We start from the raw sequence: 62,566 nt of genomic DNA, 5'->3' as shown, positions 1-62,566 counted from the left end.
GATTCCTCTTTTGTGGAGAAAGATTCCACCAGTCACATGTGGACTAAGAGGACTAGACTAGTTCCCTAAATATTCCCAGTACATTAGAGTGTTAAAGTCTGGCACTTCCTTCCCCAAGTCTATGATGCTTCTGCCTGGCTTAGAGAGGGAGGTATGATGCTGACACCTGCAATGTCACATGCTAACAACATTGCCTGCCCCCCCCCCATTGCCCTTGCAGGTTGATGCCTCTGGCCCTAACTGTTCCCCTACAAAATAAAAATTTCGCCACTGGATTCCACTCACATGGCATCCCAGCCAGCCCCCTCCACACTCATTCTGCAAATCAAAGTCAGGGAATCAAAGGTATTCTGCAAGGCACAGCACCCTTCTCTGCCCACCGTACTTGGAATTAAGTTGCACAAAGGAGAGCAGCCCTGATCTACTATGAGACTTGCTTTTTCCTTTCTCATAGATGAGGAGCCTAAGGTGCTCCAGTTGTCAGCAGCAGCCAGCACGGCCACATCTGGAGTGCCACTTCATCGGGCCAGGATGAGCTCTCATTGTTTGGTCCCAGCTCCTGCCCACCTAGCAGTTTGAAAGCACGCCAAAAGTGCAAGTAGTTAAATAGGTACCACTCCGGCAGGAAGGTAAACAGTGTTTCCGTGTGTTGCTCTGGTTTTGCCAAAAGTGGCTTAATCACGCTGGCCACATGAGCTGGGAAAACTGTCTGCCCTGGCCAATAAAGCGAGATGAGTGTCGCAACCCCAGAGTTGTCCGTGACTGGACCTAACGGTCAGGGGTACCTTTAGCTTTTACCTTCTCTAGTCCAAGTCCAAGGCATAAGCAGCTACAGTACACACCCTCTTTGAAGGAATTTAAGCAGTATCACTGTATGTTACGTGCTTGTACCATACATATCTAAAGAACACATACTGTCCCTCTCAAAATCTGATTTGTTGCATATCTAATTTGCATGCACCTCTTTTTCAAGGTATTTCTTAGTCAGCATCCTGTGTTGGTGATATGATAGCCAGAGCTTCCCATATCTGGAAGTACTCACAGACCTGTCTTAATGAGGTCCTTCAAAGGAAAGTAATTGCACTGGCAGAAGCTCATCAACACCTCATAGTCTGTTTGAGCTACAGACCTTGAAACTCAGGTCTGTTGTCAAAGTGTTACACAGGGGGCTTCTAGGTCCTAATAATGTGGCTGGGATTAGGATTAGTGCTGGCACGCCTTCATCCTCCACTATCACATTGTCATATGACTCATGCAAGGCCTTGTGCAGTGCGATTGCACCAGGTTAGCTGCAATGCACTGACTCATTGCAGAAGTGTCTATGTCTATATCGTATTGCATGTAACGAGTCTCTGCCAACGAACAGCTAAAACGACATGATAGCATAGAACATTCCACTGCTAAGGAAAGTAAACAGCTTTGCCGTCTAGCAAATATGAGGGAAATGAACACTGTCAGTTCATCTGGGGGATGGCTGAGGACTGCATATGGAAGTTAAGGGAGAAGTTGCGCAAAAGGAATAAGGAAGAGGACCCTGAAGGATAAGTAGATAGAGAATGAGGCTCCTTGCATTCTGCTCCACCATTCCCAGAGGGGACAAGACACCACTGCTTGGGCGCATCTCCTCTGTAAATTAAGCTGCATCCTAATTGCTTCTGGGTGGCAGGAGGCATGAGTGAAGCAGACAGCGTTAACCTTTGCTTTTGGTGCTTATATTGACTCCTGTTAGGTGAATTTAATTACCGTACGTCCACATTTTAGGTAGTTTAGGTCAGCCCACATTCTCAAAAGGAAGGACATACTGCAGCTTTGATTATTCCTCCCTTTGCCCTTCATGCACCCATTTCCTACCCTTGACATGTCCCTAAAGTTATTTATCCAAAAGTAAGGCTGAAATCTTATACATAATTTTCTGGGGGTAAATTATGATGAATTCAGTGGAGCTTACTTCTGAGTGTACATGTACAGGGTTGCACTATAAATCTCCCTGAGTTCCATGGGGTGTGATTTGAATTGCAGTACCAGTAAGATTTTTATTAGTTTCAATTAACCAAGATAAAGTTCTGTATCTTCTTTATATTTCTAACAATGCATGCAATGAAAAATGTAAAGAATAATAAAAGGAAAGAAGCAAAAAAATTCCTAGTACTTTTTGTTTTTGTGTTCCTCCAAGTACTGAAAAACAAAAACACACACACACAAAAATCAGTCACAAATCCCAAGAGACTGAACTGATCTCCTTATAGATAAAATGAGGCAGCCCAATTCTCGGCTTGCTATCTGAAAGCTGTGGGAGAGGAATGGGCATAATCTAAGTCATCACCTGCCCTTTGTGGAAAATTGTTAGAAGAACTCCTTTCTTCTCTCCTGAAAGGCATGCGAGGAATGCTGAGCTTGTTTGTTATATAAAGCCAGTGACATAATATAGAGAGGGAGCTTTAAAATTTGACCAGTCAACAAGAAGCAATAAATTAATAAAACTCATAGTTATTTGTCAAAAGTGGGGATGGGGCCTCTGCCTCAAAATTTTCTGGAATGCAATTGAATGCAGCCCATGAAACATATGCAGATGTTGCTCAAGACATCAGCTGTTGATTTGAGGCTGAGTCCACACATGGTGGCATTTCGAGGAGTTGCACTCAGTGTATAGACCTTTTATTGCCTGCAGTGTTGCAATGAATATTCCAAAAATTAGTAAATATTCATATTCTGCATGTTTTGGCTGACAATCCTATTCTGCATGTTTTCGCTGACAATCCCAAATGAATTTTGCAATGTCTTTGGAGATAAACACCAGTTAATTCTAACAATCATCTTGACATTACAATCCTAATTGTCATGTCTTCTCAGAAGCAATTACTATCAGGTTTAGTCTCAGGTAAGAAGCTATAGGAATGGAGGCGAAGATGAGAGTCGACATTAATTGCTCTCTTCTCTCTCTCTCTTTTTCTCTCTTTCTCTCTACCTTTTGGACCATCACAAAATTTGACTAGTCTGTGAGGGGCAGAACTAAAGGTCATCACATTTCAGACATTCATTAAAAATATTCATGCCCCACCCAAGCCCTGATGTGGTCACTGGCCAATCTGATTTTGTACCTGCAGTGCTCTAAAAAAAAAAACCTATACAGTGGTACCTCGGGTTACATATGCTTCAGGTTACATATGCTTCAGGTTACAGACTCTGTTAACCCAGAAATAGTGCTTCAGGTTAAGGACTTCGCTTCAGGATAAGAACAGAAATCGTGTTCTGGCGGCATGGCGGCAGCCATTAGCTAAAGTGGTGCTTCAGGTTAAGAACAGTTTCAGGTTAAGAACGGACCTCCGGAATGAATTACCATATTTTTCGCTCTATAAGATGCACCAGACCACAAGACGCACCTAGTTTTTGGAGGAGGAAAACAAGAAAAAAAAATATTCTGAATCTCAGAAGCCAGAACAGCAAGAGGGATCACTACGCAGTGAAAGCAGCAATCCCTCTTGCTGTTCTGGCTTCTGGGATAGCTGCGCAGCCTGCATTCGCTCCATAAGATGCACACACATTTCCCCTTACTTTTTAGGAGGGAAAAAGTGAGTCTTATAGAGCAAAAAATACGGTAAGTACTTAACCCAAGGTACCACTGTATTTAAAAAGACCCAAACAGCACAATCAGGATTTCTACAACAGACACATGTAGTCATGGGTACCTTTAACTCAGCCTATTAATTACTCAAATTAATTGCAAATTATAAAAATCAGTAATACAAATATATCCGCTCTGCAGTCAACATTTGCAAAATAGATTCAGACTTATATTTTTTTACCAGTCTCCATGGTATAGTCATGCTCTGATTTTTATTATTATTATTTACAGCAGCAGCAGCAAGAGCAAAGGCTTCCTAACCCACATGTACATAGCAGTTTTGCAACTATTTTAGAGCACCCGTTTTGCATGCAGAAAGACCTGTGCTCAACCCTTAGCATTTCTGGAGAGACCCCTGTCAGAAAACTGGGATTGCTGCTGCCATTATTGCAGAAAAGGCTGAACTGGGTAGACCAATGGTTTTTCCTCAGCATAGCATAAGAGAACTTCCTGTGTTCTAACTAATGGAAGGGTGTCCATGTATCTGCCTAAAGCACACTCTTCTCCCTTTCAGCAATGCCTTGCCATTCAAGAACATTTTCCTCTCAATCCTTGGGAGCACAGGATTGACAAGACCAAAAGTTCCTTGCAATTCACGTTTAGTCAATATTCCTACTGTACTTTTTGTGTGGGACCTGTGAGACTCCAAGTGGCAACAGTTCCTGCCAGAACCCTTCTCACCTTCCCTACTGTATCTGAACAGTTCTCAGACTTCCAGTATGAGAGCTAGCTTGCATCGAATGTAACTTTTTCAAGAGGCGAGTTATCTCCCGCTACTCCTTTGTGCGAAGCCTGACAGTTGCAAAGCAGGAGAGAGGACATTTTGTATCTATTGCTTCCTGTGACACCAGCTAGTAACAACTGTATATCAAATGTAGCATTCTGCCTCCTCCATCAGGATGCTTACTCAGAAGCCGGTCCCACTGTGTTCAGCAGGGCTTCTTCCCAAGATTAGCTGTACAATCCTGGAGCTGCTGTCCTAGACATCATTTCTCAGGATGCAGTCCCCAGTGGCCTCTAGGAGATTTGCTTCTGAATAAATTTGCTTAAGGTTAGGCTGCTATTTTGTTACATTCGGCCATCACTGCGGAGAGAAAATGAGTATAAAATAGGCAAATAGTATGTGATTTTAGGATAGTGGAACCAGTGGCCTCAATTTATATCAATAAAAAGGAATGCAATCCTCCCCCCCCCCCCCAGTTTCATACATCCCTTTGGATGAAAACGACATCTTTAGTTAGATCAGTGTTTCCCAAACTTGGGTCTCCAGCTGTTTTTGGACTACAGTTCCCATCATCCTGGTCTTGCTAGCTAGGGGTGGTGGAAGTTGTAGTCCAAAAACCAGATACAGACCAACATTTGGGAAACCCTGAGTTAGATGTACAGAGAAGTCAGTGCACTGTTTATAGACTAGCTATCCAGGGGTGGTATAATAGCCTTCTTTGCATGGATGAGGCTAAGTTCACTTTTATTCCAAGTGAAGTGCGCTTTCATGCACCAGCCAAAGTTAGCCTTGCAATATTTCACCATGTACCTCGTTTAAATTTTGAATGAGCAAGTGTTAATTTTGGTACCACCGCAGCAAAGGCTTGAATGTGCCCGAGTTGGTACAACGTGTGTGTGACTATTTATAGCCCATTGTTCTCAGAGTGTTCCAGTATTATGGGAATGTAACCCTGCACTTAAATCTGCCGTGCTGTTTTCTGCTTATCAGCGTTTGCCCATTATGTTGTTACAAGGTAAGTTGCCAGGGGTAGTGGGAGTCTGCAGTATTGTTTTCCTTTGCTAATAGCATGTTAAGAGAGCATTACGCGGATCAGAACAGTAGCTATGCACTCTTTTTAAGATGCATCAGTTGAAACAGGGATGGCCACTTTAGTTGGCTCAAACCTTTAAGTTATAAGACACCCAAGGATATTATTCTGGGTTTATCACACAGGACATAAACCTAGAATGAATAACATGGGAGCAGCAAACACTGGCAGCATCAAACACTACTGAACTACTTGGAAGAATACTTTAGTTTACAGTGCAATCCTATGCACATATACTAATGAATTCATATGAATTTATTTCTCCATAAGTGCATATAGGCTTGCAGCATTGCAGTGCAATTCTAATCTTGTCTATTCAGTGAGAAGTAAGCTGCACTAAGTTTAATGGGACTTACTAGCCAGTAGGTGGGACTAAAATGGCAGCAAAGTTAAAAAAATATATAATCTTTAACAGTCCTTTAGACACACTTACAATTTTGTAATAGGGACGCAGGTGGTGCTGTGGGTAAAACCTCAGAGCCTAGGACTTGCCGATCGCATGGTCGGCGGTTCGAATCCCCGCAGCGGGGTGTGCTCCCGCTGCTCGGTCCCAGCGCCTGCCAACCTAGCAGTTCGAAAGCACCCCCGGGTGCAAGTAGATAAATAGGGACCGCTTACTAGCGGGAAGGTAAACGGCGTTTCCGTGTGTGGCTCTGGCTCGCCAGAGTAGCTTCGTCACGCTGGCCACATGACCCGGAAGTGTCTGTGGACAGCGCTGGCTCCCGGCCTCTAAAGTGAGATGAGTGCACAACCCTAGAGTCGGACACGACTGGCCTGTACAGGCAGGGGTACCTTTACCTTTACCTTTACCTTTACAATTTTGTAATATTTCTTTTGACACATGTTAAAACATTTTAAATATTTTAACCATGTTGTGAAATATAAGTTAAAACATGTGAGCCAATTTTTAAGCACTTTCAAGTCAAATTCATTTCAAAGCCAGTCACTTGGATCACGCCCTCAAACAGTCCCACAGAAATAAATGAGGCTTGAAAGTGCTCAAAAATACCTGGGATGTCCACAGGTTGTCACTGAAAGCTCTGGACTGATAGCAGGTTCCTTTGGTCCCATGTGAAAAGAAATGACACCATTTACTATTGTTATTTAATTTGTGACTTGCTTCCCATGAAAACCCTCAAAGCAATTTCACAAGGCAATAAAAGCACACCTAAAACAATTGCATATTTCACAAAACAGATAAAACCATTTCATATGTGCAGACATGCCCAGGGATTTCTCTTGTATGGCCAGGAGTGGGGAGAGAGCTCAAAAAAGAGGATAAGGAAGCCACAAGGGCAGGGCACAATTCTGCAATCGTTTGTGCCATGCAAACATAGACTTGGGGATGCGGGTGGAGCTGTGGGTTAAACCACAGAGCCTAGGACTTGCCAATCAGAAGGTCGGCGGTTCGAATCTCCACAATGGGGTGAGCTCCCGTTGCTTGGTCCCTGCTCCTGCCAACCTAGCCGTTCGAAAGCACATCAAAGTGCAAGTAGATAAATACGTACCGCTCTGGCGGGAAGGTAAATGGCATTTCCGTGCACTGCTCTGGTTCACCAGAAGCGGCTTAGTCATGCTGACCACATGACCCGGAAGCTGTACGCCGGCTCCCTCAGCCAATAAAGCGAGATGAGCGCCGCAACCCCAGAGTCAGCCACGACTGGACCTAATGGTCAGGGGTCCCTTTACCTTTAATTATCCAGCAATTCTGACTGGTGCTGATGGGAGTTTGAGTTCAACTACATCTTGAGGACCCCAGGTTTCTTATCCCTGACCTAGGAAAGTCTCACAAACCAGAGAGTAACTGACTTGGGTTTCCTCTGCCCAAGCAGGGAAAGGTTCAGTGCCCTCCCCAGCTCTTTGCCTCTCGTAGGCTTGAATCAATTTATACAAAAGCAAATGATTATATGAAAATCAATGGGATTTTGTTTATTTCATTGCAGGCTCCCGTCCCTGATGGATGCAGAATTTGCCATAAGCACCGTCTGTCAGTGGCGTAGCGTGGGTTGTCAGCACCCGGGGCAAGGCAAGTAATTTGCGCCCCCTAACCCGTGGATTTGCGCCCCTAACCCCCAGATGTTGCGCCCGGTGTGGCCGGGCCCCCCTGCACCCCCCACGCTACGCCACTGCCGTCTGTAATAATGCTGCCACTTCTCACTGATCATTTAACCATTCTTAGCAGATAGGGGAGTAAATCTGTTGTTATTTATTCATTAAACATTCATTCCCCATCTTGCAATTCAGTGAGTCTGCAAGGCAGCTGACAATATTGTTAAAAACCCACAGCATTGTGTTTATTTTTGACTAAAGTAATAACATGAAGAGCATAACCACGGTGAGGAAGACTTAGACAGGTCAACCTACATAAGGAAAGCAAAAAGCAAAGCAAAGAGAACTCCGAATGGGAACTAGCAGAGGAAGAGGCACGCTAATCAATTAACTAGTGATCTGGCGAGTGGGAAACAAATGTGGATAAAAAGAATCCTAGTGTGGAGATGCCAAATCCTTCCAAACAGATTGAGCCAAACTATTTACCAAACAAACTTCATGATAAGAAACTTGGAAGTAGCTGGAGGCCCAGCTTGGCAGCCTTCCAGAGTTAATTAGCACGCACAATAATCTTCTTTCTCTACTTTTCCACCAGGCCCCTGAAAAGTAGTTCGCTCGAAAACCACTTTGACCATTTCTGCCCCGCTTGTTGTGCAATATGTTGCTCTGAAAGCAGCACAAGCAGTTTTAATGCACACCCACCCACTACTTGGCTGGCAGAGTGCTGGATAGATCACTCTGTGGCATCAAGTCCTTAATACACATCATTTGTTCATGTCCAGCCAGGAGCTGTTTTAGGATTGTAGCAGGTTGACCAGATGCAAAACGAGAGGGCAGGGCCTCTGCAGGGTGGGGTGGCAGGAAAAATGGAAAATATCATTTCAGTAGCTGCGTCTCTTCTCTGCCCTGCCACCAACCTGGTGGCATGAGAAGCAGTGCCAGATTTATGTATAGGCTAAGTAGGCTGAAGCCTAGGGCCTCTAAATCTAGGGGGCCTGGCCAGCCCACCCGCTCCCCAGCAGGAAGTTTCCCCTCTCCCCAAATTGCAAACCCAAGACTTCATGTGAGGGCAGGTCAACTCAGGCCTCTAAATCTAGGGGGCCTCACCAGCCTGCCCTCTCCCCAGTGCTGCAGTCTCCCCTCTCCCCAAATTGCAAACCCAATAATTCATGTGAGGGCAGGACAACTTGGGCCTCTAAATCTAGGGGGCCTTGCCAGCCTGCCCGCTTCCCAGTGCCGCAGTCTCCCCTCTCCCAAAATTGTAAACCGAAGACTTCATGCAAGGGCAGGGCAACTTAGGCCCAGCAACTATGAGACTCAGGGCTAGCCAGTGGGGCCCAATTTGAAGCAGTGGGGTGCAACTTGATTTTTTTTTTTGTAGGGCCCCAGTTCACAGTCAAAGTCTGCAAAATCTTTTAGATATAAATAAAATCCATCTATATTGCCCTGGTGCGGGGGCCACCTTAGGAGCGGCACACAGGGCTCAATTTGGCCAAATTGCTCCAATCGCCTTAAGGTCAGCCCTGATGAGACTGTCAGGAGCTTGTCCCACACTCGAGTAGGACCCTGGCAGAGACGCATGCCTGACTGGCATATTCCCTCCCTCCTGGTCGATCGTTCGGGAGCTTCAAAAGCTTTCTTCAGCCTGAAGATCACAGCGACCGATGCCAGCAGACATCGGCACACTTAGGGATCCGCAGAGTCTTCGCAGCTTGTGTAACAGACCTCAGCAACACAGCTAATCTACTTTATTTACATATAAACACATACGGAGCACTGCAACATGGCTCCCTCTCTCTCTAGCATCAGACAGCAAAGAGAAAAAGAACAAAGGACAGTAGTCCCACCTCATGGAACACAGTAACACAAACATCCTGTCTCTGTCACTTCCCACTTTGTGGAGTCAAAACATACACCGTCATGTGATAGACAAAAATCCCATGACTGCAATCATGGAGCAGGAATTCTAACAGAGACTGTGCAGGGGTTGGATTGACAAGCCCTGCACCTTCTAGGTCCCTGGTGTCACTATTCAGAGTACAGACTCAAGGACTTGTTATGGAAATAAAGGGGGAGCACTTATTGGAAATCAGTTTTGTCACCTCTCTGCTCCCCCATACCCCGAGACAATGAGCCCAGTCACTTTTATTCACAGTTGCATAAGCACTACACTACAGCATGGCCATAAACCTGTACGTTCAACTGCTGAAATATACACCCAATATGTAGCAGTGGAGATTTATATTACTGCTTTATGAATGAACATTGTGTTTTATGAATGGACTCTGTATTTCGTGAATTAGCTAAGAACCACCAATAGGAAGCTCTAGAATCTGACAGCTAACCAGTTGGGTACTACCAAACAGCGACCCCTATTGCTGAAAGCAGGTAACCAGCAGGGAATGCTCCAGCTCAGCCTTTGCACTGTTGACTGAACACCCCCAGCTGTGCAGATAATGGAGAAAGCTCATAAATTGTATCCCTTCTGGCATCCTGGCCAACTCTATTATGCTGGTGTAAGCCCTGGTGCACCAGAAGCACAGAATAGCAGCAAATAAAATCCACTCATATGTCAGCAACTGAGAAGACTTGTCAACCAGTTCTTCCAAAGTCTTCCTAAATTATAAAGCTCCAAAATACAGGCCAAAAGAGAGCATGTCTGGGAAGAGCGAGGCATACAATGGACACCACCAGTGAAAAGGCCCTGCTCTGTGTAACTCCTGCCCTGTCATTTGATAGAGTGCCCACGTGCCCTCCTTCTTGACATGGAATGCTCTCTATTGGAGTCTCCAGGTCCAGTACAAAGAGCATAAGAAGGAAGAGCAGGGAGCACAGAGCAGGGACCTTAAGTTCCCAACAGCTATTAATCAAGCAAGCAAGCACACAGGTCACCTTGGTCACAGTCAGGACGCCTATGGCCTGGCCAGGCCTGCACCCACTCTTGTTTTTGTACAATCTTGTTTGTCCTCAGTAACCAAAATTATATTATCAACATAGACAAGCAGAAAAGTTGTTTTCCTTCATTTGCAAGGAATCGTACAAAACAAAGTGGCACTAATAAAGAAAAGTTCCAGGGTGACAACAGAAAGCAAACTAAAATGCTTTTGCAGTTCATCAAAACTATCCAGCAATATCAGGTTATAGGAAAACTGGTGCTATTAACAGTAATCCTTCTAGTTGGTTAATTGGTTTGGCAACTTACATGTGATGCTAATTATTTTCCCCAAGAGTTAATGATAACTAATCAGAGGCAGCTACAGCAGAGCTATGAGATTCAGGAGAGGGTCAGATGCCTTGTCAATCACAGCAGGTATATAAGAGGATGACCCGGCCTGCCCACCATTGCGTTGTTGTTTTTTGTTATATAAAAAAAAAGTTTGCAGAGTTCCCTGAGGAATGAAATACATCTCCTTTGGAGTGGGGTGGGGGTGTAATTGCTCTGTATGAATCGCAGCACAAAGCTAGCCTTGACTCTTTTTCTCTTCTCTTCTCTTTTTTTTTTTGAGCTAAAGACAACTGAAGGCAGCCCTCTTTAGGGAAGTTTTTAATGTCTGATGCTGTACTGTTTTTAATATTCAGTTGGAAGCCGCCCAGAGTGGCTGGGGAAACCCAGCCAGATGGGCGGGGTATAAATAATAAATTATTATTATATATTATATTATCTCCTGCTAATGTCAACAGATAGTGCTGCTGTCAAAGGCACAGGAAATAAAGGCAGCAAAAACACAGGCAGCCTGAATGCAGTGATTTGTAGGAATACAGGAAGCTGCTGTGTACCGAGTCAGAACACTGGTCCCATTTGGTTCAATGTTGTTTACACTGACTGGCAGTGTCTGGGATTTGCAACAGCCCTAACTGGAGATGGCAGAGATTGAACCAGGGACCTTCTGCACTCTTCCCTGTGCTTCACCCTGCAAAAGAAGAAGCGGAAGCATAAATTGATATATTAAACGAGGAGGTGTGAATAGCTACCCTGGGCTATCCTACCCCTGCCAATAAATATTCATTCTGAAATGATCTCTGGTATTTCAACTGTGTGCGAGTTCAATCAACAGTCCTCCACAAGCCTCTCTCAAAAGGTCACGTACACACACAAGCCAGGCAGCACTTAATTGAACAGGTTGTGTGCGAAATGTAACAATTGTGTACACTGCGTTTAAAGAAATCCATGCAGGGATCCTGGTGACATAATAGGCCCCATAGCAAAACTGGCGTGACCAGTGCTGTTAACCGTTGCATTTAAGGCTATAAATAGGAAGGGGGTATTGAACTGCTGCAAGGCATCTCTTTCCTTGCCCTTGCCATAGAGGGAACGATTGTTCATGCGCAGCCCTGGTCTTTGTGTTGGGGAGGGGGGAGATTTTTGAATCACATCAGGTGGCCAGCTTTCTATTTCTTTTGATCTAAATTTGATTCCTGGAGAAAGGCAAGAAGCATGCCTCTAACACACCCCTTCCATGCTTCGTTAAATTGCATGCATTATTTTTTTTAAAGGGTCATTTTTTTCAGCTGAATGGCTGTGAAAGCAAAGCAGGAATGCTCATGATTTTAACACACAAGAAGGGTGGCGAATTCTCTCCAGGGAGCCTGAGGTACCACCTCCACAACTCCTGCCTTGAGTCTAATGAAGAGGGAAGCAAATAAATGACTTAAAGACACTCTAAGCAGGGCTTTTTTCCCCCAGCCAGAACTCACCAGAACTTAGTTCCAGCACCTCTCAGGTGGGCGACATTGTCATTCTAAGAAAACAAGGGAGGCATTTGTGATGAGTTCCAGCACCTTTTCCCCACCTCAAGAAAAACAGCACTGACTCTAAGGGTGTGCAACCTTATACACACTTACCTGGGAGGAAGCGACATTTGGATAACCATCTCTCACTATAATAAGCTGAGATATGGATAAGCCTTCTGTCCTCACACGGCCCTTTGTGCAGGTGAGGGAACAAACCAGGAAGTATTCCATTAAGTCTAGCTTCCCGTCACATACAAACCAGGAAACTGTGGTTAGCTGTGTCTGAATTAGCCAAGATTCTAAACCCTCTATAAACTGGGGCTTAATATCCTGGCTGTTTCTGAAGCCATTAGCTACAGTTTCCTGGTTTGGCTGAAACAATGAAAACTTCATTGATGGTTCGCTGGCTCCTGCAAACGGAGAAGTGAAGAGGCCATCTGCCTGGGCAAAAAGGTTGTTCATTTCTCTGCTTAATATGCTGAGATATGACCATTCACCCCATTTCCGTGCAAGTATAAGCCTTGATCCTTTTGCGAAGGGTCAGTGTAACACCACTAAAGCTTTTTTCCTGTCCTGGTTTTCCTTCAAGCCTCTCAATTCTTGGGGCGGGGGGCGGGTGGGAATCCCACAACCTTATGAAAACTATGGCTGCTTTGTTGCCTTACAGAAACTATGATCAGCAGTGTTCAAATTAGTCATGAATATGTTCTATGTGGAACAAAGAAGCAACCTACGTAGGATTATTACCTGTCAGTTAAATAATATCTGAGTCCATATTTAGCCATGATATGAACAGTTGTCAAAGGGCGTGGGAACTGAGAGGGTGGGGGGCAAGGCTCAGTTTTCCTTGACTAGTGTTTGCGATCAATTGGGGTTTCAACCAGAAATAGCAGTTCGTAGCCCCTAATCAGGGCCACTTCTGATGCTTTTCATTTGAGATGGCAATGCTACACCCACTTACCTCACAGGAAGCCCCATAGAACACAACAGGACTTAGTTTTGAATAACGATGTATACAACAGTGGTGCAAAATGCTTGTTGAGGGAAGGTCCTTTAGCAATTAGGACCAGTTTTCTGTTAGGCAGCTAACAGAAATCATAAAAGAGCTATGATATCATGAAAAGGGGAACCGGATGGGAAACAGGCAAAAATAGCAGAGCCCCCCCCAACCTAAAAACAAAAGTTGGGGAGAAATCAGAAGATAGGAGCAAGTGGATTTCATTGTGCTCCCAACAACATTCACCTCCATCATTTCAGCCCCAGAATAAGGCATGGAAGCCAATTGCTCCCAAACCTTCATTTCACCTATAGTGATCAGTTACCTGATAATGTGTCGCATGGGAACTTTAGCATTCAGGGGTTTCTTCCTCCAATTAGCACATCCTTCAGCAACACATAACACAGGGCTACAGTAGGGCTGCCATATGTCCAGGTTTTCCCAGCCATTACCAGGACAAGTCAAAAAGCTCGTCAACTTTCCTGATTCCTTACTTTTTGAAATATGGCAACCCTAGGTGACACAACATTTCTGCTTATGAATGCTGCCTCCTTCCTCCTCCCCGCCCGGCTCAGCTATATGGCTGCAGTATTAAAAGGAATTCTACACATGCTTTTGTTGACCAGTCACTTTGCTGACTTGGCAGAACCTTCTTTTGACCTGGGACACAATCAGTGCTTAAGCGTAATCCCTGCACTGAATACATTCAAAGGGCCTCAGAATGGAGGGCACATTCATTCATAATGGAACTGCTGCTAACACAAAAGGGGAATGCCCAATAAGAGGAAAAAGTCTGCCTAACCAACGCAGGGCCTTGTAACCAGGCAGAGCAGATGTCTGGCACGTACCAGACCCCAGGGTGGATTCCTGGCATCTCTGAAGATGACTGAGAAGAGGGATGGACTTTCACATTTCAGCAGCACCCTGTACAAGGCCAAAATTTGATGCCCCCCTCACCTTCCATTCTGCTCACCATAGTTGTGACACCCTGCTTGGACCCAGTACGGTGGAACCGGTCGTGCTGCCCTAAATCTACCTCTGCTACAAAAGATTCACCTGAAACTCGAAAGAGTCGCAGACAGTTAGCAAGATGGAGCTGGTTGAAGTGGTCGGATATGAAGCAGCTCCCCAAATTTCCGTGCATGAGAAGGTGCTAAATTCACAAAGTAATTCAAGAATGTGGATCCTATACAGCAGGGGTAGCTAAGCCAGGTCAGGTAGATGTCTGGCACGTACCAGACCCCAGGATGGATTCCTGGCATCTCTGAAGATGACTGAGAAGAGGGATGGACTTTCACATTTCAGCAGCACCCTGTACAAGGCCAAAATTTGATGCCCCCCTCACCTTCCATTCTGCTCACCATAGTTGTGACACCCTGCTTGGACCCAGTACGGTGGAACCGGTCGTGCTGCCCTAAATCTACCTCTGCTACAAAAGATTCACCTGAAACTCGAAAGAGTCGCAGACAGTTAGCAAGATGGAGCTGGTTAAAGTGGTCGGATATGAAGCAGCTCCCCAAATTTCCGTGCATGAGAAGGTGCTAAATTCACAAAGTAATTCAAGAATGTGGATCCTATACAGCAGGGGTAGCTAAGCCAGGTCAGGCCCCACAAGAAAATGTTTCTGTTCCTCCCTCCAAAAAAATCCCTACTGATTTTGGCAGCGGCAGCAATAATAATAATTAAGAAATAAAGGAGTAGACAGTTCTGAGGTAGGCAGAGCCTAGTGTTCAGATGCAATTTCAGCTGCAATTTCCCCTTGTCCTAAGTGACAGTCATCAGACAGAATATTTGGTGGATGCAGAAGGGGAGATAACATCTGAAGGCATTTCATTTCATTTCATTTATTAATTATTATCCCTTCCTTAATATACCTGCATGGATCAGCTAAGGCGAAAGGCTGTAGGTGTGGGCGTCCCAAAAGTTTTGGAGGCACAAGCCAAATTGGCAGTGAGATCAGGTATAACAGCCCCAATACCATCATGAGCAGAAATCATCCTGGATAGAAAATTAAAAACATGTCTGCAGGGGTCCTGCTGTTAATGGTCCACAGTTTGATGTGGCCTCCCCTCACAGATCTGGTTGGCGTGGTCCTCAGTGGGTGCTAGGCATCTTTTGCAGACATTTTTATTTGCCCAGGCATGTCATTGCATTTTTTAATGATGTGCTTTTCAGATTCACTGAACTGTTTCGTGACTTTATTTACGGTTCTTACTTGTTTTAAAACGAGTTTCTTATGGTAACGTGCTTCAATATTGTTTCCTGCTCAGATATTTCATTTAAAAGTGGCCAAATAAATAAATAAATGAAACCAGGCTTTGCTCAATTTTTGCTATTATATTTAGCTACGAATCTTTCCAAATTAATTGCCATTGCGGGGAACGGTATAAACATTGTTACTTAACAATAAAGCAAAGTTGATGAGCCTTGGAAATGGCGACATCTTGTGGCAATGTGAGGCACGTGTTGGAGCAGATCCAGCAGTAGTCATGCTGAGGGATGGATCAGCACACCAGCTATAAAAACCAAGTTCCCTACAGCACAAAAGCTTGACCCCCAACTTCTCACTGTGGATTTTAAGGGCAAACCAAGGAGTGCCCTTCTCTGCTCCATAGGAATGGCAATTTACGATCTGCTTAGGTGGAAATAAGATGTCTTGACATGAGAGTTGATTTGCACTTCTACTTTTTGAGGTTGCTGTGTACACTTAAAGTGCATGACTGCCCACAAATAATCCTGTAGTTTGTTAAGGGTGCTGGGAACTGTAGCTCTGTGAAGCTAAAACTACAGTTTCTTTGGAAGAAGCCATGGGCTTTAAATGTATGGTGTGTTTGCAGCCAAATATATGGAAGTGAGAGCTGGACCATAAAGAAGGCTGATCGCCGAAGAATTGATGCTTTTGAATTATGGTGCTGGAGGAGACTCTTGAGAGTCCCATGGACTGCAAGAACATCAAACCTATCCATTCTGAAGGAAATCAGCCCTGAGTGCTCACTGGAAGAACAGATCCTGAAGCTGAGGCTCCAGTACTTTGGCCACCTCATGAGAAGAGAAGAGAAGACTCCCTGGAAAAGACCCTGATGTTGAGAAAGAGGACGACAGAGGACGAGATGGTTGGACAGTGTTCTCGAAGCTACCAGCATGAGTTTGACCAAACTGTGGGAGGCAGTGGAAGACAGGAGTGCCTGGCATGCTCTGGTCCATGGGGGCATGAAGAGTCGGACACGACTAAACAACAACATTTAGGAAGCAAAGAAGTCCTTTTAGCTAGAAATCACTAGGGTCAAAGTTTAGGCCATTCTATATATTCAAGCCACTGGGGAAAAAATCTATCACCTTACTCTGAAGCCCAACTATAATTTTCTTTAAAGCAGAACAGCACAAACATTCCAGAAATAGAGAGAGAGTTCAAAGCATGGGTTGTAATTACTGAGAAGGTTCTACTCTCATTCATAAAAAGAAGCTGCTGCTGGATGAGGACAATGGTCCATCTTGTCCAACATCCTGTTATCACAGTGACCAACCTGATGCCTGTGGGAAAAATTGGCATTTTTGAGCTGTGGCTCAATAGGAAACCTCATCCCGACCTTCCCAATGAAGGCCCCACAGCGCAAGAGGAGATGTTTAGGGAAAGTCTGGCAAAAATGAGTTATTTCCCACAGAGGGCAGCAGTGGCCAAGTAGTGGCCAAGTAATATCCGCTGTTCATTATAGCTGCAGCTTTACAGGTTTAGTAGCCAAATTCCTCCTGTTCTTTGACTCATGCGGAGTGTGCAATATGCATTGATAAACAGATCAATGTTTATGGCATCTACAGAGCTTTAGAGTATATAGTTCTGACATGCCCCGACCAGGCAGCCCCGACAACTTTGTCTTTTGACAAAACAGCATGGAAGAAAACCATCCTTTATATGTGAAAGTCAAAAGTTACAAGCTCATTCTCATGGTTGATCTAGACCTCTCCTCATAGAGTATCCCTTAAAGATTTAGCAGAGGAGACACCAGATGGAGTTGTTCTGAGCAAGGATATTTTTGCAAATGTGATTGACACAAATTATTGCTGTCATCTCTTATTTTGCTCAAAATAAGCTTCTCGCAAAAACACCACCCTATTCCATGAATTTAACAATAAGAGAGAGAAAATAAATCAAGCGAATAATACAAAATTATCAAGAATCAATAGAGCTCCCAGTTAAATTATATCCTTACCTGATCTCTACAAACCTCAGTGCGGTCTTTACAATGACCAAGTAACAGCACAAGTCTAACCATATCTACTCAGAAATAAATACCATTGAATTAAATGGGAATTATCCCCAGGCAGATGGGGTTCAGATTACAGCCCAAGGGTGCTTCCAGATGGTTGTTTATTAAGGGATGGTGCTACTTGTGCATGCAAGTTTTTCACAAGTATCCACACTATCAAATGCCAGCCCCTCACCCTTACCCCACCCTCATTGAATCTGGCATTTCCCTTTCCAGGAAAAATCCAATAAAGTTTTGAAAAGCTGTTGCCAGTGGCCCATCAGAACAACCTGTTGGCAATATTAAACCCCCATTTGAAAGCAGCCTTTGAGAAGGAGCAAGAGCTTGGAACTTTAGGGCTTCATAGTAACAAATATGTGCTTACCCCTTCATGGGCCTAGCCAGGATTTTTGTTGGGGTGGGGCAGGCTGTTTGTCAGAGGCAGAACCAATGTGATTGGTCAGTTAGTTAAGTATTTCTTTTGTTTTACTTAATGGGGGGGCAGCTACCCCCCTGCCCCTCTGGCTATGCCCATGTACCCATTGCTCATTCCCATAGGAGTGAAACAGGACAAACCTCCATTGTTTTAATCCGGTTTATTGCACCGTGTGCTTATTCACTTGCTAGATAATAATACAATCATGCAATGCAAAGCTACCAATACAGTAACTTAAAGCCTTATCATACTGTGATCTCCTCAACATTAGTCTGATAATAACCTTTCATTTTCTTCTCTTGCTATGTCTTGGGAACAGTTCCATTCATTTTTATACAGCACCTAAGGTTTGGCGTTTTATAAATTATATGCATATATTCTCTGAAGGGTGGAGAACATCAGAAAATGACACTGCTGCCACCACCAGCAACGTGGTCTTCTTTGTGATTCCTTTGTTGAGGTTTTTTAATAGACTATATAAGTTCTACAGAGGTTGTCCTTTGTCCCTCTCCTGCGATGGGATACTCACCAAGCTTGTACCCCAAAATAAGGCTGCACCAAGAAGACACTTTTTAATATTAATATTTTTACTGAAATAATTTCAATTATAAAGAAATAAAGTGATACAAAGGAAAAAGAGAGGGAAGTGAGGAGGAAAAAAAGAGCAAAGATGTGTATAAGAAAGGGGGGAATATACAAAAATGCAATGTAATATATGTCATACATACTTATATGAATTGATATAGCGTTATTATCCTAATACATATATTGATGTTAATACCTTACTACATTCTGTATAAACTCTGTCTAAATGTTGTCATATTTATCCAAATGAAGTCTACATCTATAAACAGTCTGTTCATAAGTTGGAAGTGTTGTCATGTTGCCAGTCCATCGATTAAAGGGAGAGACTTTAGGATTTATTCCAAAGCAAGAGGGCATAATGTTACTTCCCAGTCTGTGAGAGTATTGAATAATTTTATTTGACATTTTTGCTGTTTTATCATTTGCGTGCTTCCCCCCTGGGCTCGTTTGGCAGGAAGGACTGGGCGAAAATGCAACAGATGAATAAAGAATGATGTTACATCTATGGATGTCTAATTTTGGAGTGAAGAAGGTACCATGACACTTCCTGTTTTACTAATAGTAAAAGTAAATGGACCCCTGACCATTAGGTCAAGTTGTGACCAACTCTGGGGTTGCGGCACTCATCTCACTTTATTGGCCGAGGGAGCCGGCGTACAGCTTCCGGGTCATGTGGCCAGCATGACTAAGCCGCTTCTGGCGAACCAGAGCAGCACACAGAAACGCCGTTTACCTTCCTGTCGGAGCGGTACCTATTTATCTACTTGCACTTTGACATGCTTTCGAACTGCTAGGTTGGCAGGAGCAGGGACTGATCACCAGGAGCTCACCCCGTCGCAGGGATTCGAACCGCCGACCTTCTGATTGGCAAGTCCTAGGCTCTGTGGTTTAACCCACAGCACCACCCACGTCCCTTACTAATAGGTAGGCAATGCTTACTCTTCTGTTTACTCCCAGTAAGCTTGGGAAGGAACAGGTTGCAAGTATTTGTTTGATTAAAAATGGCTAACCTGTGAGGTTGCTGCTTTCTTAAAAGAAAGAAAAAAAGGTTATGACTAATTTAACGCAATGCCCGGCTTCTGAAGCCACTGCGGGATAAATTGCAAGCTGCTGCAGCATAATCTGCCCGCAGAGGAGAGGCACTGCAACTTTGCAAGGACGGGACAGGTGGCTCAAGCAATGATCTTTGCTGTGAGGACAGAGATACTGTGAGCAGATGTGTCCCTATTTTCAACTCTGAAACGTCGGAGAATATGGTCAGGGCCAGTATCCGCACCTGGCATCTTTTGACAGCTGCCAAGGCCCCAAATACTGTTGATCTCAGCCTGGGCCTCCTTTAGGAAAAAAAAAAACCTCACACCCTCTGGCCCAGCACCCAGATGCAGCTACAGAGGAGAGCTAAAACCACCATTTACATTTCCCCCAATGCTCCCAATGGCCCCAGCCAGAAGACAGCCAGTTTGGGGAAAGTTTCCCTAGAATGAAACCAGATTGGGGCACTGAAATATACTCGGAGTCGAGTGTGTATTTCATGCTCTTTATTCATCTCATAGTAGTGAGGAGGAATGGAAGTTCCCCCGAAATGTCTGCTTTAAATACATTATTTATACACTGGGCCCCATGTGATTGGCTAATTCCGGGATTCTCCTGTACGCCAATCAGGTTGCGGATTCACTTCCACCTGGAGCTGGATTGGGTGTCTCCTGCGGACCAATCAGACTGCTGCATTCTGGATCCTATTGTTCTAGGACCAATCAGACTGCTGCAGTTTTGATCCTATTCAACTCAGTACATAACAGACACTGTGAAATTCAAAGGGTGGCTGGAGACAGCCACTCTGAACTGCTTGGGGCACTGCCCACCATAGCTAGGTATAAGTCCACCAGATGTCAGGGACTGGCTGGATGAGAAGTGGTGGAGGGTGCCTGACCAAGAGCCCCACAGGGAAAGCACAGAGTGAGAGGATTTGGATCTGGGCTCTTGGTGGTGGGAAATCAGCTACATCCTAGAGGAGGTGCTGGAGGCTTGGAGTTTGGAGGAGGACGAAGAGGAGGAGACAGGCAGGTGCCCCAGTACAGGGCAGTGGCAGGAATCAGACTTAGCAGCTGCACCACAGAGTCACCTTGACAGCTTCTCTGCTGACAGCCAGAAGATGCTACTCCCAGAACGAGGCATCTATTGCATGTCACAGAGCAGAGAGCCAGGCAGAAACAGAGGGGGTGGCTTGGGTCTCACCGTAGACAGAGGGAGGGGCCTGACACAGAGGGATAGGAAGTGAAGCCAGTCTGGGCAACTGCTCCATCTAGACAGGAGCAACCCTCAGAGGTCTATGTATATACTTTGTTCTGCTTCCTTAATAAAGAAGCTAACTGTAAGTTAACTGGTGTGTCATTGTCTTTCTCTGTTCTGTGAACGACCCGTTCTCCCTGTTGGCTCCTTGATACCAGGACCCATGGGACACACCAAGAGTGGAGGAGGCCTGCGAGAGGACAATTTGCCCTGAAGCCAGTCTTGGGTTTGGTTTAGCAGATGGGTATAGGTATGGTTTGAGCAGGGCTATTGTCACCATCATTCAGATGGGTTACATGGAATGATGTCCCCAACACATTCAGATTTTAAAGTTGTCTTTTCTACCTATCTCATACAGTCGTACCTTGGATCTCAAACACCTTGGCTCCCGAACAAATCAGCTCCCGAATGATCGAAACCCGGAAGTGAAAGATTCGGTTTTTGAATGATTTTCGGAAGCCCGACATCTGGTGTGGGTTTTGTGGCTTCCAATTGGCTGCAGGACACTCCTACAGCCAATCGGAAGCCACGCCTTGGTTTTTTCATGGTTCTGGGAGTTGAACAGACTCCTGGAATGGATTCTGTTCAAGAATCAAGGTACGACTGTATTTTGAACCCAAGAGAATGCCAGTTTGCAGGCTCTGGATGGCAGAAACCTGGTGTCTATCAAAAACAAAGCCCCTAAACTTGCCCCTAAACAAAGCCCCTAAACATGCTAAAATGAAGTTTCTTTATTGGTTGCTGAAATTCAGGAGCAGAGATCCACAAAGCCCCATATTTTTATTTGGAATACCAGTTTCCATGTACAGCATTACGAAACATTTGCAGCTTGCTCAGTATTTGAGCCTGATCATATTTTTGCATAGCTATTTTTAAATGGGTTAGTGATACACAAGAAGAATATTTTCTGCATAGATCCCCCCTCCCAAACTCCCTAACACACAATAAATAAAGAATGAAAATGAAGGCAGGCAGAAAACAACAACCCCAGAAAAACAACTTGTATAAAATGTCAGAAGCAAGCAGCAGCCTGGAGGAGGTGAGACCTGCATTTATTTCAAGGCCTGCTGAGTCAAGGCTCATAAAAGGAACCAGCATTTCCTGGATGCAATTGCTTTTGCAGTGGCTGCAGAAACAAAGCCGAAATTCTAATTAGTTCCAGTATATAAATACAATTTTCCCAGAGCTAGCAGAAGTGCCAGGTATAGATGGCATTTTAATTTTAGAGCAGGAAGGTATGCAACTTGCATTCTAAAAAGTAATAGCAGGCAATGGGTGCTGCTGCTAGTTTCTGAGTAGTGAGAAAGAGTGTCATTGGTAAGATGAGTTGGAAAATCAGCACACTCTTTCTAAACATGCTTGAGGTCAGAAGATATGAGGGAATTGGCAACTGGGAGCCCATGAGCTTCATCTGGTCTCCCAAAACTACCAAACCCAGAGATAAAAATTGCAGAAGGTCTATTTGGATCATTTCATTCATTGTATTCACTCTGTGGCCATGTGAATAATGGTTAGTTATCTTTTTGTATATTTAAATATAAGAAGAGGAGGATTATTAATAATATTATTGGCAACAGTCTGTTGAGGTGGGAAAGAAAGTCTTTGACACCTGCTGCTTTCTCCTTTCTCAAAGCACCCCTCCAGCAAAATGAAGGGAGGGGGGGTAGAGCATGAACAAAGCTATTTAGAATATAAACATTCCCCCCTGCCCTGTTAAATTGCAGGGGGTTAGACTGGATGACCCTTGGGGTCCCTACAAACTCTACAATTCTATGATTCTATGACTCTCCTGAAATCAGAGTTTCCTGGGCACATCTACTTAAACCCCCTGATAATCAGTTCCTACCAGTTAGGTTTGCGGTGGACCAGAAAAGTCTTTTCCCACTATTATACCCAGTGGGCTCCTTAATCGCACTGATTTGCTAGTTGAATCAGTAAGCCCCACACAGAATAAAGCAAGATTCCCTAGCCATCCTTTTATGGAAAGTGCCTCCTGTGCGCAGTCTCTCTCTCTCTCTCTCCCTCTCTCTAGAAAGCATGGAATAGCTGAGTTGGCAATGAGATCAGATGCTATGTATGGGAATACCATAGGACAGACAGCTCCATTTACATTGTACTATAAATGGGCAGTGTAAATGCCAGTAGCTAGACTGGGCGAAAAAAAGGCTGACCTCACTCTCCCAACACACAGGAGAGGCCAAAGCCTGAACACAATCAACAGCAATTCACACGCATTCCCCACACAGAAACCCACTACCCTGTAGGGAACTGCATGCAGCCTTTCCATGGATCTTCATCCCTGATAAGGCATTTGGCTGCCTACACAGTTGTTGGAGAACTAGGAGCACTTCAGCACTGTGAATAATAGTGGTGCTGGTGGGGGGTCCTCTGAAAGAGCTCTCAATCACGACATCATGACTTCCCCCATGGCGATAACAAGTCCCTGTTACAAGAAATCTCTGCCCATGTGCAAGCCTGGATAGCTCAGTTGGTTAGAGTGTGGTGCTGATAACGCCTAGGTTGCAGGTTCGACCCCCGTCAGGGACAGCTGCAAATTCCTGCTTTGCAGAAGGTTGATAATTCTCATGGTCCCTTCTGACTCTACAATGATATATATAAATGTGGGAGGTGGTGGTGATGATGATGGTGATGGTGATAATGATAATGATAATAATAATAATAATAATAATAATAATAATAATAATAATAATAATAATATATTTATAACCCACCCATCCAGCAGGGTTTCCCCAGCCACTCTGGGTGGCTCCCCACAGAATATTTAAAACACGATAAAGCATCAAACATTAACTTCCCTAAAGAGGGCTGCCTTCAGATGTCTTCTAAAAGTCAGATAACTGTTTATTTCCTTGACATCTGATGGGAGGGTGTTCCACAGGGCAGGCACCACCACCGAGAAGGCCCTCTGTCTGTTTCCCTGTAACCTTACGTCTTGCGGTGAGGGAAGCACCAGAAGGCCCTTGGCACTGGACCTCAGTGTCCGGGCTGGATGATGGGGGTGGAGATGTTCCTTCAGATATACTGGGCTTTAAAGGTCAGCACCAACACTTTGAGGTGAGGGGGTCATGCACACCAGCTACACAGCAACATCTCTGTAATATGTCAGGCTTGCCTTCTCTGTATCTGGCCCTCTTGTGTTGCTTGGATATGAGAAGAACCGAGTGCATGACCAGGAACCCTGATTGAGCAGGATCTCCAATCAAACGATGACTTATATTCATATTCATGCAAATGCAGGAAGACGCTCCCTCTAGACCTTCCCTGATCAACCTGGATAGGCCAGGGACCCAGTGGATGGGCATATTAGGCTACCGTGTCTCCTGCATGTGCTAATATATCATTTTGGGGCACAACTCCCTAACAAGGTTATAGTGCAATTTTCTCTGATGTATTATGCCAACTTTCAGCATCAACTTCATATTCTTTTCAGGTTTTCCCCTGCCTTATGAGCTGTATGACAGCCAGACATTTGACAGGTGAAGCCTTCCTATATTTCTTTGCTATGAAGAGCATTTGTGCACCAGGAATGTTTGATAAGAACATAAGAAAAAGCTCACCGGACCAGCCTATTGACTCAAGCACCTTGTCTCCTACTGTAGACAATACAATGGAGTGGTACCTCTGGATACGAACAGGATCCATTCCGGAGCCCTCTTCGCATACTGAAGCGAACACAACCCACGTCTGCGTGTGCGCGGGTCACGATTCGCCACTTCTGTGCATGCGCGTGACGTCATTTTGACCATCTGCGCATGTGCGAGCGACGAAACCCGGAAGTAACACGTTCCGTTACTTCCGGGTTGCCGTGGAGCACAACCAGAAAACACTCAACCTGAAGCAACTTCAACCCGAGGTATGACTGTATGATGCCTCAGGGTAAGCCCACAAACTGGGCATGAGGACCTTGGAACTCGCTGCCTTTGAACTTGGAGGCCACATTGACTAGTGGCAGGGCCGGCCCAAGACATTTTGGCACCTGAGGCGAACCACCAAATGGCATCCCCCCATCTGCCAGAGAACAGGGGGTGATCACCTCAGTAATCCACTGCTTATATTTCAAATCCTGCCCACAACTTCATGTATGGGTGATACTTTGATAGATAATCCATCAGTGGTCTCTGTTCCTCCTTAAACACTTTGTCATTATGTCCTCTTAGTTCAGCAGTGAATTTCATCATTTCAGCATAGTCCATCAGTTTCAAAAGCCATTCCTCCTTCGTTGGTAATCCTTCTCTCTCCCCCCACTCATATCCTTATGACTGCTGTACAATATGCCGCCGCCGCCCCCCCCCCCCGGGCTTCAAATTATCCTTTTTGAACTATGTTTATTCTGTTAGGGATGCAGCTCTAAAATGTGCAAGAGACCACTAGGAAAAATTAGGCATAGTAAACCTAGTTATAAGATCAAACCTATCAATTCTTCAGGAAATCAGCCCTGAGTGCTCACTGGAAGGACAAATCCTGAAGCTGAGGCTCCAATACTTTGGCCACCTCATGAGAAGACTCGACTCCCTGGAAAAGACCCTGATGTTAGGAAAGATTGAGGGCACAAGGAGAAGGGGACAACAGAGGAAGAGATGGTTGGACAGTGTTCTCGAAGCTACCAACTTGTGTTTGACCAAACTGCGGGAGGCAGTGGAAGACAGGAGTGCCTGGCGTGCTCTGGTCCATGGGGTCACAAAGAGTTGGACACGACTAAATGACTAAACAACAACAACAACAAACCTAGTTATAAGAAGGAAAGGAAGTTTATTTTCTCATCATGGAGACATGGCGGGCCAACCAGCATTTCTCTGCCAAGCAAGATCATTCTTACTCTGAGGACTGATGTTGTAGGTGAAGAGATTTTCTGTCCGTTCAGTTTACAAAACTGCTGCCTGATGTCAACTCTAAGTGTGCTTTATTTGTTTATGTTTCAGACGCATGTCCACGCGGGAAATCAAATTCAGTTTACAGCAGTTGCTGAGAAAATAAACAGTCCTCAGTAGCTCACAAAGAAACGGTTGCGGACTGAGAAAAAGTGCAGTTGACCTATATTGACCTATGAAACACAAGGCATTGCCAAGACCTACTTAAGGGCTGGCTCACACCCTTGGCCATTGAGAGACCTCGTGATTATATCTTAATGGCTTCTGTTAGCTGCTTAGGCCTTGGCATCATGCGCCAACGATTTCCAGCACCACCAACAGTTGTCAATAAATAAACCTCCCTTTGGCTTAACGTTTTCAGAATCAGAACTAAAGTGGTTCAAGGCCGAATTCTTCTACACTAGCTGGGGGCACAGAAACAAATGGAGGGCTACATACCCCTCAACTGCTCTGGTTAAATTGGGACATCCTTTTTTTTTTTGCTCCGGGCTCACGTGCAAGTCACATGACACCCCTGAGAACATGGCCCGGAAGACACACAGCCTGGGTTGGGGGCTGGACATGTTAGAGGGTATGGGGCTAAATGCTGCAGAAGGGGAACAGTTTCCAAAATGTTCAGGGCAAATGGTCTGCAATGGTAAGGCTGCCCAGATTATTTCTTGGCCTTGCTAATGTGGTCCAAAGGAAAACAGAGCAATACATTTGACACTAGATTGACTGCAGGGGATGCCATTCATCCATCTTAGACAGGGGTCAGCAAACTTTTTCAGCAGGGGGCTGGTCCACCATCCCTCAGACCTTGTGGGGGGGCAGACTATTTTTTTTTGGGGGGGGAGAATGAAGTCCTATGCCCCACAAATAATCCAGAGATGCATTTTAAATAAAAGCACACATTCTGCTCATGTAAAAACACGCTGATTCCCAGACGGTCCACGGGCCGGATTTAGAAGGCGAATGGGCTGGATCCAGCCCCTGGGCCTTAATTTGCCTACCCATGATCTTAGGGATTCCACTCTAACTTTGTGTAGGGTTTTCTCCATAGCCTCTTCTTCTCCAAAATATATCCCACAAGCCAGCAGAGGTTTATGATCAGAGCTTTCCTTCTCCTAGATGGGCTACCTTCCCAGGTTGACAGGTTCCATCTCCCCCTCACTTTCTCCTCCAGCATGTGCGTAAACCACCTTCTTGACCATTGGACCCACTTTTGGTCTCGTCTGCTCAATCTGTCGGAGCTTGTCTTCACATGCAGAGGAAGTCCTGGGCTAGTCTACACTGGTCAGTGAAAATGTTAAAAATGTGTTATAAAAGTGTGGCACCAGAGGGCACTGTAGAGCAGTGATCGGTCGCCAATGTAAAATTGCATTGAGAGTTATATTACATGTGTGGGTTTTTTAAAGTGTTTTTACAAATCACTGTAGATCCAGCCCCTAACTCACCAAGGGTTTGAGACCCATCAGCTGACCTCACCCTGTTTAGCCGGCCTGCTGAAGCCATTCCCAGGGGGTGGCCACTGTCACGCACTGACAGCTTCTAGTAGCCACAGGTGAGAGCTGAGTGCAGGGTGGGGACCAAAAGGGGACAAAGTACGCACTGACAGCTTCTAGTAGCCACAGGTGAGAGCTGAGTGCAGGGTGGGGACCAAAAGGGGACAAAGTACTTGAGAAGAAGCACTATGTGTCCCTCACCAGAGATACTACCCATCCCCTAATACCCTATACACCCCAATTTACAGCGAAATCCATAAAAAGTTTTACAGCCTTTCAGTCTACAGTGGTACCTTGGTTTATGAACTTAATCCATTCCGGAAGTCCTTTCTTAAACCAAAGCGTTCTTAAACCAAGGTGTGCTTTCCCATAGCAGAGGAGGACTCAATTTACTTTTTTTTTTAAATAATTTTTATTAACCGACCAATCAAATCAAATCAAATCACATCACATAAATTCCGAATTACAAAGCCGAATTTTAAATTTTTGTTGAGGGGACTCATATTTCAAGTTTCAAAGGGGGATTCCGATCATCTTCTTGCTACTGCGTTAATATCCAAATCAGTCCAAATAAAGTTCATAATTCTATCCAGTATTAGCTTGCTGTTTCCACATCTCATCTTGTTCGTATATTTTTTCTTTTTTTCTTTATGATCTCTTCTGATAATCTCCTTAAGCCGATAAACACCAATTATAATCCTGTGTGAATTTTCCGTTCGTCCAATCCTCATATCGAGATGGTTTCCATATATCATCTCTTTCATAAATAACATCATTTATCTCGCAATCTGTCGTTCTTAAGTCCCTCTGAGGAGTCTCACACACAATATAAAAGCAGTTCTATTCCTCCTCCCAGACTCAAGTCCTCCGACAGAGCTTGCCAACATGGCGACGGTATTTTTAACTGCGTCATTCCAAAGCTCTTATATTTTCTACGATCTTCTTAAAACATGCTTTGGTTAGAAAATTTATCTCCACACAGTCATAAATCCACAGCTTAAGTCATTAAAACGACATTTCTGACTTGTGAGGGGGGGGGGGATTCTTGTTTAATCACATAGAGGAAAGAAAGGGAAGTTTGTTCCCCCTCCCCCATCCAGTCCCTTTGCCATACCGAGTCTTGGAGTATCTTCTCATGATTTATTCTTGTTCCTCCGACTCGTCTTATTTATCAGAGATCTCTTCATTTAGCAGTCTTTACTCCCCCTCCTTCCTTTAAATATGTGCATTCACTTCCGAGGAGGACTCAATTTACAAATGGAACACACTCAACAGGAAGCAAAACATATTCTGCTTCCAAGGCAAAGTTCACAAACCAAAACACCTATTTCTGGGTTTGCAGCGTTCTTAATCCAAGTTGTTCATAAACTAAGCTGTTCTTAAACCAAGGTACCACTGTACTGTGGTACCTCGGGTTACAGACGCTTCAGGTTACAGACTCCACAGGTTACAGACTCCACTAACCCAGAAATAGTACCTTGAGTTAAGAACTTTGCTTCAGGATGAGAACAGAAATCGTGCTCCAGCGGCACAGCAGCAGCAAAAGGCCCCATTAGTTAAAGTGGTGCTTCAGGTTAAGAACAGTTTCAGGTTAAGAACGGACCTCCAGAATGAATTAAGTTCTTAACCCGAGGTACCACTGTATATGAAAACCTGCTGGAAGGGAGGAACAGGGAAAACTTTCAGTAGGAGTTAACCAAAGTTCAGAGGGGCGAAGGTTTTTTAAAAATGTAGTTATTCTAAGGAGAATGTTTTTAGTCATTTACGGTGGAGCGGTAACCCTGCCGTAGTACAGCAGGGATGGAAGGAATGTAATTTCTAGGAGCTTAAGCCTCATTTTATTATCCTGTAGACATCCAGTTAAGTTGACTTCAGATTCAAAGCCAAGCAAGCAGAGGAAACATAAACCCTTCTGGGTGACAGGAAAGGATGGGAGGGAGGGGTCATTTTTAAAGTGCCCCAGAGCGCAGGCTCCAGACTCTCTCATCCACAGTGGCAGCAGGGTCACACTAGAAACTTCTGTGGCTAGCTAGGACTTCTCAGGTGAAATCCATTTCCACTTCCCCCTGCCTTTTCTCATTCTTTTCAAGAAATATTCTCGTAGACATTGTGCTGGTCAGTCCTGGGAAGGCTCTGTTGCTGAGAAGGGTAAGGCTGCTCTCTAATCCTGTTCTTATTGAGCTGATTAGCTTTCTGGGTTTCTGAGCGTTCCTAGGCGGTGGGGTGGTGGTGTTCCTTCTATTTAAGAGCTGAAAATGCCCTGGGATGAATTCCCTCCAGGCTACAAACTTAATGTGGCCAGGTCTGGCTATGGGGAGGGGAGGAGGCCCTGAGGAAAATGAAATTGGCAAAGGCTTTCCTTTAACTGCGTGTTTTCCTGTACAGTTTTTGACAAGTAACTTGGTGAAAGTTTGCTCCAGGAAAAAGCCACAAGGACTTTTGCTGCTAAAATTTCACAGGGCTGGCGGCAGTTCCCTGTTGTAGAAAAACAACGGTTTTAAATATTGATAAAAATCTGTTTTTTAATTTTCTTTTTAAAAAACTTGAGCTACAAATCCTTACATAGATCTCATATTAAGCTTTAAATATGTAAAGGATACATGGCTGCCTTTAAATGTTCATTGCACTTGCCAAAGGAATATCGGCATAGCCAGCTAAGAGAGAATTGATACATATCCAAAGCATGCTGGCTATTTTCAACCTGTGCAGATGAAATAAACAGAATTATTTTTTTTTAGTAATGGAGAACAGAAAGGGCTGCAAATGTATACCTGGCAATATTTCATTTTTTCTCCCTTAAAAAGAATTAAAACCCCAATCATGAAATGCACTTTAAACTGGACCTGCCTTAAAATGGCAAGTGGCTTTGAGAGACCCCAGAGAGCGATGCTATTCTTGGAAACGTCCCTGATAGCTTTCAACAGATGCAGCTTGAGGAATGCAGCTGGGGGGGGGAGCAGCTGACCCGCCACTTTGGCAAAGTGACATTCTGGGACCTCTGCTCATTCTGGTACGCGGGCGATGGCTGATGCTTCTAACACACACACAATCATCTCGCTCGCTTGCACATAGCTGCCACCTAGCAGGAAGGACTGGGTGACGGCTGGACACCATACCCCCTGAAAGAGGAACTAACCATTCCTTTCTATACTTAAAATGCCGAATGGTTCATGCTTTTAAAAAAGTCTGTGCAAGAAAGAGCTAATGCAGATGGTACTCCACTATACAGCATTCCTTAACCCTTGCCTGCTTTAACATTTGGCAGCGCTCTTTGAAGGGAACTTGCAGGGGCTTGTTTCAGGCTGCCGATGCACTCGCTTGATCTAAGATGTTCATTACATCTTGATTTTCCTCTTCCTCCAAGCAGATCAAATGTGGTATACAGCAATGTCCTCTCCCTTCGCTAGTCTATCCTCAGGACTGACTCTTGGAGTTTGGTTATGCTGAGATAGAGTGACTGGTCCAAAGTTATGCTCTATGGCTTAGAGAGGATTTGAACTCAGGTCCTAGTCTACCTTATCTAGAGCATTCAAATCCATGTAGGTCAATGCTTCACTTTGTCACATACCCTCCAACACTTCTCCATAGCTGTCAACATTTCCCTTTTTTAAGGGAAATTTCCTTATTCCACTTAGGATTCCTTGCAAGAAAAGGGGAAAGTTGACAGCTATGCATTTCTCTGATGAAAATAGGGACGTCCCATTCCATAATGATAATTTTTACTATTTATACCCCACACATCTTTCTGAGTTTCCCCAGCCACTCTGGGCAGCGTCCAACATATATAAAAACAAAATAAAACATTTTTTAAAAAAAAAAACCCCAAAACTTCCCTATACAGGATTCCCTTCAGACGGCTTGGGCGTCAGATAACTCCATACCCTCCAAAATTTCTCCAGTGAAAATAGGGACATCCCAAGGAAAAGTGGGACATTCCGGGATCAAATCAGAAACTGGGATGACTTAGACACACCTGAGACTGCTTGCCTAGAGGCTTCCGGTTCAGCGCGTCTCCAGCTCAGGCGGGGATTTCTTCCTTGCGGAGGATCCTGAGCTTCCCGGAGAAAATAGGGGTTCCACAGGGCGCCGTGGTCCCCTGAAAAGTGTCTGGAGGGTGTCCAGACACACAGGTTCCCGCAGAGCCACAACGCGGACCTCCCGGCCGTCAGGTAACTCCGTTTGCGGAGCGAAGAGTACGGCGGGGGGAGAAGCGGGCGGAGGGAAACCATGGCTGTCTCCGGGTAAGGCGAAGCCCCGTGCCTGTAGGAGAAGTGCTTGAATTCTCAAAAAGAAGAAACCCGAGCCTGAAAGGAAAGAAAGAACTTGGATACTACCAAAGGAAAGGCTGGGTAAATAAGGAAGCCGAAATGAGCACAACTCTTACCTAGAATCATTACGAACGCAAGGAATAGACAAAGCGGAGAGAAATGTGAGTGACGCTAGCGGACAAAGTTCTTCTCTCCCTTCTAACTTTCTTTCTTTGCACGGAGGGATACTAAATAACCAATAGAAAAAGGAATTTAGAGGGAGAGCAAAGAGGCAATACTTTGCTACTTTTGGCTACTTCTCAGCCCTCCTGGGGACGGGACGGGGAAAGGAGCTGGAACTGAATCTCACTTGGGAAGTTTTGCACAACAGAGGTCTCCATTTCGTGAAAGTTTGGTCTCCATTTCGTGAGTTTGGTCTCCATTATAAGTTCTACGAATTACCAGCGAAAGGAGAAAGGGGATATCTTCTTTGTCAAGTTTGAATCTCCACCCTTGAGAACTTCAGTCAAGTTTAATAACTTTATAAAAGCCATTGTCTGTTGGGGATAGAACTAAAAAACTAAAAAAAGGAATTGTGGAGAAAATAAAAGAGAAGCTGTTCCTTTGCTGTTTCCTTTCTTTTTGCAGCTCCTCCATTAACTGGCTGTTAGACCCCTGGTGGACGGGTGAGAAATTATAATAGACGCCTTCTCCTCTCTTCTTTTTGTTTTGTTTTTTTTTTGGCAGCTGGGAATTTTCGGGATTTAGCCCAATTGAGGGCAAGAAGATTAAGAAGTGGACCCAAAATAATTAATGGAATAGATAATTTCATAAGGAATAGCCCATTTGGGGGCAGGAAGAACCGAGCCGCTTGCTTATTAGAGCTAAAATAATGAAGTCTCTGGAAGGACTATAAATTATATATATATATTTTCCTTTTTCTTTTCTTTTTTCTTTTCTTTTTTTTCTTTTCTCTCCCTTGACCTCCCTAGGTCCCTCGTTTGGATTGGTGGATTATTATATTTGGTGAAGTAGACTAATTGGTGATAACAAGAGGAGAAAAGGAGAATACCAAATCCTTATTTAATTCTATCTAAGACTACTCAACACATGCTACTATAAACTTATTAGTATATCTTTAAGGAATTGGAAGGTACTGATAGGCTTGTTACTGCCAGATATTGCTTTAAGTTTTGAAAAATATTGAAAAATTGTAAAATTGATTGCTGCGCCTCGACTGGGGAAGGTTAATTTTAAACATCGGAATAGGTTGTTGGCGTAACAAGATATATTTGTACAAAATGTCTCATGTACCAAAGAAAGGCGGGAACGGGGGGACACCAGTGGAAAGGAAGGGGTCCAAGCAAGAAACAGATTTTAGAGCTGAAATACTAAAGATGTTCGCAGAGATTAGACAAAGTGAAAAAAATCTGGAAACAAAAATTGAACAGGTAGATGCTAAGATTGGAAAAATGGATAAGAAAATAGATGAAACCGTTAGTGAACTGAAAGGACAAATTAAAGAGGTATCCAAAAGAACTCAAGTGTTAGAAGAAGGAATGAAAAGGACAAAATTGGAAATGAAGGAGTTAAAGCGTGAGGATGATAAAATTAGAGTAGGACTTCTAGAAACTAACAAAACACAAGAGGAAATGTGGGATGCGATCTCCATGAATGAACTTCGACAGCGGGAAGTTAATTTAAGATTCAGGGGGGTACCAGAGCATCAAGGTGAGAATATCAGGCAAAAACTGATAATAGAACTAGCACAATGGTTGGAGTTTCAAGTAGAGGAGATGGCGAGTACAATACAGAATGCCTTTAGATTAAAAGTGAAGACGACGAAGGCAAGGAAATTTCCAGGGGATTGTCTTATAGCTTTCAAAGATAGAGACATAAGGAGCATGGTGCTTCAAAAAAATAGAGAGAAAAGATTATGTATTGATGGTAGCTACATAGTCATCTTTAAAGATATACCAATTAGACTGTTGAAACGGAGAGACCCCTATAAGCCACTGGCACAAATCCTTAAAAAAAACAATATAGAATTCAAATGGGAGTTCCCGGAAGGAATTTCATTCACTTATAAAAATAAGAGACATAGATTAACTAGCCCAGAAGAAATAGGTAAATTTCAAAGGAAGTATAAAGAGTTGTTAACGGAAGAGGAAGAAGAGGTCAGGGGGGCAGTGGGAGGGGTGGAGGTAAAAGGACTGAAAGATATGGAGGAGAGGAGGAAGGTGGGGGGAGGATTAGAGGAGGAGGGGGAAGAGGAGGAGGGGGAGGGAGGAGAGGAAGAAGAGGAAGAATTAAAAGAAAATTAACCAAAGAAAAAGATACTCCTAGAAATAAATAAAAAAAAAGAGCAATATGGCATTAAAATTATGGAATTGGAATATAAATGGGCTGAATGATAAAAAAAAAAGGAATAAGGTGGAACAATTCCTAAGGAAAAAAAATTTAGATATTATATGCCTACAAGAAACACACGTGGCAAAAAGACATAGGAGAGTTTTAATAAATAGAAGACTTGGAAACGAATTCATATCTTCAGACAAAGGAAAGAAAAGAGGAGTAATCCTATATATAAAAAACAAAATAGAAGCCCACCAAATCTTTAAGGACGAAGAAGGAAGAATTATTGCTGTTCAAATTAATTGGCAAGGTGAAAAAATAATAATTGTTGGAATCTATGCACCTAACGGGAATAAAGCTGACTTTTTTAAGAACCTGGAGGAAAAATTGATGGAATATGTGGATCAAAAAATAATTATGATGGGAGACATGAATGGGGTGGTCTCAATTGAAATGGATAGACTGAGGGAGAGTGGATCAAAAGAAGGTAAATTACCTAAATCATTTTTCGAAATGATCCAAAACTGTAATTTGATAGATATATGGAGATTAAGACACCCACAGGAGAAACAATTTACATATCATTCAGAACCAAACCAATCTATGTCGAGAATTGATCAAGTTTGGATCTCGAACGAGCTAACCTTAAGAATCCTCCAGGTAGAAATAGAACCAAGAGTAATTTCAGACCATAGCCCGATTAAACTGGAGATTAAAGGCTTCGAAGAAAGAACGTTTAGATGGAGGATGAATGATAGCCTTTTTGATGATCATAAATTTGTACAACAGGCACAGAAGAAAATGAAGGAATACTTTATGGATAACTGTAACAAAGGTACAAAAATGAGCATAGTTTGGGATGCAAGCAAGGCAGTGATGCGTGGACTGTATATACAACAAAATTCAATTAAAAGGAAGAATAGAGAGAAAGGAAAGAAAGAAATCTTAAAACAAATTATGGAATATGAGCAAAAATTAATTGAAAATCCGAACAATATGAAAGTTAGACAAAGTATCAAGGCCTTGCAAACTCAGTTTGCTATGATAATAAACAAGGAGGTGGAATGGAACATTAAAAGATTAAGACAAAAGGATTTTGAATTTGCAAATAAATCAGGAAAATGGTTGGCTTGGCAGACTAAGAAAAGGAAAGAACAAAGTATAATAAATAAAATTAGAGTGAAGGATGAGGAGATAACTAGCCCTAAAGGTATTAGGAAAGGATTTTTGGACTTTTACAGTCAATTGTATAGGAAGAAAGAAAAGAATAATATTAGGAAAATAGAGAGATATCTAAAAGAGAAAAAGGTGCAAAAGATTCCAATAGAAACAAGAGATAGGCTGAACGCCCCGATAGATGAAGAGGAAATTAAGGTGGTTATATCAGAGCTGAAAAATGGGAAGGCCCCAGGACCGGACGGCTTTACAGCAAGGTACTACAAAGAATTGAAATTAACTTTGATAACACCGTTGAAAGAAACAATGAATAATATTTTAAAGGAGAGGGAGATCCCAGAGACTTGGAAGGAAGCGTATATAACTTTCATTCCAAAAGAAGGTGTGGATTTAACACAAGTAAAGAATTATAGACCAATTTCTTTGCTAAATACCGATTATAAAATTTTTTCAGGAATAATAGCAAAGAGACTGAAAAAGGTTTTGCAAGGAATTATTCATGAAGATCAAACAGGTTTTCTCCCACGAAGACAGATGAGAGATAATGTGAGAAATATAATAAATATCTTGGAGTACCTGACAGCTAGTAATGAGAGAAGAGCAATGCTAATGTTTGTTGATGCCGAAAAGGCGTTCGACAATATATCATGGGACTTTATGTTAAAAAATATGGAATACATGGAGATGGGGAACGAGCTCTTTAATGGAATAAGGGCAATATATACGGAACAAAGGGCAAAACTGTTAGTAAACAATGTGATAACAGAAGAAATTAAAATATCAAAAGGCACTAGACAGGGATGCCCACTCTCGCCATTGCTGTTCATCATGGTTCTGGAGATTCTCCTGAATTCAATTAGAGAAAATAAAAAGATAAGGGGGGTGAGGTTAGGCCGTAATGAATACAAAGTCAGAGCCTTTGCGGACGATTTGGTTATAATGGTGGAGGACCCGATAGATAATGCAACTGAGGTGATAGAGGAAATTGAAAAATTTGGTGAGGTGGCTGGGTTTATGTTAAATAGGGGAAAGACAAAGATCTTAACAAAAAATATGGATCCAACAATGCGGGAGAGGTTACAACAACAAACAGGTATCGAAATTGTTAAAAAGGTTAAATACTTGGGTATTTGGATAACAACCAAAAATATCGACCTATTTCAAAACAATTATGTACCGGTATGGCATGGAATCAAGAAAGACTTGGAGAGTTGGGGAAGGTTAAAATTATCCTTCTGGGGCAGAATAGCAATGATCAAAATGAACGTGTTGCCAAAAATGATATTCTTATTTCAGATGATCCCAGTATTAAGAGGAGTGAAGATCTTTAAGGAATGGCAAAGATTGATATCAAGATACATCTGGCAGGGCAAAAAACCAAGAATTAAATATAAATTGTTGACGGATGTAAAGGAAAGAGGAGGATTTGCCCTGCCAGACTTGAGGTTGTATTACGAGGCATCATGTCTTTGCTGGGTGAAAGAATGGATAAAACTGAAAGACACAAAACTATTGGACTTAGAAGGATTTGATAATAGATCCGGGTGGCACGTGTATTTATGGGAAGAGAAAAAAAAGGGCCACAAATCATTTGGAAATCATATTTTCCGGAAATCGCTAATTGAAGTATGGGATAGATATAAAAATATATTAGAAAGGGGGGTCCCACATTGGCTTTCTCCAGTAGAGGCCATGGCAATTAAGAAAATCAATATGGAGAGTAATTGGGCAACGTATGGGGATTTGGTCATGAAAGAAGGCGATAAATGGAGAATAAAACCATATGAGCAAGTAAAAGAACACGTCAATGTTTGGTGGCAACATCTTCAGATAAGTGATATGTTTAAAAAGGAGATAAAAGATCGAAGATATAATGAAAAAGACTCAAAATTTCAAATAGAAATTATTAATAATGATTACAAGATAATATCTAAAATGTACAAAATTTTACTGGAATGGCAAACGATGGATGAAGAGGTGAAAGAGGTGATGATTCACTGGGCAAGGGATCTGGGGTATAGTATAGAGTTAGAGGAATGGCAAAAAATATGGGTTGAAAATTTGAACTTCACGGCATGTATCACGTTGAAAGAAAATACTATGAAGATGGTATACAGATGGTATATGACACCGGTGAGGCTTGCAAAAATGTACAAAACTTGTAATAAATGTTGGAAGTGCAAAGAGAAGGAGGGCACATTTATGCACATGTGGTGGGAATGCAAAAAGGTAAAGGGGTTTTGGGAAATAATATATAGTGAGTTAAAGAAAATATTGAAGTATAACTTTGTAAAGAGACCAGAGTCTTTTTTGCTGGGAATAACTAGAAATGCAATAAATAAGAGGGACAAAAAACTTTTCCAATATGCAATAACGGCAGCGAGAACCCTGCTGGCTCAAAGATGGAAACAAGAAGAGACACCAACTTTGGAGGAATGGAGAGCAAAGTTAACGGATTATGCGGAACTGGACAAATTAACGGGAAAGATCAGATATCAAAAAGACCATAAGTTTTTGGAGGACTGGGGAAAATTTAGGGAGTATTTGGAAACTCTATGTGAGGATCATACAACGCTAGTGTGTTTTAAAGAAGCTTTGTGAAACAAATCAGAAATATTGCAAGAAAGAAAATGTAGATAGCAAATTTATTTAAAGGTGATATAATAATTAAGAAATGCGTAGGTAGAGGAATAATCACGGAAGATTACTAGGGGAATTGTGGGAGGTCCAATAAGTGAACTATGTGATGTGCAGATTGAATGTTTGGAGATTATAAGGGAAAACCTTTAATAAAAAATATTTGGAAAAAAAAAAAAAGAAACTGGGATGACTTCTCTAAATCAGGGACGTCCCTGGAAAATAGGGACACTTGGAGGGTTGTTCTCTCATTGGTCCTCTACCAACCCTACAGGCCTGAGTTGTAGGTGGGTTGCTGGCTTTCTGCTTTTGGCATTACAACAGTTTCACCCAGCCTGGTGCCCTTCAATGCTGTTTGAGGTTAGCATAGCACTTGTCTTATGAGGAGGAAGAAGCGACTGAATTATTCAGGAAAGTTTCCCATGTCATGTGACAGAGCACTCAGCTGGAAGTCTGGATCAATTCATGGTGAGAGTTTTGACCAGAAAGCTGGTTTGGTGAAAACCAGAATGTGCAAATCTGCAAGTGCTTTGTGGGGACAAAGTGTAAATTAGGCTTGTCTGCAATTGCTCAAAAGATAAATCCTGTTGATTTCAGTGGGGCAGGTGTAAATAAATATGGAGGTCATCCATAACCATTCTCCTGCCATTACAAGTAGGATTTTGTTTTGCTTCCCTGTACTCCTGGTCCTTTGGTGGAGCTCTATATAATTTAAAACCATTTCAGATCCCTAACTACTACATGGTCTGAAAAGAAGGGAGGTTGTCAATTTCAGCTGAATGCAAATTAAACATGTGCTGTACTCAGTGTTGTATGGTGTTTGCCACATGGGCAAGGAGTGAAGAAACATTACTTGTCATGAGGAAAACTGTCATGTGAACCCATCTTAAAAATTCATCTATGCTGTTTTTGTATTATTATTGGATTTTTTACAGTGCATTTATTGTATTACTATCTTTCTGCACCTTATTTTAATGTATACCATTTACTATATTTTGGTTTCATAATTTCTGTAAATTGCTTAAGGATTTTGACAAAAGATGTTAAGCTGTATATAAAATGTCCTGAAAATAATTAAAACAGGTTATATTATTATTATTATTATTATTATTATTATTATTATTAAGTAAGTAAGTAAGTAAATTTGGATTCTGTCCTATACAATATAAAACACAAAATACATAATAAAAACAAATCAACCCAATAATCTCCCCTCTCCCCAGGTAATTTTTTAGAAATACAATAAACTCTTTTTTATGTACATCAAAACAGATTGAAAGACTACAGTGGGCCTGTTCTACCCAATTCAGTAGTAGTTAGGTGTAAAAGAGCCACAACTTTCAACTTGGTTTATTATTTCAAAATTGTATGTTTCTTTTTCACTGTTATCTCTTAGTCTAGTCATGCTGTTTTGGAGGAAAATAATTCCCTCAGGCTTTAGCAGGCCGCTGAGTCTATCTACAAAAGAGAAGAGCAGTCTGTTCTTACATATGAAGGACAGTGGCAGTCTCCAGTTTAAGTGAATAAATATGCACACTCCCAATCCCGAAACATACTGATTCGGAACTTCAGCCAGTGGGACTTGCTTCGTACTAAATGTGCTTTAGGATTGGGCTGCGAATCCTATCTATTGGTCAGCTTGCCCACACTACAAAAAAAGAAAAAAGAAAAAAATGGGGCTCAAGGACAATGCACAATTTTCTCGTGTTATGGGCCCAGCAACCCTGTGAAGCAGATTGGTCCGAGAGATTTATTTATTTATTTTAAAATTTTATATACCCCCATTTCTTTACGTAGGTCCCAAAGCAGCTTACAATCATGATATACGATATACATAACTTAAAACAGAAACTGAACCTAATTTTGAAACCGCCTATATAAAATAATGCTGCAAAACATCTTGGAAGCATTCAGGGTGCAAAAGCCTCCAAAAATAAAAACTGATTTAACCAGGCATCTGAATCTCTGTAGGGATAGTGTCCATGTATAACTTCTTGTGGCAGGGAGTTCCGCCGAGTTGGACCCACAGCTCTAAAAGCTCAACTCATTGACATGAGTCAGATTCTGGCCCACAGCAAACCACTAATAGGGCTCCCTGCCATGATCTCAGTGTCCAACTTGGGGTGTGTCAGCCTTTCAGTAAGCATCATAACTTACTGAACTCCCTTCAAGTTGAGGTCAGACAGGCCCACTCCATACTGAACTTCTGAATATATTTTTATTATTTCAGCAGACATTTAAATTGATGTTTGTAATTTCAGCTGGTTTTTCTTTTTGGTATTATATTTTTACAAACCACTTGGGGAGTACGAGTTTGACACTTGACACTGAGTAGATACAAACCACCATTTACCAAGCAACATTTATTCACCTTGCATGAGGTTACAGATGTGTGTGATTGCAGAGTTTTCCGTAATCTCCTGCTGTTCCACTTTTCTTATTTTTCTGTTTCCGTTTGCCGCCTGCAAGGATGCTTTGCAGTCGTTTCAGTGAGATGCTGAAAACCAATGCACTGAAATACAGGTCTAAAAGTTGTCCTTTTCTCCTTCTCCTTCTCCTTCTTCTAGCTAGCTCCTGGCTGTGATATTATATTGCAGTCATGGCGCCCAAGAAGAAGAACGTCAAAAAGAGCAAGGTGGATATCAATGAGCTGACCATCATCGTGGAAGATGGTCCTCTCAGCAAGCTGAACGGCTTGAACGGCCTTTTGGAAGGGGGGAATGGCTTCAGCTGTGTCTCAACTGAGGTTTCCGATGCTCTCTACAGTCCCAACCTTTTGGAAGGGCTGTGCAGGATGAGGCTGGAGAACTTTCTCTGTGATTTAGTCATCGGTACCAAAACAAAGTCTTTTGATGTCCACAAGGTGGTGATGGCTTCCTGCAGTGACTACTTCCACAACATCTTGAAGAAAGATCCATCAACTCAGAGAGTGGACCTCAACGATATATCTCCCCTGGGCCTAGCTACTGTCATTGCATATGCCTACACAGGAAAGCTCACTCTCTCACTGTATACTATAGGTAGCATCATCTCCACAGCCATCTACCTTCAGATTCATACCCTTGTGAAGATGTGCAGTGATTTTTTGATGCAAGAAATCAACGTGGAGAATTGCATGTATGTTGCCAACATCGCAGAGACATATGGACTCAAAACCACCAAGGAAGCAGCTCAGAAATTCATCAGAGACAACTTCATTGAGTTTTCCGAATCGGATCAGTTCTTAAAGCTCACTTTTGACCGGATCAATGAACTTCTTGCAGACGATGACTTGCAGTTGCCTTCTGAACTCGTTGCATTCCAAATTGCAACGAGATGGCTGGAATTTGACCAAAAAAGAGCAAAATATGCTGCGGATCTGTTGAGCAACATTCGCTTTGGTACCATCTCTGCCCAAGACCTGGTGAATTATGTTCAGACTGTACCAAGAATGATGCAAGATGCAGATTGCCATAGACTTCTAGTAGATGCCATGAATTACCATTTGCTTCCCTACCACCAGAATACATTGCAGTCTAGGAGAACAAGGATTCGTGGAGGATTACGGGTCCTGGTTACGGTTGGGGGACGCCCAGCTTTAACAGAGAAATCCCTTAGCAGAGACATTTTATACAGAGACCCTGATAACGGATGGAAGAGGCTTACTGAGATGCCTGCTAAAAGCTTCAACCAGTGCGTCACCGTGATGGATGGATTCCTCTACGTGGCAGGTGGAGAAGACCAGAATGATGCCAGGAATCAGGCTAAGCATGCGGTCAGCAATTTCTGCAGGTAACTGGTTATTTATAGAGGTAGTATGTTCAGCACATAACAGCTCCGGAGAGGGAGGGAGAGGGAAATGCAGATGCATAAACAGCAACGGAAGAACAATCTTGATTGAGGTTGTTGTATTTAGCATAGGTGCCTGTGATTGACAAATGCCATCCAAGCCATGCCGAAAGGGAATACAGTGGTACCTTGGTTTATGAACTTACTCCATTCCAGAAGTCCGTTCTTAAACCAAAGCATTCTTAAATCAAGGCATGCTTTCCCATAGCAGTGGGGGACTCAATTTACAAATGGAACGCACACAACAGGAAGTAAAACATGTTCTAATTCCAAGGCAAAGTTCACAATCCAAAACACCTACTTCTAGGTTTGCAGTGTTCTTAATCCAAGTTGTTCACCACTGTACCTGCAAAGGTCGATTATTATTTTTGGAAGGAAAAAACAGCCAGAAAAAATTGCCTTTGTGACAAAGTTAGATTAACAGCGTCCCTATTTATATGTTTACAACAGGGATGTTGCAAAGAGGAAAAAGCTTGTACAAGCATGCTAGCTCCACTCCCTGTTTCCATTGACATTTGCATGTTCAAGGGTGACTGTCTCCTGCAGGAAAGCCTCCTGCAGCCATGGAAGACAATGGGGACACTGCAAGCAGGCTCATGCATGCTCCCCATTCGTTGTGTGTTTAAGTCCCCTTATGAACGCCTGAATAATTCAAATGTCTCAGATGATATGCATGTTGGATAAGACTCAAATGCTTCTCCACCCGAGAGCTGTTGGTGCTTCACAGTTGGCATATTAATTTGAAATAGGATTAGACAGGCACATTTTCCTTTTCTTTGTCATAGTAATATATTTACTGGCCTATTTGTCAGCACATGAGACTCTTAATCTCAGGGTGACGGGTTTGAGCCCCACATTGGGCAAAAGATTGCATTGCCCCTTGGGGTCCCTTCCAACTCTACAATTCTATGATTCTAAATGGTGTAAGGTATCAAGTGCATTTGCTTTATTACCCTACAACTGGGGTGTGGAACGGGGCTGCAGATGTTTATTCCATTAGTCCAAGCAAGACAGTTGTGGTTCAGCAACCTCTGGAGGGACAAAGGTACCCCTCACCTGGCCTACAACACGGATAAGGACCCATTATCTTCTTTATCTCTTTGGGTTATATTGCCAAAATTAAAGTTTTCAGTGGGCCATGCTCAAGAGAATAAACACACACTATCTTTTACGCACAGAAAACCACAAACACACTGGGAGCCAGTATCCGATGATAACAGAGGTGTGGGGTTAATGCATCTGGGCTTCTCAAATGTGAGGGGTGGTGATCGTGTGATGGCATCACTGATTTCCCACCTGTTCCTACAACATGCGCTGCATCAACACTAAGCTAGGAACTATACAGGATGTAGAAGTGGCTATGTTTCCCAGACAGTTTTGTGGTTTATATATCATGCTTCTGTAAATGATGGTCATATGAATGAATGAATTTTATTATTACGGTCACAGACCAGTTCCGAGTCACTTACAATATCAGGAAAATCATAAAACACAACAGGGATACATTGAATTGCAATTGGGTATAACAGAAACAATTCAGCTATAGCGGCAGAAATATGTGTGTGTGTGTGTGTGTGTGTGTGTGTGTGTGTGTGTGTGTGTGTATTGATCACTAAAATATAAGCTAAAACTGTTGTTTAAAACCTTAAGCATTTTGGTAGCACAGCTTGTTCCCTAAGTTTTATGCTGCCATCTGCCTTATTGCAGGGCAGATTCGAGGGTAAACCATACGTGGAATGAGTCTGCCCCTGCTTGATGGAGGTAGAAACTGTCTCTCATGTCTTGTTACGCTGCTCAGTATTTATTACTCCTGTTATACAAAAATCTCCAAATGGGTCCGAACTTCAATGTCTAAAACTCCATGATGGTCATATGGTGTACGGTGGAAAGATTTGCACTGGGAGCCTCTTGTGACCATGCAGCCAGAACTGGGTCAGAATGGCCACTTACCATCTTGCCAGTGATCGGTGGTTGCAGCCTGGCATGGCATCTCCTCTCTCCACTGGATGAGTAGGTTTAGATTGTTTCCCTGTCTGCTCCTGGGCCGCAGAGGCTCACAGGTTCCCGCCTAACCCGTCCTTCAATTGAGCCAATCTGTGGCGGCCCTGGGGAGGGGCATGGCCATCTACTTAGCCTGGCCAACCACTCCACACAGCATCCAATCGGCTGGGATGCAACCATGTTAATCTTAACATGAAAACCATCCAGTGCTGGAGATCCAGGTTTGGGGAAAACATTTGGACAAGGTGTTCTCAGTAAGCTTCAGTGGACCCATGCCCACATCCCTGTCTCGATGCTTCCTTCTCCCTTTGGTTTTAATCATCATCACCTCCCACAGAAAGAAGGCAGCACAAAGAGCCCTTGCTCCCTCTGCTCACTTTGCCAATGCGGCTTCTTCTTGCTCCTCCCTGCTCACTTGCTTGGCAATGGCAGGTAAATAGGCAGGAGCAGCAAAGAGGAGGTTTCAGGAGTTGACTGTGATCCCCCTGCTGGCAGGGAGTGCCTTAGCAGGTGCCCAACAATGCTGATCCCTGACAGCAGCCCATAAACTCTCTTTCTCTCTTTTTTAATGTGAATATAAACCTTTCCCATCCTCCAGGTTGGTCACTCAGATGCAAGGGAGGTATTCTTAACACTGCCTGAAATGGCTTAGGAGATCAAGGAGTTGTATTCAATGAAGTTTTACTCAGAGTAGACACACCAGAATTAATCATCATGACTAAGTTAGGCCCATTAATTTCAGTGGGTCTACTCTGAACTGAACTTCATTGACTGTCACCAATGGGAAGGCCAGAAGCACTAAGAAAGGTGAGTTGAATAAATGAATACATGACCAATTTTAATTCAAACATGATAAAACGTGATGGACATGGGTAGGGAAAAAAGCACACAGACTTTTTATCCTGCCTTACTCTAAGGAACTCAGGGTGCTGCACATGATTTCTCTCCCCCTTGCCCAAAAATCCTGTGAGGTCGATTTGGCTGTTGGCAGGGGCGAAACTAGGCTTTATTCCACCCGGGTCAAAGACTCCCCCATGCGCACTTGCACACACACACACAAACAGGGTGGGAGCCTCAATGGTGCCCCTTTGGAGGCTTCACCCAGGGCAAAAACCCAGCTAGCCCCTTCATAGCTATGGCACTGGCCGCTAGTGGCACTGCTGCCCCAGGTCTCATGCTGTTTATTATAAATTCCCCATTCTTCCTCCCAGAAGCTCAGAGTTGACTTATGCTTGGCTCCCAGGCAGAATTGCATTGAGTGTCTTGATTGCACATCATGTACCGACAGTGGTACCTCGGGTTAAGTACTTAATTTGTTCTGGAGGTCTGTTCTTAACCTGAAACTGTTCTTAACCTGAAGCACCACTTTAGCTAATGGGGCCTCCCGCTGCTGCCGTGCCACCGGAGCACGATTTCTGTTCTCATCCTGAAGCAAAGTTCTTAACCCGAGGTACTATTTCTGGATTAGCGGAGTCTGTAACCTGAAACGTATGTAACCTGAAGCGTATGTAACCCGAGGTACCACTGTATTTTGCTGAGTATTTGTGCATAGCATAAGGAATGAGAAAATAACTCCCTTCGCAGTTTTCCCCAACACTTGTATATGTAGCAAAAGAGGCATTGTGTATGATCCCTTAAATTGGGGCAGCGGCTGTAGCTCAGGGGTACAGCACATGCTTTTAAGATGCCCTGGCATCTCCACGTCAAAGAACTGCAGATTGGCTGAGGAGACAAAACTGGGCTAGATGGGCAAACAGTCTGGCCTATAAGGCAGCTTCCTCACTGTGAATCTGAGAATGCTCATGAGGCAATCCTTCCACATTGTCATGAACATTCCTTCATTTCTTCCATGTATCTATAGGGATGTTAGAGGAAATGGCTTAGTGAGTTCCGTGTATGGATGCCAGTCTTATATGAGGATCACCCACAGGAGAGCAAGGTGCCCCTATGTCTAGATTCTCATGGATTGTGGGTTGTGGCAAAGATGGATGGTTTCACCATGGTTTTTACCATGCTTGTACCATTAAACGTGACAGGCATTCCTACTCTCAGATACTATTTGATATATGTTTCTTTCAAAGATATCCACCCAACACATTTAAAACAGAGACACATTTCTAGCAGCCATGCAGAGAACCTTTACATTTCCATAGGTTCAAGTCAGATGTGATGCTCCATTGGGGGGGGGGGGTTGGCCAATTATTTTTATTGATATTCCATGATTTTTAACAAATCCTCATCAAATTAATACAAATTCAATATAAATCTAAACACTTACTTTCCTCCCACCCCAGATGTGCCCTCTATTTTCCTCCTTCCTTTGGTGCTCCCAATAAAATAACTTTTCCAACTCTCATTTCAAAATACATTCATCGCTTCTTCCCACACATCAACTGTTCAATTACCAGTTTCTCCTATGGCTTTTATATATTGTTATAGCCTGTCCTCAAAACAATCGAGTAGAGTAAATCCTCTTCTATCTCTCTAGAAGATACAGATAGGTAGCCGTGTTGGTCTGCCATAGTCAAAATAAAAAAATTCCTTCCAGTAGCACCTTAAAGACCAACTAAGTTAGTTCTTGGTATGAGCTTTCGTGTGCATGCACACTTCTTCAGATACGTATCTGAAGAAGTGTGCATGCACATGAAAGCTCATACCAAGAACTAACTTAGTTGGTCTTTAAGGTGCTACTGGAAGGAATTTTTTTATTTTTTCTCTCTAGAAGAGTCATTCATCAATTTTCAAACATTTCCTTCTGATACCTCTTGAGTAACACTTTGCCTGAGAAAAACAGATCTTGCTTTTCCCCAGACAACATGCATGCATTCCTCCTTAACGTGGTCTTGGGCATTGTTGTCAGACATCTGGCCCCAGTAATCAACCATTCAGCCTCACTGGTGTGGTGTGCAGAGGGTGAAAATGAAACCCCTAGAATTTTTTGGTATAAATATATAATATACATCCCTCCCACAACGCTGCCAACCTCCCAGCTGCCAGTCACCCACCCTTCACATTTTGCCAAATTTAATCCTCAGTTTTACATACAACCAGCTCATTAATAAATAAGCACAATCCATATCTCCTCTTTTCTGTCTGAAAGTCTCAGAAGCCATCAAGATGGTATACACTGTGGTCTATCCTGTCCCTTTCACTGTTCTTATTTCCAACTTCAGGCTTCAAGGGCTGATATGGATTTTGCTGAGATTACACATTGCTAGCAGTCTACTATGTCTTTGGGAGTGGGGAGCAGACAAGTGAGGCAGGATTTTCTATGGGACTTCCCCAAGTGGTTTGCAGCTTTTATTACCCCTGGAAGAATAGTGCCCATTGGCATCAATGGGCATTAATGGGAATATCCAGGGCACTTCAACCACTGGTTTGGGAAGCACATTATGCTGCATTTTTATTTTATTTTTTGCTTCTAACATTTCACCTTCCTTATTCCTTATTCACCTAACCTTATTCCAAACTCTATTCAGGAACAGGCCTACCACTGGCTAGTTCCCTAATTTAAGATGAAGCAAGCCTTTAAAATAGAACTGGACTTTGGGAGCAATCCTAACCCAAGGTCTACTGGGATAACCAGAGTTTGGAATACAGTAGGTGTATCTGTAGCTGTAGCTAAGTCCTGGCTCAGCCCTGCTCAGTCAAGCACGTCCCCCAAAAGTAAAGGCATCCCTGACCATTAGGTCCAGTCGTGGCCGACTCTGGGGTTGCGGCACTCATCTCACTTTATTGGCCGAGGGAGCCAGCGTACAGCTTCCGGGTCATGTGGCCAGCATGACTAAGCCACTTCTGGCAAACCAGAGCAGCGCATGGAAACACCGTTTGCGTGGGCAGGCGGAGTCCCCAGATCCTGCACGGTCCCCCCGTCATGTGGAATAACGACTCAAGACAACGTGCTATGGGATTAAATTGGCCACAACTTTATTAAATTTCAAATGTGGGTAGACCTTGGCTCAGGCATTGGGCGTTCTCCCTCCCTGGTCCCCAGCCGGGGACCTAGGGAGCATCAGGGTTATCCAGTGTGTGTGTGGGGGATGGGCCAGCTCTGGAGAACATATGTTCAAGCAGAGATGGCCGCCCCCGTAACGCCGCCGCCGCAGGGGAGAGCAATGACAACCTTTCGGTGTACGGCCAAAGCCTCCCTTCAGAAAACCCCTTTAACGGGGAACCCTGGTATCGCCGCCGCAAGAGGAAGATGGACAAAAGGATTCCGCCCAAGGCCTGATACCGCCAAAGTTGTGACGTTTTGCTACGGGAAAGGCGAAACCTGCCAATGCAGGGAAATTCCTTTCCGGCCCTTTAACAGCGACCTTAACGTAGCAGCGCCCGCATACCTGTGAAGAAAAGTTAACCTGCAAAAACCTGTGAAGAAAAGTTAACCTGCAAAATAAGACATTAACTGAGGGTGGGTAGGGTGGGAGAAGCTCTGGAGCCAAGTGAGGATTCCTAGGTAAGATCCTCCCTCTATTGTGTGGGCAGGTAATCCCTCCCCTACCTGGCCTGGTCTCCTTGGCAACGCTTCCCCCAGGTGGGATTGGACAACTGACTGAGGTAGGCGGAGACCTCCAGGTATCACACCTGAGGGAAGGCAAAGCCAAGCCTATGCTGTTGGGGCCGCTCCAGGTCTAGGGGCTGCACGCGCCCACGCAAAGGGCGCCCCCCGTTTTAAGCGGGGAGCGGTCATTACCTTCCCGCTGGAGCGGTACCTATTTATCTACTTGCACTCTGACATGCTTTCGAGCTGCTAGGTTGGCAGGAGCAGGGACCGAGCAACAGGAGCTCACCCCGTCGCAGGGATTTGAACCACCGACCTTCTGATCCGCAAGTCCTAGGCTCTGTGGTTTAACTCACAGCGCCACCCGTGTCCCTCAATGTTAGCTCTCATTAAAAGGCTTTAAACGGTATCTATCCATATTTATTTATTTATCTTTCCTTCATCTATTCCATCTTGCAAAGTCCATCTACACGGCTTAACATAAGAGCTTGTAGTAGAGCAGAACTGACAAGGAAGAGTCTACTTGATGTTGGTTTTGCTAATGAACAATCCCTGTGGTGCTATTTTGAATAGTATTTAATCCTTTGCTCACATGCCATTTCCAGCACTGTAAGTCACACACTTCCAGCTGTTATTAGCTCTGCTGGGGTGGGGCAGTGGCACATGAATAGCAACAGTACTGGAGAAATGGGGTTGTTTAGCAGGCCATCTGTGCTTCAAATTTCTCCTCAGCCATTAGTTCAACAGGTACCTTGAAGCAAGGTGATCTCTCTGTCATGGCCATTATTCATTTCGGACTGAGTTTATGCCATCCACTCACTTGTTATGGTTAGATGAGCCTCTCTGTCTCAGCCTCTTTCTGAAATATGGGGACAATAATATTGGCATAACTTACAGGGTTGTTGAAAGGACTAGTGAAGTGCTTTGAGCACTAATCTTAAGTATTATCATGTACTGAGGGGAAGATAATGGAAATCAAATTGCTCTTCCTTTCTATCAGTCCCAAAGCCATGCTTAGGCTTGATAATTTTGAAATTAAATTATTTACTTCTGGTCGTAAAATTATCATCCAGTAGGCACTAAAAATGAAGCATTAAAAGAACGCTCCATATTTTAATTTTGTAAATCCAGTATAGAACATATAATTATAAATGTTAACTCTGTGTTGAATTGTGGCTACAGGATATAAATAATGTATTTCGTAACTTGAACCAGCAAAAGTATTTATATGCTTTAGAGTACTTTATAGAGTACTTTATAGGCTTTATAGGCTTATATATCCAGAGTATTTTTGGGTGGGATTCAGTCACATACTGGCAAATGCACATTAAGCAAGTAAAGTTCATTTGGCATATTTGAACTGCTGCTTCTCCCCAGAAACAGACTTTTTGTGATTATAAAAAGTGATGGGAAAAGGCCCTAGAAACATGGGATAGCAACTGCTTGATGCAACCCTGTATAACCTCCCCACATGCAGCTTAGAATGAACACTCAATAAATAGCTGACATAGTCTAACCTGTTGATCAACTTTGTATAAACAAATCTGGCAAATGCTTGGCAAACAGGTTGTCTGGAAACAGCCACTATGTCCAAATTAAAGCAGGTCACAAACTTTTTTTCTTTTTGTAGCTGAAAGCAGAATCAGAAGAGAGAGGAATACAGAGATTGAGGAACCTTATTTTATTTTATATCGTTACAGAGTTGTAGGCCCTTGCAAGACAACTAAACAACAAGGCTGATATTATTTTCTTTTGAGTTAATACTTTCTTTCCTGCTTCTTAGAATTAGCAACATATAGCAATGCAACAAATATTCCTATTCTCACAGGGCAAATTCTAAGGATGTAGCCATATTAATCTGTTGCCAAGAAAACAGCAAACAGTCTTGTGGCCCCTTTAATAACAAACAGGTTCATTGTAGCATAATTTTTTGTAGATTGCAAATGTTACAAATCAGACTGGCTAGCAGCAACTATATTGCAATTGGAAGATTCTGTTACCCAAATTCTAAACATTTGGGCTAATATATTTTCTGAAGTTACTATAAAGCCAGGATTTTAATCCTACCATTTCCTCACTGTTATCTGAAGCATTATGAGTAGTGCTATTGGACATTTTAGGAAAGGGATGAAGGTACTGTAAATATGACTTGAGAAGCCAGACTTCTTTACAGTGGCCACAAGAATGCCAGGACCAAAATTCTGATCCCAGAAAGTCAATAGAAAATACTCCCTCATTTCTTGTGTGATCCAACCAGACAACCTCTTTTTCTTGCCCCTCCTCCCAAATTTACAGTAAATTATAAACCACCTTAGGTGCCTTGGCAGAAATTCAGCATATAAAGTAAATGAATAAATACATAAATTTTACGTAGTTACATACAAATAACAGATGGGTTCATTTCACAGAGAATATAATAAAATGTAATGAAACTAGAATATGTTACTCCACAATGTGCCATTTCTGGCCATTCCCAATGTTAGATTTTGAGTCATGTACTTTTAACGACGTTAACAAATAGTAAGAACATTCTCCAAGGGAGAAGTTTTCTTTCTCCATCTCTCTTTTTGTATGTGTATTTGCATATGTTTTGTCTTAGCATTCATGTACGATAGTCACTGGCTATTTCAAACATTTCTGGTAAATAACTAGGAACAAATGAAATCAGTTGACTAAGAGCAGTGAGATTATATTAAATGTCCATTCAGTTTAGTTTTATTAGTGAGCTAGCAGTTTGATTTTCCACATGTCAGAATCAAAAGAATAGATGCAATATGCATACTAAACTCAAGCTTTTTCCAGTACTCACACGCAACAAATTACTGGGTGATACCCAACATTAGTCATACTCAGAGGAAGCCCAATGATTTTAATATACAGTGGTGCCTCAGGTTAAGTACTTAATTCATTCCGGAGGTCCGTTCTTAACCTGAAACTGTTCTTAACCTGAAGCACCACTTTAGCTAATGGGGCCTCCTGCTGCCGCCGCGCCACCGGAGCCCAATTTCTGTTCTTATCCTGAAGCAAAGTTCTTAACCTGAAGCACTATTTCTGGGTTAGCGGAGTCTGTAACCTGAAGCGTATGTAACCTGAAGCATATGTAACCTGAGGTACCACTGTATCTACTCTGAGTATCTACTTAATTATGTATCACTCACTGGAACATAATGGGGGGGGATATGTAATGAAGTACATAATAAATAATATGAAATGTGCATATTATTAAACCTAGTTTTATTACAGAGCTGTTACCAGGCGAGATTCAAACATCTTACTGAGCCCAGCCTGCTGCTAGTACAACAATAATTTAACACGATCAATGTCAAATGGTTAATCTCATTCATTGCCTCCCCATTTTGTTCGTTGATTAAACTATGGACCTGTTGAGCAAGCAGCTCAGCCAATATTGCAATTCTTATGCTTTCCTTGGGATCATTCTTTCAGTGCCATTGTTTTTCCATTGTTTTTACATGTCTCCATGCCTGAAACCAAGGTAATGCTATCCAGCTGAGATATGAGTCATCTTTCATGAGGTACAAGTGGTTATGAACTAGACCCCCCAATGTAGAAACTTCTGTTTCCCCAAAGATAAATGGCCACCAAGTTAGACAGCTTTCAAATGCGGTTAGATAAATTCGTGGAGGACAAGGTTATCAATGGCTGCAAGTCCCAATGGCTATATACACACCATATTGAAGATATGCCTTTGAATACAAGTTGCTGAGCATCAACAGCTGGAGACGGCTATTGCCTTCATGCCTAGCATTGGGTTTACTGCTGTGGGAAACAGGAAGTTGGAGTAGATAGGCTTTTTGTCTGATCCAGAAGGGCTTTTCTTATGAAGATGCATGTATGAGCATGAATAGGACCACAGTACAGTGGTACCTCGGGTTAAGAACTTAATTCGTTTTGGAGGTCCGTTCTTAACCTGAAACTGTTCTTAACCTGAGGTACCACTTTAGCTAATGGGGCCTCCTGCTTCCACTGCACCGCCACCACTCAATTTCTGTTCTCATCCTGAAGCAAAGTTCTTAACCAGAGGTACTATTTCTGGCTTAGCAGAGTCTATGGCTTTGAAGCGTCTGTAACCTGAAGCGTCTGTAACCCGAGGTACCACTGTACCAGGGAAGGAAGATTTTATCTTCTCCCACATGCCACTGTCTGGATGTAATTACCACTCACTCATCAAAGCAGTGGGCCGGGTTTGTGACCCTGCGTAAGATTCCCATGCCAGGGTGATACCCCTGTTAGTTGCTGACTGTTGCTCCGCCCCTTCCCCGGCTACCTAACCAGGTGCCGACTGGGGGTGCAGAGCAAAGACGAGGTAGTGCAGGGCTCCAGTCGACCATCTCTCCTGCCTGAAACTTCTATTTGCTCCATAGCAGAAAATATCCAGCTGCCATATCATACCTCCAAAGTTCCCCAGGAATAAAACAGGACATCACGTTTTTCCACACAAGATTGGAGCAGCCATTTTGGGTGCTGCACTCTCATGCCATGTTGTCCCTCCGAAAAAGCACTTTTGGGGGGCTGTGACCTCCCATGGTGTCCAAAAACATGTTTTTTTGGGGTGCCCTGTGAGACCTTACTCCGGAAAAAAGTGAATTTTCATGTTGAGAGCACAGTGTACGTCACATGACTCACTCAGGAGCACATTTTGGAAGATGCTCGTTTTTGTTTGGGCTCTGGAAAAGTTGGGCGGTATGCCATATAAGCAATGAGCAGTTTTGGGGAGGGGGTGATTTCAACTAGGAAAACAGTACAGTGGTACCTGGGGTTAAGAACTTAATTCGTTCTGGAGGTCCATTCTTAACCTGAAACTGTTCTTAACCTGAGGTACCACTTTAGCTAATGGGGCCTTCCGCTGCTGCTGCGCTGCCGCCACATGATTTCTGTTCTCATCCTGAAGCAAAGTTCTTAACCCGAGGTACTATTTCTGGGTTAGCGGAGTCTGTAACCTGAAGTGTCTGTAACCCAAGGTACCACTGTACAGGAGATAAGAGAGCAATACAGCCTTTTTGGCCCACACCATGGCCCCGACCTTCAAAGCCCTAAATGGCCTCAGCCCAGTATATCTGAAGAAGCATCTCCACCACCATTGTTCAGCCCAGACTCTGAGACCGAGCACTGAGGGCCTTCTGGAGTTTCCCTCGCTACAAGAAGTGAGGTTACAGGGAACCAGGCAGAGGGCCTTCTCAGTAGTGGTGGCAGCCCTGTGAAACACCCTCCCATCAGATGTCAAGGAAATAAACAACTATCTGACATTTAGAAGACATCTGAAGGCAGCCCTGTTTAGGGAAGTTTTTAATGTCTGATGTTTTATCATGCTTTTAATATTCTGTTGGGAGCTGTCCAGAGTGGCTGGGGAAACCCAGCCAGATAGGAGGGGTATAAATAATCAATTATTATTATTTAATTATTATTATGATTCACTTTGGGCTGATCGCTGCTTTTAGCTTTGGGAAAAGCTAAGATCCGATGGTGGGCTTGCATCTAGTTTAGCCCTTAATAATGGCAATGTTTGGGAGTCTTCATTTCTGAGAAAAGTAGCAAACAAGAGAGTGGCAGCTACAGCAAATACAAATGTTATGACTTAGAGCTGTAGATGAAGTTCGTATCTGGATCGCACCAGTAATCCTTACCCCCTCCCTATTTCTTTCAGGTACGACCCTCGTTTCAACACATGGATTCACCTGGCCAACATGAATCAAAAGCGCACCCATTTCAGCCTGAACGTGTTCAACGGTCTCCTCTTCGCAGTGGGCGGCCGCAACTCGGAAGGGTGTCTCTCTTCCGTCGAATGTTATGTCCCGGCAATTAATCAATGGCAAATGAAGGCCCCTCTGGAGGTGGCTAGGTGCTGCCATGCTAGCGCGGTCATAGATGGTAGGATCCTGGTCACCGGAGGCTACATCAATAACGCTTATTCCCGCTCGGTTTGCATGTATGACCCGGCTAGCGACAGCTGGCAAGACAAGCCCAGCCTGAGTACCCCGAGAGGGTGGCACTGCGCCACTTCCCTTGGGGAAAAAGTCTATGTCATGGGAGGGTCCCAACTGGGAGGCCGAGGGGAAAGGGTAGACGTGCTTCCTGTGGAGTGTTACAGTTCTTACCCCGGCCAGTGGAATTACGCCGCTCCTCTCCCAACTGGTGTGAGCACCGCCGGCGCTTCCATCCTCAATGGGAAAATTTACTTGGTGGGGGGCTGGAACGAAATAGAAAAGAAATACAAGAAATGCATTCAGTGCTACAACCCTGGTCTTAATGAATGGACCGAGGAGGATGAGTTGCCGGAGGCTACGGTCGGAGTGTCGTGCTGTACCATTGCCATGCCCAATACCAAAACCCGGGAATCCAGGGCTAGCTCAGTATCTTCCGTGCCAGTCAGTATTTAAGTATTTTAAAATGCAGCTTTAGAAAGACTAGGTTAAACCCTTTTTTACGTGCCTATAGGAAGGGGTGGGGGCGGGGTAGGCGACCTTTGCTTGCCAGTGAATTTCGGTTCTGCAAAACCAGCCCGTTTTCATGTCATTGGAAATGCATGGTATGACCTGAGAAATTTAAAAAATGTAAGGCATTTGCCACGTCAGGACAAAGCCACAGGCCTCTGACTTTAAACATTAAAAGCACCTCGCTTCTTTCGAGAGCTGTTTCCCAGGTTGCACAGCTTATTTCGATAAAGTTCTCAAGAGTTGGAGCTTCGGCCTAAAAGAGGATAGGCAAAGACATCCAACATATATTTGAAAATATAGTACTCACCTGCTATGTAAAACTAACATACCGTTATCCCAGGACTATTCTCTTCTTTAATCAATTTGTATCCCACTTAATATTTTAAAGTCTCTTTGGGTTGCAATGCATAGGGCTATGTCAAACATCTCAGAGTCCCCAAAATGTTACCTGCATATGCATTAGATTTCCTTCCTTCAATAATTTCCATGCAGGGGTGAGACAGCAGACCTACAGAAGTTCAACTCTGGCATTTCTAGACTTTGGCCAGCTTTCTCCAGTTTAATAACATCATTTTCACTTAAAAGTTCTGCTCTAGGTTAATTAACATAGATCAGGCACGTCCAACTTCCAAGAGACTGTGATCTACTCCCACTATAAATAAACTGGCAGTGATATACTCATTGGATTGACCAGAGTTGTTGAGCTATTTTGGGGGGAGGAAATAGGGTTAAGCTCATGTGCCTTTATGCTCAAATTTGGGCCACTTTTGGAAGAACTTCCCTGGTTGACATTGGGGCAGGAGGAGCATAGGTGGCGCCCCCAGGGCTGTACCACAAAGAGTTTCCAGCACAGGCCACCAGGCTGGGCTGCAGATCTGGTGGACTGAGAAACTGGATCTTCCTTAACACCAAGTTAAGGAAGGCCGCTCCATAGGATGAAGAGTAGGTAGGAGCTGCTATTAAAAAACAGCCTTTTCACTGTGAAGGAATGTAATAATACAACACACACACCCCTTACTGAGTTAATGGCAAAGCCCCCATTGATCTTGACAGCTCCTGATTGTATTCCAAGAACTCAATGCTCTGCCTGTGTATTCAGAAGTAAGCTCCATTGAGCTTAATGGAGCTTACTTCTGTAGCAGTGAGCAGAGGATTGCAGCTTGAATTGAAATTCATCTCGGTCATACCATTCAGCTATTTTTTAAAATCTAAAAACTGGGGGGGAGGGGGGATTACAGCATTTTTGTAAACACTACTGCATTAGATCTATAACAACAAAAAAGGTTTGTACATTACTTTTTAAAAAAACAAAAACTAACCACGTGGTATTCTAAAATATAAGCTTAATGGCTCATAGTAATAGGTAACCTGAAATTGGAAAAAACACTTTGGTCCAATAAGGTAGTTTTAAGTAGTATTGTTTAGGGTAGAATGACAGGGGAAACTTTGGGAATCCAACACCTTATTGTTAATTTAATAAAGCATTACCACTTGAATTGCTTATATTATGTAGTATGGAAGAAGAATAGCCAGCTTTAACTAGATGAGTCTGAAAAGCGTCCCCTCCCCCCACTGTTTATATACTTGAATGGCCCTATCCATGTTGCTGAGTCATATTTCAAATCAATAATGTAAAAAATAGAAATAATCTCTGTCTCTTCACAATCTGCAAGAAAAAAAATGACCCAAATTGTTTTGGGTTTTTTGTTTATTTATTTGTGTGTGTGTGTGTGTGTGTGAGAGAGAGAGAGAGAGAGAGAGAGAGAGAGAGAGAGAGAGAGAGAGAAAGAAAGAAAGAAAGAAAGAAAGAAAGAAAGAAAGAAAGAAAGAAAGAAAGAAAGAGAAAGAGAGAGGGGGAAGTAGAATAAATCAGGAGTTTCTCTATGGGCAGACCGTCCCCAAGCTAAGTATCATGGCAGGGGGGCTGGGACCGTAGGCTCTGATAGGTTTAAAATCAAGAGCTACTAGGAACCAGGAACCAGACAGAGGGCCTTCTTGCTAGTGGCACCCGCCCTGTGGAATGCGCTCCCACCAGATGTCAAAGAGAAGAACAACTACCAGACTTTTAGACGACATCTAAAAGCAGCCCTGTTTAGGGAAGCTTTTAATGTTTAACAGACCACTGTATTTTAATAATTTGTTGGAAGCCGCCCAGTGTGGCTGGGGAAACCCAGCCAGATGGGCGGGGTATAAATAAATTATTATTATTATTATTATTATTATTATTATTATTATTATTATTATTATTAGTCAGGCTGCCATCCCATGCCTGGTGGGCCTTCTGGTGCCTGCTGGGATTCTTGCAACATTCTGGACTAGAACCTTTGTTTGATCCATCAAGGCATTTCTTACACAAAAGTCAAGCACAGCAGTGGCTGACATCACTTCCCAGTGCCCCTTTTTCAGTGCACGGATGAGTGATGGCAGCTGCCAGGGGTGCCAACCTGAATAAAATATGGGGGGGGGCAGGTAAGCCCCACCCTGCATAATTGGTCACATGACATGACACATGCACACTATTTGAATGGCAATGCCCATCAACTTGCGGGGAGCGCAGGACCCTCGAATGTTTTACGGAGTGGGAGGCAAAGCCCTCTCTGCCCCTAGGAGTTGGTTCCTATGGCAGCTGCCATTGTAGTTTTCCCACAATGCCTTGCAGCAACACTACATAACTAGGGGCAATTGTGGGCAATTGTGGCGTCCAGCCCTGGCAAGAATGCAGACTCAGGGTCACTTCTACAATCCAGTTGTTCCTTCAGTGTTACGAGGTCTTTCTGAATATACACACTTGCTTGGCGTGAGTGACAGATCAAAGGGATTCTACACCCCCTCACCTCCCCCCAAAGCAGGCCATTCAAGTCAGCCTGCCTATGATCTAAATGGGATGCATAGGTATAAGGCCTAAGCACACCATTTCCCATGCCCTCCCTCGTTCGGAGGGGTAATGATTGCATGTTATTAAACATGAGCGTATGTTTGTCTCCCTCGGATGTGACATTGAATGCAAGCTGATGAAGGAGAAGAGTGTGCATAGGCCCTCTGTGTACATGAAGAATGCATTGAGATAAAGTGAAGGTTAAGGAAGCTGGATTTTGTGTTTAGGTCTTGAGTTTGGCGACGCATGTTGTCATTTTTATTTTTTGTCACTGTCAATTTTGCAGTCCAGTTCCTGACCCTATAAAAGATGCTGTTTTCGCCGGGCTCTTTTGTTTCCAGATAGCAGTTTCATTAATATAAAGGATGGTAGTTGCCTGCGGAGGTCATGTTGTTGGATGAAAAATTAGGAGATGGGAAATATTGAACAGAAGGCAGTCTGTCAGGTAGGAAGAAAGTTTTATTTTCCAAGTTTTTGCATAATTGGCCAAGGCCTCCGTTTGCACAAAGTGGAGCCCTTAAGAAGGACTTTTCATCCCGTTTGAAGTTTAGTAGGGTTGTGGCTTTCTCTGAGGCAGGCTATGCAGTTATGAAGCATGGGAGGGAATTCAATCAGAGATGCATCTGCTCAACTTTGACTCTGAAATGATGAGATTCAAAACAGGCAAAAGAAAGTACTTCTTCATACAACAAATAGTTAAAATATTAAACATTTAAAATATGGAATTTGCAACCACAATACAGAGTTATGGCTACTGGCTCAGATGGGGATTAGACTTCAGTGGGAGATACACATTAAATTCAAAATATGTACAATCTGTGTACCAGTGTACAGAATAGTGGCGCTGTACCAATAAACAAGTGTACACCTTTTTTTTTTTGCACAAAACAATTTGTATAGGCATAATGGAGATGGCTTGTAGCTGTGTTCAAAGTAACAGATGAAAAAGTCTAGCATCGTGGATGACCCATCTATCAATAGCTATTAGCCGTTATTGCTGGCTATATGAAACTTCCACGTCTAGAGACAATATGCCACAGAATGCCATTTGCTGAGGAACAACAGCAGTGGGTGACTGCAGGCATCTGATTGGCCACTGTGGAAAACAGGATACTGGCTTAGATGGACTACTGGTCTAACGTCACAAGTTTTTTCTTAGGATCTTAGCCTACGTCTCATCATAACAAGTGGCCCTTTAAAACTCCAAGCCACCTAAAGTGTCATAATGTAAGATTTTGGAAAACAATGAATGGGAGACCACATGGAAATACAGTGGTACCTCCGGTTAAGTACTTAATTTGTTCTGGAGGTCCGTTCTTAACCTGAAACTGTTCTTAACCTGAAGCATCACTTTAGCTAACGGGGCCTCCTGCTGCCGCTGAGCCACCAGAACCTTATTTCTGTTCTTATCCTGAAGCAAAGTTCTTAACCTGAAGCACTATTTCTGGGTTAGCGGAGTGTGTAACCTGAAGCGTATGTAACATGAAGTGTATGTAACCCGAGGTACCACTGTAGAACCAATGTGACAGGTTCATGGCTCCAGGAGTCTTGTATTAATGGCTACTACAGGTGTGGTGGCATCTTTTGCTGATTCTGCAGTTAGGACTCACCCTCGCTTCCTCTTGTCCTGATGCTGTCCTCCAGGGAAAATCATTCTTTATAGCTTAATTGGAGCAAATGACAAATCGGCTTTTTTCTCCAGATCATAGGTGCCAGCTCCTAATGGTCCAGGCACTTTTGTCCACCCCACCCACATGTTTTTGTTTTGAGTGAGCTGGACCCCCTCAAAGTTCAGATGCAGTTTGGCACCACCCCTTGGCTCCTTGCAACGTCAGGAAGTCAAGCGACTTCCTGCGCGTGATGTCGCAATCAGATTGGGGAGATGGGGTCTCTGCTCCAGATTGACATTTGCTCCCATTTAGCACTAAAGAGAGGGACGCATGTGGCGCTGTGGGTTAAACCACAGAGCCTAGGACTTGCTGATCAGAAGGTTGGCGGTTCGAATCCCCGCAACGGGGTGAGCTCCCGTTGCTCGGTCCCTGCTCCTGCCCACCTAACAGTTCGAAAGCACGTCAAAGTGCAAGTAGATAAATAGGTACCGCTCTGGCGGAAAGGTAAACGGTGTTTCCGTGCACTGCTCTGGTTCGCCAGAAGCAGCTTAGTCATGCTGGCCACATGACCCGGAAGCTGTACGCCGGCTCCCTTGGCCAGTAAAGCGAGATGAGCGCCGCAACCCCAGAGTCAGCTATGACTGGACCTAATGGTCAGGAGCCCCTTTACCTTTACCTACCACTAAAGAGTGGGTTTTCCCTGGCAAAGGAGTGGGTCAAGGGGGAAAACCGCTCCAACCTATGCCTAGAAATGGTGGGTCAAGAGGAAAACAGCTTGGGCCTGTGCTTTCTAGACAACAGACAAGCAGAAGTGTTGATGGGCCTTTGGTCCCATCAGTTTCAACAGGGATACAAATGGTGTAAAATTTCTCATGTCGGGGCAGCCTTTGCCTTCCATTTGTTTTGGACTAAAACTCTCATCTGCTCAAGCCAGCATGGCCACGATCATGTTCCTTACTGTGCTGGCTGGGACTCATGGGCATGGTAGTCCAAAACACCCCTGGAGCTAATAATTTCAAAATGAGCAGTCTTCAGTCAGTGCAACTCCAGAGTCATGTGACTGGAGTTAATAATAGGTAAAGGTAAAGGGACCCCTGACCATTAGGTCCAGTCGTGACCAACTCTGGGGTTGTGGCGCTCATCTCACTTTATTGGCTGAGGGAGCCAGCATACAGCTTGCGGGTCATGTGGCCAGCATGACTAAACCGCTTCTGGCGAACCAGAGCAGCACACGGAAACACCGTTTACCTTCCCGCCGGAGTGGTACCTATTTATGCTACTTGCACTTTGACGTGCTTTTGAGCTGCTAGGTTGGCAGGAGCAGGGACTGAGCAACGGGAGCTCACCCCGTTGTGGGGATTCAAACCACTGACCTTCTGATTGGCAAGTCCTAGGCTCTGTGGTTTAACCCACAGCGCCACCCATGTCCCAGCGAAGTTAATAATACTTTTCTCAAATAAACTGAGATTGTAGCAAAAGAAATGTAAAAAAGGAAAAATAATTGTGTGTTACTGTTTACTAAAGGTTATTACCTCCTATGCAAGCCCTGTTTCTGTGTCATTAACAGAAACCTGACATACTCTTCCTGGCATAGAAATAAGTGGCATGGAGATAATTAGTCGCTTCAGCTGCTAATTTCTGTGTGTGTGGCAGCAGTTAGAATCCAATATGTACCCGGAGGGCCACATTTCCCCTGTTCTAAAGTTTGAAGCACAGTAGCTGCAGCAGTAAAAGGAGGTTGTTGGTAAACCTTGCCACAGAGACTAAGCCTGCAATGCATTGACAGGATTGAAGCATGGTAATAAAGCCTGAGGATAGGAAGGTGTCATTCACAATAAGACAGTGGGATGCCGTTTGCACTATTATCTCTGGAAAAACATGAGCGAGTCTAAGGGTAAATGAATGTTGGACAAAATACCTGGATCCACATTGTACGGTGAGAGACAAAGAGAGAGAGGTTGCTGTCATTGAAAATCGAAAGTTATACTAATAAACTGATTGATGGTTCAACTGATTTATGATTTATTAGATTGTAAGGAATAAAATGATGGTAGCTTTCATATTCTCACTAACGAATATGAATGGGGAAAACACGTTGTCTGGTATACATCTGCTCGTCTCCTCTTTCTTCTCTGCTTCACTTAAGATATAGATCTAAGTTAACAGAGATTAATTACACTGAGCAGTTTCCAATATTGTGACGTCCACAGACGTGCTTTAAAAACAGGGATGAGAAACCTGACACTCCAGGTTTTTGTTGGACTTGCAACACCCCTGACCACTGTCCATGCTGGTTGGACCTGATGGGAGTCTAACAACTTTTTGGAGGGGCTCAGGTTTCCTTGTTTTCAAAAGATGAAGTTATAAAATGAAAACACTTTCAGGCTAGACTGTGGTAGGTACAAGGGAACACATACCTTTCTTGGTGGAAGATGCACAAATGTAGTTTGAGAACTTTATTACTTAAAAATTTGATGCACTATGGTGGAACAGTAAATGTGTTACTAGCACAGCAAACACCGGACTGAGCTTGACTGGTAAAGGAAAAGTGATTTATATGCGCCATATGTGCGATATAACAATGTGCCACCAGATGGCGAAGTGGAGTCCCATTTTTCACTACTTGTTTTCCCTGTTTAAATTTACGTGTTTAACTAAAACGCTTCTTTGATGTGTCTAGATCCAGCAACTCTATTTACTCATAAAACCTTCAAGGCAATTGTGAAGTCTGTTGAAATGGAACCCATCTCCACTGAAGTAATATAAGTACTCTGACCATAAAATATTCTTTGTATCATTCCCCTCGGTGATTTTTCCCCTCCATTATATAGTACTTGGAATATTTATTTCACACCCTGTGTACTTTATGGAAAGCTGTGTTGACTGTCAATTAAGTCCTTAATTTTCTGATTCCTTGCATGAAAGTACAGTTCATCATTTCTGCTGTTTCAAGGCTTTGGGATACAGACTAGGGCTGATGGGAGATGGAGCTCCAGAACATCTGTAGGGTAACACTCTGGCTAACTCTGACATAGGTCATGTCTGCACTATGGACAGTTGAAGATCCAGCCCTACCTACATATGCTGGGAACTGAACCTGTGGCCTTCTGCAGGTAAAGCAGATTCTCTACCAGTTATATCATATTTGTATCCCACCATTACTCTGAGGAGCTCAGATTATTGATGGTCCTCTCTCCAACCTCCAATTTTATTTCACAATAACCCTGTGAGGCAGGTTAGGAAGCAATAGACCCTGTACTGCATTGTAAAATATGTATTCGGCTTAAAGGTGCCCTGTTAACATAAAATGCGCACATTTTCTTCTTTTAAAACGCATCAATGAGCCACGTGATTATACAATCCTCAGGCGATGTTTTCATATTAACTTTTTTTGTACGTTCTTTGTGCTTCTGTGCTAATTCTCTTTCGAAGAAGAAGGGTAAACAAAGAAGATGAGACTGTGCTACAACTCTGCAAAGGAGTAAAATGATGCCGACACATTGGAAAACCAAATCAAGAAATGCTGTTATAATTAAAACTGGAAGTATATATTGTATTTTTTTAAAAAAACAATAACACAGTATACATTATGTGCAGTTGAAAGATACAGTATCAGCCAAGGGCTGAAATTGTAAGAGAGAAAAATGTCATCCAAATTCACACAATTCTGGCTGAAATAAGATTCACACAACCAGGCTTTTCCTTTCGTGAGAAGCCTAATAGGGTTCCAAGTCTAAATATTTT

At 43.3% G+C, this 62,566-nt stretch overlaps 1 protein-coding gene across 3 annotated transcripts; it reads left to right on the top strand.

Annotated features, from left to right (window-relative positions):
• The first annotated feature begins 29,094 nt into the window (after positions 1–29,094).
• KLHL31 (kelch like family member 31) lies at positions 29,095–58,120 on the top strand. 3 transcript variants are annotated; one of them, XM_081187077.1, is made up of 3 exons: positions 29,095–29,183; positions 40,123–41,326; positions 53,548–58,120. In XM_081187077.1, the coding sequence occupies exons 2-3, from the start codon at positions 40,155–40,157 to the stop codon at positions 54,278–54,280; spliced, it is 1,905 nt and encodes a 634-aa protein (XP_081043203.1). In that variant the 5' UTR covers positions 29,095–29,183; positions 40,123–40,154; the 3' UTR covers positions 54,281–58,120. The 3 variants fall into 3 exon arrangements, with proteins under 3 accessions (XP_081043203.1, XP_081043201.1, XP_081043202.1); XM_081187075.1 differs by having other exon boundaries at positions 29,107–29,288; XM_081187076.1 differs by lacking the exon at positions 29,095–29,183 and adding an exon at positions 37,872–38,023.
• Positions 58,121–62,566: the final 4,446 nt, after the last annotated feature.

This window comes from Podarcis bocagei (genome assembly GCF_964188305.1).
Source record: "Podarcis bocagei genome assembly, chromosome: 3".
In the NCBI taxonomy this organism is placed as follows: domain Eukaryota; kingdom Metazoa; phylum Chordata; class Lepidosauria; order Squamata; family Lacertidae; genus Podarcis; species Podarcis bocagei.
The sequence above is the reverse complement of the archived record's forward strand: the minus strand, read 5'-3'. Positions and strand labels throughout refer to the sequence as shown.

What these genes read in the sequence shown, in the direction of transcription:
- KLHL31 (XM_081187077.1), top strand. Translation starts at nt 40,155, where the DNA reads ATGGCGCCCAAGAAGAAGAACGTCAAAAAGAGCAAGGTGGATATCAAT. An exon ending in GCGGTCAGCAATTTCTGCAG is followed by an intron (nt 41,327 to 53,547) that starts GTAACTGGTTAT and finishes TATTTCTTTCAG; the next exon opens with GTACGACCCTCGTTTCAACA.